Source organism: Excalfactoria chinensis, chromosome 12, assembly GCF_039878825.1.
Source record: "Excalfactoria chinensis isolate bCotChi1 chromosome 12, bCotChi1.hap2, whole genome shotgun sequence".
Classification (NCBI taxonomy): domain Eukaryota; kingdom Metazoa; phylum Chordata; class Aves; order Galliformes; family Phasianidae; genus Excalfactoria; species Excalfactoria chinensis.
The window spans coordinates 14977196-15028494 of record NC_092836.1 but is presented as its reverse complement, the minus strand read 5'-3'; the positions used below and the strand labels follow the sequence as shown (position 1 = coordinate 15028494).

At 40.2% G+C, this 51299-nt stretch overlaps 1 protein-coding gene across 3 annotated transcripts; it reads left to right on the top strand.

Annotated features, from left to right (window-relative positions):
- The first annotated feature begins 4451 nt into the window (after positions 1 to 4451).
- Positions 4452 to 46731, top strand: SLC6A1 (solute carrier family 6 member 1). 3 transcript variants are annotated; one of them, XM_072347497.1, is made up of 15 exons: positions 4452 to 4628; positions 34558 to 34937; positions 35667 to 35798; positions 36538 to 36638; positions 37782 to 37891; positions 38011 to 38143; positions 39335 to 39469; positions 39562 to 39665; positions 39988 to 40112; positions 41564 to 41676; positions 42237 to 42368; positions 42889 to 42991; positions 43620 to 43720; positions 44636 to 44803; positions 46477 to 46731. In XM_072347497.1, exons 2-15 carry the CDS (start codon positions 34703 to 34705, stop codon positions 46579 to 46581), a joined length of 1797 nt encoding a protein of 598 aa, XP_072203598.1. In that variant the 5' UTR covers positions 4452 to 4628; positions 34558 to 34702; the 3' UTR covers positions 46582 to 46731. The 3 variants fall into 3 exon arrangements, with proteins under 3 accessions (XP_072203598.1, XP_072203599.1, XP_072203600.1); XM_072347498.1 differs by lacking the exon at positions 4452 to 4628 and adding an exon at positions 6004 to 6349; XM_072347499.1 differs by lacking the exon at positions 4452 to 4628 and adding an exon at positions 6091 to 6317.
- The last annotated feature ends 4568 nt before the right edge of the window (positions 46732 to 51299 follow it).

The window sequence follows — 51299 nt, the reverse complement described above, 5'->3', positions numbered from 1 at the left end:
GTCAATCCTTTTCAAAGTTTCTTTTACAACTTCCTGATGAGAGTGATTACGTTAAGGTAGAGATCAGGACAGACAGTATTACCTTAAAGCAATCCATCTGTCTTTGCAGATGGATGTTTGGTTTTGGTGTATAACAGAACTCACTTCAGATGATGTATTGGGAAAATATTACCTTTATCTTCAAAGAACACTGTGAATGAATACTATAGGTAGAAGCGTATGATGTGTAAGCAATTCTATCTAATTGAAAAGTACGTATTTCCTCACAGAGTAGAAATGCAGTGACGCTACTTGTGTATTTCTAAACCTGTTCAAAACCACGTGGAAGATGGATATTATGCTTACACAGTCAGCTTTTCAGGGTTTGATTCCACCTTGTACGAGTGAGAAAACAAACCTCTTTCAAACCGCATTATAAACTAAGCTTAAGATTCTACTCAGCAACTCACACTGCCTCAACACAGCAAGAACACAGTTGCGCAAACAGGAGAAACATGCTGATGAGATTCAATTAAGCAGTATGAAAGAACTCACTCGATTGACTTAGTGCATTTCTAAGCACATTTCCCACAAACCAGATCTAGCAGCCCCCAAGAGCGCAACAATCACTGAGTATGAAGCCCTCTGGATTTCTCAAATTCTTAAAATCTAAGCAATCAATTCTTAAAGATACTTTTAAAAGGAGAAAAATAATTACAGTAGCCTAGAATGGTACGCACGAGCCAACTTCCTTACACAGGTGCTCTGCAGTAAGATAACCATGTATTTCAAACAATGTGTTCTCACAGAATCACAGTCACAGAGGTCAGAAGTGACCTCAGGAGATCACCTCGTTCAACCCAGCTGCTAAACCAGGTTCCCTAGAACAGGTAGCACAGGAAAGCATCCAGGTGTTTTGCCTGTCTCCAGAAAAGGACACTCCACAAGCCTGTTCCAGTGCTAAGGTTTCACTAGTTACTTTTTGCTCTTCTCTGATAATTTAATTAGCAGGTTAGAGGTGAAAAGGCCCCATGAAGAACTGTTTCTTCTCATAGCGTATGGAAGTGAGTACACATTGTACTTCGCCCATACAGACTGCAAACTAGCATCTCTCATAGGGATTTGTGCTGCTGCAGCATAGCAGCACAGGAGAAATGAGAAGTATCACTGTGTAGCAAGGCTATATGAGATAACACACGGTTTTGTGTGAGTCTCTTTAGCTGATATCAGTAAACTATGAAGATCAGGCTTAATGCTAGCATCTCTGATGGCTTGCAGTGTGCTGTTTTGAAGGAGGAAAGACATTTTGAGAACTCTTTTGGATGACAGGAAATGTTGGCATTGCCACCATCTTCCCTGATGCCACCTATTGTCCCTGATGGCTTTTGGTACTTCCTCATCCATACAAAGCTTCTATAGTCTCTTTTTTCCTTTATTTAAATGCTGTGATGAGGGAGTAAAATCTTTTTGTCTCTGCTATACTTAGCATCTGCCCTTGTATGCAGTAGTTTTCTTTCCTTTCCAGATGTTATCAAAGTCCAATAACTGTTCTTCAGAGCCAAGACAGATGCAAGCTATTTTTTAAAACACAATTCAAGCCAACTTTCATTCTTTGAGATGTAAAAATATAATGAAACATTATGAATGCATTTTAATGCTATAGAAATGCAAAAAATAAGTGCTATAATAATCATTAGATTATTTATCTTCATCAGTCCTAGCTCTAATAGCAGTCACCATGGCTAAGCTCCAGTGTAATTATTGTCAGGGACCTGCTCCAAACACCATCATCAAAGTCAATGAGAAAGTTTTTCACACTGAGTTCTGGGTACTTTGGATGAGGCCCTGAACTGTCTGCACTTGCAGAAGCTCTCTTTGATTCTTCAAAGCCAACACTCACAACACTGAGGTTGCTGTTGATATAGAGACTTCAAGACAGCAAACTCCATAGCACTACCTGGGGAATTTTTACCAATGAGATATTTTGAAACAGCTGTCTTTTCCAATGTTATATCCAGGTTTCTGTGTGCCTTCCTGTCATCTTAACAGCTGAGTGAAACTGATCGGTCTTGTGATTTGTGCTTGAGGATCATTCAAGCAGTGACCATTCATTTGTAAGGCCAGAATTGCATTACAGTTTAGACAGCAACTTTCTGAACAACATACGAAAGATGTTTGTATTTTCACAACTTCACCGGTTCATTCTTCAATAAGGCATAAGGAGCACAAATTAAATTGAAACAGCTAAATATTTCCAAATTGAAGCAAATTTAGTTGAAATGATATAAATTTTTGTATGCAGTTGGACCCCATGAAAAGCTGGATTTCTGTAGTTTTAGTAGTCACACATTCCTGCTGGTTTTAATGAACAGATAATGACTAGCAAATCATAATAGCACATTTTACTCCAAAGGCTCCAGGACCTCTTGATAAAACATTGGCCAGGCATTGTGCATAATCATACTCATGCAGCTGAGTTCAAATGAGGGTGACCCCTCTTTAACCTCTTCAGTGTGGCCTCTTCAAGAGTGAGCACAGCACCTCCACATCAGAACATGTTACATGCAATGAAAAATGGCAAGACTCAAGAAGGAGTCAAATGCAGATCACACGCAGTGACCAGTTCATGAGCCACAGTTTGGAAACTGTTGGGCTAGAGTTTGCTCTGCACAATGTTGGCTGTTAATGGAATTTATAATAGAAATTTTTCCATACTACTTGGTCTTCTACTTGGTAGCTGCAAATGACCAGTTTATGTTGCTACTTTTCAGATGGCAGTTTGACCTTACAAAATAATAATAATAATAATAATAATAAAATTGCCCTGCAGGCAAAAGATGTTTAAATCCCAGTGCATTGTAACCAGTGCAGAGGAAGCCTAGTCAGCCACATGGATGCAACATAGAAGATAACCATGCCAGACAATGCCAGTGGAGTGGGCTGTAGTCTCTTCTGTACCCTTCAGCAGTTAGGGCACATCTGTGCCCAGAGAAAGGTAGCTCTCCTCTTGAAGAACCACTCTCAGGTGAACTGAATAGTCAGACAGTATTATTCTGGGTAACGCTCTTTGTCTCAACAACTGAATATATCCTATATTTTAAAAAAACCTGGTGAATTGGAACCAATACTTAGTCTAAATACAAGGACAATGGGACTGTGATGAAGACAAGAGCTAATTAAGTGCTAATTAGAAATATATAACCCTAAAGTAGTAGTAGAAATGCCAGAGCAGTAGTTATTCCTTGTTACTGTATAAATTAGACAGCTAGAATATCCTTAGCTATTACCTTTTACAGGCTGCACATGGTGTGATGGAACACATGGTGGGAAGGCAGGGCCAGCCAGCGGAGCTCAGGTGCATGCAGTGTACCTGAGTGACTGAAAGGGGTGGAGCCAGGATCCATCCGTTCTCAGACCTCATTTAAGGGTTGGCAGTTGTGGCAAAGGGGTCCTTCTGGAGAAACCTGTTTGCCTGAGGCTTTCCAAAGGTAAGTAGTACTTTTATTTCTGCGTTTATGGTTGCTGTATTTGGGCTTGTCCTCATATGTTGCAGCCAAAGACCATACCGCCCTGTTGTTATCGCTATACTTTTCATCATGTTATAGCGTTATGGGGGCCAGATCTTCCTGCTGTGACAAGTGTACAACAGTACAAGGTGTAGTGCTGTCTTTGTTACCATGTGTAACATTAGCCAACAGGTGTTAGCAGAGGTAGTGAGTGTTACCTTGCCTTCTGAACTGTAGAGGCTGTCTTATAACACAGTCATCTATAGAAGAGTGGACATGGGATTGACTGTAGCAGAAATGGGCACTTCCATCCCGCAGACAGAAAACCCAGCTGTAGGACGCTCTGGAAGCCATTCTTTCAGTTCAGTCAGACCGGCTGTCACCTCTGCTTGCTCGCTTCAGGCTACCACCAATCTTTTCAGTCCTAGTTGCTAACCCCGAGTGGCTCCCTGTGCTGTGGAGAAGCACTGTAACATGGGAGGGCATCCGCTCTGAGGGCCCTGGGATGAGATAACGTTGCTCCTCTGTGCTGTGGTGACATCGAGAGGGCTGAGGGCTCCTGACTGGGAGCTCCACAGAGAGAAAACTTCAGGCTGAAAAGGATGCTTTCAGCTTTGCTTCCTCCAGGGCGTGGATCCAGACCACGTATTTTCATATGATGTGAGGTTTGTGAAGAACTTTGGAAACGGCTGTTTCAGCACTTTCAAAACAGGTCTAAGCCCTGTTGAAAACAACCTCCCAGGCAGAAAGCACTGGCACACGGGGCAGACGGCAGTTCGTTTGTTAAGCGTTTCCCCCAGGCTGAGGTTCCTAACTTCAACTTTTGCTAACTCAGGACGGGACCGCCCGACCCTCCGGCCTCACCTGGCAGCTCCTGCTCGGAGGTGCCGCCCCCGCTCCGTGAGGGGACGCAGCCACCGACCCCACATCGCCGCGCTCAGGGGCGGGCTGGGGGCGGGAAGGGGCGGTGCGCGGTCGGCCCCGCTGCTGCGCGGGGAGGGCGCGGCGGAGCGGCGGGCGCCGAGCTTTAAATGAACATTACTATCGCTCGGGGTGGGCAGCGCCGGTGGCTCGGGCCGATTGGCGGCGTTAGCGGCGGCGGCAGCAGCTCACTCTCATCTTCTTCCTCCGCCTCCGCGGCAGGTAGGGTGTGCGCGCTGCGTGCGAACTTCCACCCGTCCTCGCGCGCGGTCCGCGGCCGCACGCGAGGCGAGGCGGTGGGATGCAGCGAAGCCCCGCGCAGGTTGCAAGCAGGAGGGGGCTGCGGGCAGGCGGACGGGCTGCTGCTATTGCTGCTATTGCTGCCGCCCCGGGGGACGCGGCCGCCCGGACGAGGCGCAGCGCGGGGCGGGAAGCTGCGGGCGCGAGGCACGGAGCTGATCCCGCGGGCAGCGTTGCTTTCCACCGCCTGTTGCCGCTGCGCTGGCGGCGTTCGGGCGCTTCGTGCCTTTGCGATCGCGCCGAGACCGTTACGGTTCGGTATTCGCGTGCACGCCGCCTCCGCGGTCAGAAAGGCAGAGCGGAGGTCTGTGTCGCGCGCGGGGGGTCTCTAAAGCGCTTTTGCTCGCAGAATGAGGATCCCTTGTTTCACCGGAGACCTTGACCTTATCCTAATAAAAGTTATTTCTAGGAGGTGGAGTGTTTGATTTTCTTTCGTTTGATATTTAATGTTTCCATGCTCTCCGTCTGTTACACAGCCCTGGATTTGCAGAGGCGAAGTGCCGGTCTGGCACTGTGTTTCTGGCTTGTTGGAAATGGATTTGAAGACCTAGTTATAATTTCAGTGCACGTATTATCTTTGCTCAGTTGCTTTAGAACTCGGTTCGACTGTATTTTCAACAGAGACGAGTGAACTTTAAAGGAAATGAGGTCAGGCATAGATTGCGGGCATCAAACCCCTTTCAGGTCCCAGAAATAGCCCCAGAAGTAGCGTGACCCGTTCCGTTCTCTCCGCTCCGAGTCTCTCTGGTTTGTACTTCTCACTGCGATTCCTGGGCTCATCGAGATGGTTTTAGCTTAGTTTAATGAAACAAGAAGCAAATATGGTTTCTAATGTGATGGTGTTAGGTACCCTGGACTAAAAGGTCTGAATTTCTGGTGGAGACTGTAGCGGGTCTTAAAATAACGAACTCTGCTTAGCACAAGCTTTTCCTTTGTGCTTTTGTAAGGCTTCAATTCGTGCAGAAGATGATGGCTGTCAGGAAGCACCCTACCAGCTGTTTAGGGGAAAATAATGTGCTTGGATGTATGTATGTATATTTAAAAATATAAATATCAATTCAGGGAGAGTGTATTATATCTCATATTCTGTACTGGAAACAATGGAATTCGTAAGTTATTGACCATCCTCTAAAGTCTTCAAACAAGAACTGACAAATATTTATCTTGGACTAAATGGGTCAGAAGATAACATCTTCCATTAGACCTCCTGTATTGGCCGGTTTGGGTTGCTAAGTAGCTATGATTTCTAATCCCAAAGTAAATGATGTCATAATGACATCACCACGTCCTTTCACTTGATTGATTCTCATAAGAGAACAGTAATGAGATTTGATATACATGTCCCATCTCTTTAATATTCTTCCTCTGCTCCAGGGGATTTCCTGACCTGCCTGGCAGATTCCAATGAATCACACTGAGCTCTAGTAAAAAGACATTGCTCTGGAGACTGAACTGAACATTAAAGGGACAGTGGCTGATTCTGGTCATTTCAAAATCTGAGGAACTTGGCAGCTTATGCTTTCAATGTGGAACTCTAGAAATGAAGGACAGCAATAGAAAACCTGGAGTTATGAAGTTCATGTGCAAGTGCTAAAGGAATTTGAATTTCAGGTGCTTGGCTTGTTCAAATTGACTTCAATTGGGTATGTGGAGGTTCAACCCTTCTCAGAATCAAGTTACTGAATGTATGTGAAGATAGATGCTTTAGATGGGGTGGGGGGAGTGGGAAAGCATAAGCTGTTATTTCCCTTCAGTTGCTAAAAATAAATTTCACTTATGAGGGTACAAAGGTGAAATCAGCAAAATGGCTGTTTTAAGGTGTTATAGTATAAACATTGCTGTCATAGAAGACTCCTTGTGATGGAGTTCTAAATCCAGGATGTATAATGTGTGAGAATCTGATGTTCCCTCTGTCTTCAGAGGTTAAAGGTATGAATTATGTCATTTGGTGTTGATCAGGGTTTTTGCAGTTTGTCTTTATCATGTGTGTGTTCATGTGAGCCTGGGTCTGCCTAAGTGTTAGGCAGTTGTGTTTGTGATGAGTAGCCGTATTGTGATAATTGACTTATTCGTACCCAGTGAGTTTGAAATATTCTAGATAGGGCTGTGTGAATCTCGGTGTTTGATGTGTGTGGAAAAGGGGCAAAACAATTGTCTTGTCTGTCTTATTGAACATACAGTTTGGGGTGAAGTTAAACACCGAGTCTGCTTATATTCAGAGGCTGCACTAATCTCATTTGTTTCCTGAACGTTGTGGGTCACAATAAACATACTGCGGAAGTAAACACTAATTTCTTAGCAAGCAAATTGACGGTTAATGTATTTGCTGAAGGTATTGATTGCTGATGTGAAGCTTCTATTATTGCTGAAGTACCGCAGCACTGATGGCACTGCTAAGTATGGGGGAGTACTAATTAAACAGAGGACCGTGAACAAGTGAAGCAGGAAGGTGTTGGGGGAAGAGATTTTTTGCCTCTGTTCATCATGCGTAAGTGCAAGCCAAGCTACGGATGCCAAAAGGAGATTTCTAAATAATCTGTAAGAATTCTGCGCTCATCGTCCTATCTGCAGTGACAAATTTCCATGAGCTTTAGATGCTTGCTGGGATGACTCAAGTATGAACAAGTGATTTGGAAAAAAATATTATCTCTGAAGAGAATCCATGGTGACAATTTCTTTTCAAGTTATCTTAAGATTTTTCTCCTTACTGTGATTTCTTTTAACTCAAGCTTGCATTGAATGTTGGAAACGAAAAATGAATTTGGACTCGAGGACATATCTGTGCCTTCCAACTGCACGTTCGATGGTCATCTGTGACATTTGCATGGTTGTGCTTTTAATACGGTGACATATTTGGTTACATAAAATGCAGAAAACTGCGCACCTCAAAGCCTTTCTGAATGCTTATACTGGAAGGTTGATGCTGCAGTCCTGACCTCTTTGAACAGGCGATGACAGCACAGATGAGGCCAAATAGAGAAAGGCAGCGAACGCTTTCACTGTCGTGACCGATCTCGTTATAAAAGACAAGGTCAGTCACTGTAGTGGCTCTTCAAGTAGTGGATGAGGCGACGATGTCTTTTATTGCACAGAAAGCAATAGGAAATTCAGTCCTCAGACTTTTGTCTATTCTAAGCTATGTTCAGATCACAGGTGAAGTGTTTGATGTCTGTCTCGATGAAACGACAGTTGATGTGCTTCAGAACTCCTAGAGACTGTAGTGCAATGTCTTGCTCCTCTGCTTCAAGAAGAATGTCCTTTGGTTGTCAGTGTAAGGATAGCCGGTATTTCAGCCCTGATGTCTGCTTTTGTCATAAGCTCTGTGTGAGAATGGGCTGAAATACCAAGTGGATTACTGCCTTCTTTGTTTTGTGTTTTAGAGGACAATAATGCGCATATAAAATCCACGACCTCCTCAGGCTAATTGTGAGCCTTCTCTAAGGGCAGAACCAGCAGTTGGATATTTGAAATGTGTTTTGTTCTGTTTATTTAAAAGGCGTCCTGATGAGCAAATTCATCGACACCTGGATCTCCTTTACCAGTGAATGATTTCTGCCAGCTGTATAGAAAGTGCTGTTTCAAGAATGCAAACAGGATTTGCTCCCTGATATGAAAAGAAATAAAACTGTTTTCAAAAGAGCATCTTTGTATCCATGTTCTCAGTTATGAAGGAATTTGAAGAAGAAAAAACACATAGTATAACATGTAAACAAATCGCTAGTTTCCAGGAAGAAACCCTTAGGCTTTTCCCTTGGATGTATTTTGAGGTTATTTTAATTGTCCAAGGTTTGACCAACACATAAGCTTGTGGGTGCAGATGATGACCACATCCACAACAGAGCTGATACAATCTGCAAAGCTAGTACTAAATGCTGCTGTCAGTTGCAGTGTTGAAGCTGAAACAATGCTGGCATGGGTGGTCATGCTTTGGATTTACTCCAAGAACAAATGCAAACCATTTGCATTTAAATTCTGGTATTTCCACTTCGCTTCTCTGATCGGACTTAAACATTCAGAAAATGCGACTTTCTCAACAGTAATTCTGCATTGTATTGAGTTAATTAGTGCTTTTCATTACGAAAGATGCTATGGGGAATACACAGGGCATAACAGGTGCAAGTCCTTTGACTTAAGCTGTAATTGCTGCACTGCTTTGAGTAATCGCTTTGGTGTCTCAGAAGTCCTGTATTTGTCTTACACTGTAGGAATTCCAATGGGCTGCTGTTGCCTGTAAAGATCTAAAGGCAATAAAATAAAAAGCAGGTATCAGCCTTGTGTTGTGGTGGCTAGCACTATATGTTAGATATGGACGGCTTTAAATTAAGCATATCTAGATATTAATTGTTCTGAAAACACATTGTCCAAAAATAGGTGTTACTTAAGAATGATTTGTTTTTTTAAGTTGGAGGATCATAATTTATATCTTCATATTTCTATATTTAAAGAGTTGTGATGTATTGTTAGCAAAATTAATGATGATTTTAGTCTGAAGTGCTGTCCTATAATCATCATTGCGTGAAACATTTTTCTGTATTATAACATCGCTAATTAGACATTAAAATAATTATCCCTGCCCTGAGCAGGGGAATTGGAACTGGGGATCTTTGAGGTCCCTTCCAACACAAGCCCTCCTATAATGAAAGCTCAGAGTGTAAAATCAGCATTTCTGAGGGCAGCTGTATTCATTTGCTTTCCAAGCAGTGCCTGCACATGTTGAGGTTTATTCTGTAACTTTGCAGAACTGTGCAACAAGATCAAAATAAAACAGGAAGGGAAAACCAAGTCAATAAATACATCTCGAAATTTTCATTGTACCTTTTTGGTTACTGATCAGTGTGTTTCTTTCCATACAAGCTAAAAAAATCTTCAGTAAATTGTCTGCCTGATCTTGAATTTTGCTTGTGCCAGAAATTACTGTTTGTTCCTCCCTCTGAAGATAAATAACAAGTAGGTGTATCTCAGGGAAGTTCTCTCAGCATATTTATCGTGTCAGTGCAGTTGTTGGAGAGGAGCAGCAAAGTTTGCACAGTCTGTGCAGTTACCGTTCTTCTAAAATGTAAATTGCAATTTGCCCTTGAAGATCAAGGGCACCTGTCAGCACCCCTTCATCGGGCTGAAGCCTGGAATTGCTTCATTTGGGGGTTCCAAGGGGTTGTAGCTCAGAGGGATGTGCTTGATTCTTGCGCCAGTGGCTTCCTGTGGAGTTGGTGTATGTGTGTGGGAGGGGTTGGTTGGTCAGGGCTATTTTTTGCCTGGCCACAGTGTAGCGAAGATTCGGTCTGACAATTGATACGCTGCTTGGAGAGAAAATATTATTCTCTGTCTATGTGATATTGCTTTTTAACACATCTCTTAATTTCAGGCTACGACAACTGTTTCCTCACTGCATGACTATTTTCTCAGTGAAACTGAGATGAAATGAGGCAGCTGTTTTAAAAACAAATATCACAGGAATAAACATGGCCTCCAGTTGTGGTTACAACAAGGGGGCACTGTTTAGTATTCTTCTTTCCTCTTCCGTTGTTTTTAAAGGCTAATGAAAGCCTAAGGAGATGAGTTCATAAGCCACACTAGCAAAATCCCTATTATTGCGCTGATGATGAGCCTTGATAGTGGTGATTTTTTTTGTACATGCTGCATCTTTGTTGCCTTCTGTAAATGCTACATGTGGCAGGAAGGGATAGACAGTGACACAGATGCTTTAATTATTATTTGACTACATTTCTTAGGAGCAGCTAAGACATCAGTTCTTCCTGAGCCCAGAAGAACAGGACCTGCTGGGCTTCTCCTGTGCTTCTCTGCTTGGGATGCAGTGTTTGCTTGGAAGCTGGAGTATGGCAGCAAGGGCAGGGGGAGTTTCTAGCAGCAGTGAGCTTCTCGAGACCTGCTATTCCTTCTGCTGAAAGAGGCTCCGTGAAACTGGGCTTTGCTGATCTCAAAGCTTGGATGTTTCCTGAATAGATAGGGGTTGTTGGAGCAGTATCAGCAGGCATCATTCATCTCATTGAGATGGCCATTCTGGAGTCTGGTCTTGCTTCTGACCTTGTGTGCCTTCAAAAGCACCAGTTGTCCCAGACCTGGCACTAAAGGTGGCTGGTCTAGTTAAGGGCAGGTTGTGTTCAAGACACTTAAATCTTCCTTTCTGAGAGTGCTGTGAGCATAATTAAGTCAAATCTAGCTGTGTAAATTGTGTTCTGTAGCCTGATGGTTTCTGTCAATCATAAGAATGCTTATGATGTGCCTTTAATGTTTCTTCTTAAGAGCCCTGAAACCCTCCAGTTTCAAAGCATTTCTGTTTGCATGGACCTATGTGTATTTCAGGGGGGATAAAACCTCTTGCTGGCAACTTATGGAAGATTCGTCAAGGGTCGCTTTAATAAATTAGGTTATTTACTTCTGCCTGAAATTCCCTGGTTGGTGACCAATGGGAACTTTGTATTAAGCTGTGCGGAGCATAATGAAGTTGCTGTAGTGCTTTGATGTGGAAATGCCTACATACATTCCCCCACACTCCAGTAACAACTGCTTTTAAAAAATGAAAGGTGGAAGGAGTGCTGCTATTGACTGAAAAAGCTTCCTTAAAGTATCCAGGGATGGGTTTATATCAACTAAATACAGACTGTAACGGGAAGACTGTAAATTTTGATGATAGTTCCTTAGAACTTTAATTTTTGGACGTCATAAAAATTGGAAGTCAAATTATTTTCTTAAACTTTTCTGCAGGTAGTTACAAATGCAACCATTTTAACTACACATATATGGTAGCAAAGTAATTAATATTGCAATACATGTACAGTAAGATGACCTACTACAAAGCCATTCTTCATCAGCAGAGTTACTGAGCTGACTTTTTTTTTTGGAATTAAAAGGCTATAGTGAACTGGCACTGTGTTTGCCTCACTTAATGAATACGGTTATATAAGAGTTGCTTCCCCTTAGCTGATTGAATTGTATTTCCCATGCCACTTCTTGCTTTCCATGTTGCTTATAGATTAGCAAAACAGGCTTTGCTGTATTTTCTGCTTTTCTTCTTGTATCTATTCTTCAGGCTTATTAGCACAAAGTAGCTTTGAGCCATGGCTTGGACACCAGAGATTCTGAAAGCTTCAAATAGCCATAATAATGGAGCAGGATGAAGGATGCTGGTCGCCATGGGAACAGTGCATGTGCCACACAAGATAATGTAACTGCTGTGGTGCAGAGATCTGTGCTGCATATTGATTGCAAGATTTCTTGGATTCCTTTTTCATTTTTTGCTTTGCACTGTGTTCCACCCAGCGAGTGAGGGAAGCTTAGCAGCTAGACTAAATCCAGAGAGGTTTTGCTAATTTGAAATATAAAGTTGACTCTTCCATGTGAGGAAAGAGGGTCACAGATACTTAGTACTTGGACGGCTTTTCGTCATGAAGTTGATGTCCAAACTGTGGTGTTAAACTGGAGTTAACCAAGTCATGGAAATGAGGCACTCAGGGTGAGTGTCCTGAGTTAGGAGTGCCACCAGAAGGCCCCAGGCAGCTGCGTACACCTTGTCACCTGCATTGCTGTCTACAGGGCCAGGAAGCCTGCCAGTACGCTGAGACTGTCCTGCGTTTTGGTAGTTTGTATTTGCCTTCACTTAAATCACTTTTGTGGCCCTCCTCTGGATGTGCTTTAGCAGGTCCACATCTCTCCTGTACTGAGGACTCCACATCTTGATGCATTACTCTGTATGAGATCTCAGTGCAGAGGGACAAGATCATCTCCCTTGCCTTACTGCTGCTTTTGAAGCAGCCCATCAAGAATACTGGTGAATACCCTTCCTCTTCTTTGCAGTCTTATGGTGTTGGTGTCTGTAAGTCTATTGCATTGGTTACACAAATTCCCAGTTTCAAGGCTGTGTTGCTTTTAATGAAGGCAAGAGCTGAGGTTATAGTGTGATATCTTTTCAGTATATTTTTTCTTTCCTTTCTGAGTAAAAACATTGTTTGAGAGGCTGCACTACAAACATGAGAGATGGGACCCACTGCAGCCATCTTGATTGCTGAGTATATTAAGTTGATGTTAACATTACATTAACATATTAGGTGACTTGTTTGAACTACACCAAATTAATGCCCTTGGATTCTAAGGGTGCAGGTCTGTTTAGAAATGCAGCTGCCCTTCCCTATCCCACCTAAACACACAGAAATCTCTGGCACGCAAGCTGGTTGGTGGATTGAATATGTGAATGCCCCAATAATCAGCATGAGTAATTTAGAAGGGAATAAGAATAAATAGTTCTGAAGAAAAGAATAAGAATGGGAAAGCGAGCCAAGCCCGTGCCTTAGGAGGATTGAGGTAGTTTGGTCTGTAGTTTGATCCCCAGTGTCTGGGCCTCTAAGGAGCAGGGGCAGGGTTCTGTTCTTTATGCACATACAAGCAAATGGAGACTGTCTTGGGTTTATCATCCAGAACTCCCTCTTTGAGGGTTGCTACCAGCCATTAAGCCTTCAAGAGGAAGCAGTAATACCTGATCAGGCATAGACACATGTGACAGAATTTCATCTTCATGCCTGGATGTAAAAGAAGATTGATTCTGCTTTGCAGTTACGCTCAGGGGGCTGCTTAAGGAAGATAATTTTCCCACATTTGCATTCAGCTACTCCAAGTGTATCAGTTTCCTCTGAGGATGATTTTCATTTTACACAAGAAGAGTTTCCAAGGAGGTGCTACATTTACAAGAGCAGTTGCCAAGGGCCTCCGAGGGACCTGACAGATTTACAGACTGATGACATACTGCCAGTGTAGTCTCAATGGGAATCCGATTTGATATAAATAAAAAAGAATTGTTCAAGGGCAGCGTCAAAAAGCATATTAGGCCAAGAAACATTGTGGTTTGTCTTGATGTAGTTTCTCTTACAAAAGGGAATGGAACTGTGTTTGTTTATTACAGCTCTATACTTTTTCCAAATTTGAAATACAGTGATGAAGCTCATTTTTATTCTGTCAGTCTTTGTGGTGAAGCGGGTTGGATAAGAATAAATAGGTAGTTGATGAAGATAAGCATGTTGAGGGAGGTGGGAGTGTTAAATGAAAATTGCTTAATGACTACTTTTTTAATATTTAAGAGCTTATAAATCTTAGCCAGAACGGTTTGTTAGTGGGTAACTGCAGGTTTGGGGGTGGCCTTGGTGGGCCTTTGAAAAACTCCAGGAAGACAACAACAATTTTAGTGTCTTTTTTTTCTCCCCCCCCCTTCTGTAACACAACTGTTTGCAGATCACATCTGTGCCAGCACTGGCATTATTAGAAAGGCAACCCCATTCATTTGTTCTTTTGTCCTTTATAGAAGGACTTGCTGCCTTGTCTTTTGGGTAGCACAAAAGCTTTTTTCTTTCTGAGGGACAAATGCTGTCTGAGTGAATCCTGTATGATTGGTTTCATTTCATGAGACCATTATGTTTGCCTTTACTGCTATTTTTGAAGCTTCAGGGGAAAAAGAAATGCAACAGAAATGCATTGCGAGGGCAGAGCTGCTTATATGGTGCTTTGCTTCAAGTGGTTAAAGAAAAGTGAGATGTCTAAAATATGGCAGCTAAGAATGTGAATACTCATGTGCTAGTGAAAAGCCACGTGTACTGTGGCTACAAATCCATTTATGGATGTACTGTGGTTTCCATTATATCAGAGGTGAGGTGGGGGGAATAATATTCCTTCTTTATAGGTAATAAAGATGTTGCCCTGAAGCATATTGTATTAAGGATCCCTGAAAAGCTATTGCAGCTTATTTTTGACACAGCGTATGATGGGGATTAATCACATTGCCATATTGCAGTTAAGATTAGCTGCTCACTCACTCCATGCAAACAGAAATTGCACCGGTAGTGGGTAGCACTGAAAAACACAGTATGGCAAAAAAAAAAGTGTGCAGGAGATTTATGGGCAGTTTTATTCCCATGGGTGACAGAGGTGTGCATGATGTATCTGTTGTACTTCCCTTCTGGGTAGAAAGACATATAATTAATGACACTGCAAAGGAATGGCCCCAATGAGTGTAACATTACCTACCCTCTGCTGTCCTCTTTGGAAAAACTGATGGAAACTATCAAGGCCCAACTCCATGCTTGCCTTGCTGCTTGTGGAGCCTTTGGGTTGCACAGGAGGAAACAATGCAGATTGATGCTGGAATGGTTGCTGCTTGCCGCTGCAAGAGCGATTGCCCTTTTTTGGACCTTTTGGCTTTAAAGAACAGCCAAGGAATATAACTGGGCACTTTTCATCTTTCATCTACTGTTTTGTTCCACTCGGTCACCCACTCTTTGACAGTATAGTAAAAAGGCAGTCTGCTGTAACAGATCAAGCCTTTCCCAGCAGGTGAGGAGTTTGATGCTGCTCTCCTTGAAGAGGTTAGCTTTGAGAAAAGAGCTTGAAACTGGAGAGCTTTGAGTAGCAGCAGGTAGCTGCCCCAAAGTGCAGCATGTCACATTTGTTGCTGTTTTTTTGCTTGCTTCTGGATTAGAAGCATAAACCAGGAAAAAAAAATAAAAAAGAAATAAAATCTGAGTTGACGAATGCTGCAGCCATTAAAACAAACAACAAAAGGATAATTAAAAAAAGAAAAATAACAACCCACCACACATAAGACAAATATCAGAACGAAATGGAGTTGTTGCTTGGTACTGCAGAACACAATAGATCATTACACTCTCGTGTCTCAGCCTATCTTGTGTATGAGAGCAAAATATATTGCTGTCTACGGGTATTTTTTCATCAGTGTTGCCTTCATGCACTTCAACAGGGATGGCACTATAAGATTTATGTGGGTACCATGCATTCTGCTGTACTTATGTTATCACTTGTTATGCTGAGTTGATTTCTATGCAAAGCGTTATGTGAGTCTACCTGCTGATTTGCTACATTAACTACAGTGAATAATTGAGAGGAAAGCAGGAAGGCATTTGCAGGATTTGTGAGAAGTGTTTGTATTTCTGAAGTGTTTGGTTGAACAAGATGTCAGTTGTCCAGCAGTGTTTCTTCATGATGTTTCTGCCTCCAGGATGGAGGGTTTACTCGTAGCCAGTAGGAATGAGTGCTTCTCCAGTGGGTAGCTGTGGACTGGTACTGTTGTTAATGGAAAAGCCCAGGGACCCAGCTATAACTCTGCTGACCTCAGTACACTTGAGAATAGTTACTGTCAGAGTTCTGTGCATTCAGACATGGTTATGGGGAGCACAAAATACTGACTCAGTCAACAGCTGTGCTGCCATGGCTTTCTAGGGGGATGTTCCATATTTCACCAGGAGCATTGCTCTGTCTAGGGGAAGGTGGCTATTATGAAAGAATGCTGCTTCCCCTGTTTTAATTATTTTTTTGTAAGACGAACTCAGTCCCTGTTACATTGTACCACTGTTGCTGCCACAAATCTTTGTCACTTCTCAAATGGCAAAATAAAAGAACTTGCATTCAGTTTAGAGCAAGGCTCTGCGATTCATTTGAATGATGATGGCAGCTTCTTTAAAATCAGAGGTGAAACTCTATCAGTGGTTGGACATGCAGAAGAATCTGAAAAATACGTAACAGGAATATTCTGAATGATTTGTGTTTGAGGATGTCTGAACTGTCTTGCAAACAAATGTCTACAACATCACGGTTTATTTCTAGGGAACTTTATTTAGCAGGAGCCTGAGTTATCACTGCTGTCTAACAGTCAGCGTTCACAGTTTTTGTGAAAGATCTACTACTACAGAAATAAAGAGCTTGCTTTGTTTACAGGAGGAGGTGGTGGGGAACATCCTTCAGGCAGTTGTTTATAGCTGCTGACATGTAATAGAACACGAACATGCCTTTGCTTGTGGAATCTTAGATTGGCATCTTTACAGGGAATCTTCAAGGGTAGCTTAAAGTTGACAATTTGTCATCTGTCAGTGATAAGCCCTAAAAAGAGCTGTTGTATGCACTGGAGTGTGTTATGCATAATAAAAATCACTGCAAGAGTTAGAAATGGTAGTTTGTATTCAGCAGCTGAATTATGTGAGGTATGGAATGCTGTCTTGTGTGGAACATTCTCAGTTAAGGGGAATTGCTAATAGAGGGCTGCAAGATTTGGTCCAGTAGATCTTAAAAAGTGTAGTGCTATTTGTGGATATGATTGGCAGGCATAATCCCTTTCCCACTCTGCTCTGCATCTTTCTTTTCCTAGTCTGTGCCAGCCATTAGACCAAAACATAATTAAATCTAGTCTGTCAGAACCAAAGGAGATGAAAATCATTCATGGTACTATTTTTCTTTAGAAGGAAGATAGACACCATAATCCCACTGAGATCTGTGCTTATCTTTTTTTGGTTTCTTTATTTAAAAAAAATCAGCCATTGTTTAATATAATCCAGTGGTGCTCTTTTGCTTACTCTCTTAATGGCATGTACATCTTTCGTATTGCCTTCATGAAAGTCATGAATGGGAGATTTATTTTTAAAACAATATATGGCAATACTGTAATTGTTCCTTTCTTATATATTAAAGATTTTAAGGGCAGAGTAGGCTTTTGATAGTGCAAGGTACATCTTCCTTGAGTAAATCTAAACCTGTTAAAATTACTTAGCAACACTGCAAGGACACCTGAAGGATCAAGCAAGAGAAGCTGCCATCCTTGACTCTCGTGTTTCCTCCCTCTTCCTGTATTATCTCCAAGCAGTGTGTCACCTTCAAAGACGTGGCAGGGAACGTGGGACCTCATGGTACACAATCAAATAAAATTTAGATTGGGAAGGACTCGTGGAGGCAATCTGGTCTGTGCATGTGCACTGGGAGTACTGGTTATATCTGCATATAAGTGACTTTTAGAAAGCTTTGAACAAATGAAGGAGTTCTATGTGTGTTACATGGGTTGTTCACTTTCTCTGCTTCTTCCAATTTTGTCATTGCAAGCAATTTTTTTTTAACTGTGCAGAGATAAATATTTCTGTCCTTACTGTAAGAACTTTGTGGTACTTTCTCAAACTGTTCTTTTTCTCCACAGTTATGTGATGTGATCTCAGCATCAGTGAGTGCTGAGAGTAGTCACTGCTTAATAGAACTAAGCCTTCAGTTTGCACGGTTTGAAAGTGTATGTGGATCACGTCCATTACAACTGACTTAGATTAGTTTGATTAGTTTAGAGCTGAATTGAAGAAGGAAAGGAGACTGTATCTGTGCTATGCAGATAAGAACTAACATTTGCCTGCGAGGAAATCTGGTTTGTTCTGCCACTCTTATTTTAATTATGTACCCATTTGGGACTGTTTGAGCATAACTACTATGCATTATTCTTTGGGAGACCTTGCTTCCTGGGTATCTCCTGGAACATAATGCTTCAGAGGAGTTTGGATGTGTTGCTCACATTCAGTGCTGTCCAACCCAGAAAGGTTTCTGTTTTTCTGGAGAGAAGATGCAAGGAATCAGCTACTGTCTAAGAAGCAGAAACAGATCTTTTATTTTTTGCATTTCACTTCAGGAAAATGATGCCTTTTGGAAAGCAAGTGATTATTAAAGAATAAAAAAATGATAAGGAATGTAAATCAAAGCTTTATTATTTAAATCCAGATTTCATTGTGCTGGTTACTGGGAAAAATAAGGGAAATTGTTGTGTGTGTGCTTTGGTACGAACAGGTGCAGCAATTGCTTTTGAAATGAGTCCAAGCAAGTAACATTAAGTCCTCATTTTACAACTCACTGATTGCTGTGCAAAGAGCAGAACTTCCCAGCAGCATAAGCAGATATAATTCCATTGATAGCTTTGGCTCTGCGCCTATTCACTTAAATCAGAACTTAAATTCATGCCTCAGTAAACAAAACCTATTATATTATATAGGTCGGTATTGGTTTTGGGACAGTTATGTGTATTTTTGAATGTTTATCCTTCCCAGGTTAACTCTGCATTCCCCAAAAGGACCACGCTTGGCTTTTTAGCAGCTTAAATACATAACTTTTGCTTGCTTTGTTCAAACAGACAAGAACGAAAAGGAAATTAGGCTGAGAAACATTGATGTCTAGAGCTTGTGTTAAGGGACACAGAGCAGGGATGACCTCACCTCCTGAGCCTCAGTCCTACTGGCCAGAGCAACCTTGTCTTGAAAGACCCCAATTCAGTTATGCTAAACTTCTTCAGTGTTAGCTTAACTTCCAATATGTGATTGAATGTCAGTGGTTTAAAGTAAATCTTACGTGTTTTATGATGTGATGTAAAAATAGTGTTTTATTTGCCATCACTACCATCTATCTTTAATCGAAGTAGAAGCGATGCTCTTAGAGCAGTGTTGTTTCATGTTTGAATGGTGACACTTCCAACTATAAACGGCCTAGAAAATTGTTATCTGAAAATAAGAAAAACTTGATATGACTATTGTACACCCAGCGCTCAGATTTGCAGCGAATTGCCAGCCTTTCAATACCTGACACTATGACAAGTGCTCACCCTGCAGGCTTGAGCAACTGATCAGTACTATTGGCATACAATGAAGGCAGCACCTCGTAATGATGCAGGTATTGTTTTCCTTTGTTAGCACGCTGTACTTCGTATCAAGTTGTTTGAAGTTAGTGGACCTGGAGTCCCAAGGATAGAAAGCTGTTTATGTTACTTAGTGGTATTTTTATAACAGTTCTCATGCGTGTCAGATGATTTTTAACTTTATTTTCTTTGATGGCATCAATCACATATAAGGTAGAATTCGTCAGCTGTTAGAAAAGAACTACAGATGTACAGAATGCAATTACCAAAGCTGAAACTTTGCCATGATTCTGGATATATTTCTCTAAAAGTGTCAAGGAAGACTCCTATAACAGTCACAAATTCTGACGCTTACCTTTTCAATGGGATGCATAATGTGCAGCTATGAGCACTTTATGGGGAATAATGCTGCAGAAATAATTTGCCTGGCATATAAATTGTTTCTGCGTACCATATGTCATGTGATAGTATTCCTCAGGAGAAGGGAGAGAGACAGCTGAGCTGCCAAGCAGTTTAGATAAATAGTCTGAAAAGGACAAGCGTTGGTTACAGGAGGATACAGGTAATTAGTACAGCCTGTTGTTCCAAGTTTATTTCTTCATCTGAGCAGCCATGTATTACACTGCAAATAAGTGAAACTGCTTTGGACTCATCTGTAAATTAATTTGCGTGCCCAATGGTACTCCATATTTTATAGCTTTGTGTTGTTTGGGACTGTTAAGGTTTTCTTGCAAAAGTCTCGGTTATTCACTTTCTTGGATAGAACCTGTGATGTTGCCTAAGCTAGAAGAAATAACAGACAAAGAAGCTTTTGAGCATCATGAAGCACGAAATACTTTGAGTCTTGATTTTATTTTTAAGTCCGTTTAGAGGGATGTATCTAAGATCTCTATAAAGAAAAAAGGCTTGAAAAAGTTAAGAGGCAGGAACAAGAAATGCTAGAAGCAGCAGAGGACTGAGTGTAATGTGTAATGGATGGACTGTTGGGCTGTGTTGCAATGGACAGATTTTTTCCAAAAAGTGTACTGAAGAATAAGGTTTATTTGTTTGTTTCTTTTACCAGAAGGTAAGAAATGCTCAAATCTTAATATTCATTCAGATTTTGATACGTTTCGTAGACCTCTGCTTGCCTGAAGGCCAGAGGAACAGAACTTGGAAAACCCTGGAGAGCGCACAAGAAATAAACACCATCCAAATGTGATTTCAGACAGTAAATACAGAGACTCGTTCTTTTCATATATCCTGTCTGTCATTGTTCTGGCTGTCAAGATAAGTTCCAGGAATCTTATCATATGATAGTGTGCTTATCCTCATCACAGGCTTATTTCACTTATCTAAGGTTTCTGTTGTGGATGAGTGAAGACATAATGATACAGTGTAGTTCTCTGCTCTCTGAGATGCTTCCAAAATGATAATGTGATTCCCTAGGGTTGCTAGGACAGTAGCCTGGAACCCCTTCATAAATCTTCTCTTGATCCTGTGACGTATCATTGAAAGCCAAAGGTCATTTGTCTGCAGGATTTGATAATTTCTGCTCTGTACTACAGTAGAAGAACCATCCTGGTAACCCTGGCATGTGTGCTTCCAATGCTTTTAAAATCTCATTCTTCTTTCATTGTTACTGAACATGAACACCTAAAGGACAGTTTTTCCCTTTCTGCAGTCCTCTTTTGGTGGTGGTGTCTTTCACTGCTTCCTGTATAATGTTTCCTCTTGACATGGCAGCTGAAAGCGAGCGTTTTCTCAGGCTTCACAAAGGGCTGAGGTGGTCCTTCCAGTCAGAGAGAATGCAGCCAGTCTGTGAGTAGTCTGGAGATGGGTTGTTGTTTTTCATTTGCTATCTGCTGTGTGTGCTCTGACACTGCTCCTCTTCATCTGGAGATTGTCCCAGATCCAGACAGAAGGAGAGGCAAACTGGAAGCTTTTTGAACAGAACCAATACCAGAATGAGAATATGCAGGAACTGGAAATTCAGAAGTTGAAGGATTTCCTGCACCACAAAACACAAGCTCTTTCCTATTGCAACATGAAGTGAACTCTGCTGCCATGGTTGTCCTCTCCAAACTTAGTATATGCTTGACCTCATAGTATTGCCCTTACTTGCTTTTTCTCTATCACTTCAGGATTCCCAAAGGACAGCAGATGTAATTTTTGGGGTATTTTGGGGAGAGGATGTGTTTTTGTTTTGTTTCAATCCCCCTTTTGTTGCTTCTTCTGAGAGCTGCGCTCCCTAGATGGAAGATACAATGGCTATATGAATTGCTATTTAATCAGGGATGCTAATTAAGTCTTAACTTTTAATGCTTTCATGGGAGAACTGTGAATGACTTGCAGTGGCTGGAATTGCAATTGCAGGAATTAAGTTGCTCTCAGCTTGGTGGGATCAGAAAGTGCTATTTTATGAGGGATATTTAGGATATCTGGGTTTTAGAGGCATTTTGTGTTCTTCCTCACTTCTTAGTCTGAACATAATACTTGATGTTGCTTTTAGAAGGAAATAATCTGAAAAGGTGAGGCAATGAAGAATAAAAAGGAACACATTCATTTCAGACTTTTAAGTAGTGTTTTGTATGTGTATAATTACAGTAGTACATCCAATTTTATGACACGGAGTTAATGCAATTGTTGGATAAATACAAAGCCATTCTTAGCAGAATACTTACTTAGCTTTTCAGCATTGCTGGTTTAGTGTTCAAATTCAATAGGGGAACCAAGTTTCTTTGTCATGGCTGTCTGCTCTTTATCAGGTACTAACAAAGGGTTCCTACTTTTGGGCCTTGGTAAATCTTTTCAATCAAGTGGGTTAGACTAACTACAGTGGATGAGACTGGAAAAAGTTTGGAGACAGTGGGCTATGGGACAAGAACCATCAGCTGAAGTGGAAGAAAATCTTTAGTGTATTTTTCAGGCTTATGTAGTAGAGAGAAAAAACAAAGCCAAAACTATACATTACAACAAGTAGTGTGTATCATGTGTCATTCCTATTTGACATTATGGGCAGAAGGGAGAAGAAAAATATTCTTCATTTTTTTTTGTCTCTCACCATCTCAAACGCACATCTTCTCAAGGCAGCTTGGAAAGGCACAGTATTTTGGGGGAAAAAGTAATTCAGAGAAATGTCAAGTATGTGACTTAGGAGAGAGTACACAATGGACTTAAAAGATTTTAAATAATAAAAGCACGATAGCTTCTGGGGCTGGAATAGGTGTTCTCAGCTTTGATTTTCATAGAATCATAAAAAGGCTTATGTTGGAGAGTTTTTCTTCACAAGAGAGGCACTCCAGCTGTTTGATCACCTTTGCAGCCCTTTTGCCAGAGAAAACCCTTATTTTCCTTCCCTATTTCTGCCTCACTACTTCAGCAGTCTCTGTAATCCTTATCATTTCTCTGTAGGACTGGAGGTAGTGAAAATGGAAATGCAAAAATTGGGGGATGGTGAACACGAAGAAGGTGTTTGAAGTCAGCACAATAATGCCATAAGGAGCAGTGCCAGATCTTGCTGAGCAAAGGTCATATGGTCTCCCTTTACTTGAAGAGCACAGGTTAGGATATTTCATTTTCTTTTGGATGAGTACATTAATGTAGTGCACTGTATTCTTTCTCAGCAGCGTGCCACTTGTGTTGCTGAAGTATGCTAAACTGTAACACCGTGATGACAAACTGGCAAAGACTAACTGAGGGCAACAGAAGCTGCATACAGCAAATGACATTGAAATTACCAGTGCCAATGTAGTTGAGCAAATAAAGCTAACTCAGCAGATGAGCTTGGGTACTAGACATGCTACAGTGGGTTAGCTGATGAGCTTACTTGAATGGGCTGCATCCAGCAGCGAGTTAGCTTTTTCAGAGCCAATTTAACTGTCTTGGTGCTGGACTGAATCGTTTAGTGTAGACATGTTCTGTAGTTTGTGATGCATGGAATTACCACTAGCACCCTGAATTTCTCTCATCTGTGCATAAACATAATAAAGTAATCTGAAATGGTGCCATCCTGGCTTCAGTCTGCTCTCAAGCAGAAGTGATGATTCTAACAGTTGAAACAAAAGCCAAGTCTTTCTATTTTGCATTTTAAACCTGTACCCAGAGCTGGGATGTGCTAGTTTTATCACACAGGATTCTTCCATGTCTGTTCTATGCAAACCTCATTCAGACTTCGGGTTACTCCTACCCTGCCCTCCTTGTGATCAAACTCAACATGTGAGGAGAGGAATCCTTGGAGATTGTGTTGGGTTTGTGAGGCAGATGCCCAGCCAAGGTAAAAAATACCCCACAGATGTCAGGCATTATATTTTATGTGCAAAGTTCTGGATACCCAATTACTATTTAGTGTTCCTTCAAATAAATGGAAATCGGTTAGCCAACTCTTTTGGGTACTGCAAATTGTGCTCTCATTGTGAGTGGAAAAACGCAGGTGTTTTATAAACTCGATTCTCTGGAGTTCATAGTTAGTGACCTTTGAAAACTTGTGCTACTCCTTTACCTGCTGACTGACCTCTGTATACACAGAGGTCACACTCTGAAACATTTCTAGCCAATCAAACATCTGATCCTCAAGCTTTAGCAAATGTACCTTTTGAATGCTGGAACCAGTTCCAGGTTGATCAGTTCCTGGTGGCCTTGGCAAGCAGCTCTGGGTGATCTTGCACGCGCAGGGAGGTTGGACCTCATGGCCACCGAAGACCCCTTTCAACCTCATTTGTTCCATGACTCTGTGATTTTTTTGGATGATTGTGACCATCTTATCTCTTTTCATATTACTGTAAAATAGGAAAATGACCATATATTGCTTTTGAGCATTTAAAAGCTGTTACATTCTATGTTATAATGAGTTGCTCTTGGTAAGAGAACTGTGAGTTATTGTGCATGACCAGTATTTCCATAGGTTGATCCAGTGAGCAAATACATGCTTTTCTAAGATCTGTTGCACATTTTACCTAGAAATCTGCTTGAAAGATTGTCTAGACAGTGCTGATAAGTGAAGTGGAATGCATCGATCTTGAGGAGGATTAAGTGAAATCTTTGAAAAGGAGAATGGAATAGAACATATACTAGTGTATGGCAGCCGTGGAATGGATCCAGCCAAAATAACTTCAGGAGTCTGGAATCCTGCTGATAAATAACATTGCTCATCTATCATCCGTAAGCAGCTGAGAGTGCTTGATTGGCAAGAAAATATAACTATCCCAATTTTCAGGCTATTTTCCCAAATAAATTAAGAGACAGTATTATGCATCTGTGATTGCCTAAGGACACTTCTTTCAGATCACCATTTGAGGAAATTCTGGCACAATAATCTAATTTGAATGCGCTGTAAATAGGGGTCATTCATTAACACGTGAATGCCAGAAATGTGTTCCATAGTGTATATATGATCAAGTTCTTCCAGTAAGGGTCCTTTCTGCCAGCTCAGAGCAAAGCAGAGTGACAGGCATGCTATACAGGTGATTAAGACTTGGAGTGCTTTGGGATCACACCTAAAACTGAATTCCTGATGGTTTTAGGAGTTTCTCTGCTTGTGGGTTGGACCAAAATTGGTGTTAGAATGCAGAATGGAGTGCTCTATGGCTGCTGCTGCAGCTGGTGGCTCATGTTACACTGTTGGTTTTCTTATTTGGTTTGCTGGTTTGGGATTTGTTTTTTTGCTTGTATGGTTTGGTTCTTCTCTCTCTCCTAATCACATCCAGTTATGCTCTTTCACCTGGGTTAGAATTCATATGGTTCGAGTAATTTCAGATAAGCAGAAAAATATTAATTTTTGAGAGAGGCTGAAATGGACGTCAGTGACTGAGGAGTAGGTGGCTTCATGCAACTCCTGCTGTATGGGATGGGCTGAGACAGCTAACTGCTGACTTAACCAACGTTTTGGTTATAGCTGGAGTTCTTGGAGCAATCCAGCGAGGGAGGAAGTTTGAGCTGTGTTTGATTTGCAGTTAATTGTATTAATAACTGCACTATTTGACTAAATTCTTGAATCAGAAGTATGCACAGGTTTTATTTTTCTAGAGTTGAAAGGTGATTTTATTTCCTCTCTGAGAAAGTATTCATCAACCTGGATTGTGTTCTGGGTATCTTAATGTAGTTCTTATACGTGCTTAGGGTTGTTAGTTTGCAAATGATGATTGAATTAGCAAATTAGATTCATACACCCTGGGCAAGTGCTGCAATTGTATGGCTGTAAAAGTTTGAGGAGGGAGTGAGGAGAAAGGAATTTCCTAAAGGAAAAAAATCACACTGAATTATTTACTGCAGCAAATAAGATTTTTGTTTGGAATAATTAAATACGTAGAACTTATTTTCATCTTTCCTAGACCGTCAGATGGGATTAAAGTGGAATCAGTACAAGTGTTCAAACCACCAGGTGTGGGTCTGGAGAGATGTTTCTTGATGTGCTATTGTTCAGGTCAGGGAGAAAGAAATAAATCTGGCAATCTTGCATTCTGGTGCAGGCTCCAGGACTCATCCTTTTTGAGAACAGAAGAAGCCACATGTGCAAGTAGCTGATATGAAAACATTTTTCTTCCTTTTTTTAAAGTTTTTCCTGATAGAAGACATACCTTTAGGAAAGGTCAAGTTTAACTTAATCTGCAGGCAAAAATAAGTAAAATCGTATCTCCTATGAATAATACTTCGTTCAGGTGGCTTATTATAAGAAGAGCTGGTGAAAGTATAAGCGATAACCCTCTCCTTCACCTCCTTGAGCGGAGTGTTTGCCTTCTGACAATCTAGTCTGGTCTTTATACTGAAAAATTCTGTTAGACTCCCAGATATCAAGAGAAGTCATGCATTGTACTTGCCGATACTAAATAAATTTCTACCTTTGCATGAACAGCTTTCCTTTTACAACATAAATGGACTGTGGGTTGAAACTGGAAAATTTAACTCTTTCTCTTTGGCAAGGTTTGGCTTACTGACAAGGTTCTTCTAATGGCTGCTTTATGAGACCCATTTGCCTGGTCTTTGCAACAAAGAAACTTATCCAGATGGCATAGTTTTGTCTGGAACATGCAAATTTGCTACTTCTTGTTGGTCTGGACTTCTGATCAGCTTAATTACCCCTGTTAAGTACTGCGTCAAGTGTGTCACTGATGGGTTTTTCAAGCCAAGCTGGCAAGCACTAGTTCTGTGTTATTGACTTTGAGGGGGAAAATGTCCCAGATACAGACTATAGTTTTTAGGTGGCAGCATTAGTCTCTGGATCTGAATTGTCCTGTTCTCTCCTTGAAAAGTGGGTATTCTCCAGATGGTGTCTTGTCTTAGTGTTTGATAATAGTGGCAGGCTTTAATTAATGATACAAAGCAACAGTCGGCTTTCAGTTATGAGTAATGGAGGTGCTGGTGCATGGATATGTTTTACTAAACTTACTGTAAATAAATGTTTTGTGATTTATTTTTTTTTAATTTTTTTAAAAATTCCTTTCATTAGGTAGGAACCAGCCTACCTTATGGTACCCTACTGGTACCTTGCCAAGTATAAATATGATCCCATTACAACACTGTAGAAGACTTGCTACCATGAGTGTATGAAGAATATAAGAAAAGGTTTGCATCTCTCAAAGATATTTAGCTCCAGAAAGCTTAGTCTGAGATTCTGCTCGACTGTCATTAAAGGATCTAGGACTTGGGGATGTAGTTTCCAACCACACAAAACGCATTTGTGTTTTGTTCAGAGTGGTGCCACTTTTTTTAGAGCAGAATCTGTCTCAACTGTTCCATTGTAGACCCAAAATGACTTGGGCCAGGAGTGAAACCTTGCCCTGTTGGTATTGCAATGCTATTGAGCCATCAATTAACAACAAAAGGTTTTCATTTGCAAAAGTGTCGAATATACCTTAAGCTCCTTTCTTTATTTTTCTTCTTTATGTTATAAGTGAAAATAAAGCAAAATGTTCTATTTATCTCCTACCCTGAGTCAACTTCTTGATTGTCCGTATCAATTAAAGACAAAGTTTTATGGATTTGCTGGGCACCTCAGTATTGCAGCTTCAGATTCAGGAGGGTGGAGAAATTCTTGTTGTGAATTAAATAGCATTAAGTTCAGAATGAAATGCCATTTAAAATTAAAGGTTTGGATTGAAGTTTGAGGATCAAAGAAAATTAGCGCAGAAAGAAAAAGTGGCTTTAGCTTGGAGCTGCATCTGCAAAAGCTAACCTCAAATTCAGAGCTTTCTTTTCTTTCTCTCTTCCCTCCCACTCCTTCCTTATCCTCCAAAAAGGATATTTCCTTTAGTTTTTCCTGAAAGAGGCTTAACTGCATTAATGTGTGTGTGCCTGCAGTCTTATTATTAATTTTTTTTTAATGGTTTGCAGTATAACTGCATCAAATCAAATGTATCAACTGTAAAGCCTTTTATTTAGGCTGAAAATAGGGCTATTTAAAATAAGCTATGATCTAAAATCTAGAGGCAGCACTCGAAATAGCATCATTTGGAATTAGCAGTGTTGGCAGCTGCTATTGTCAGTCAATAGGCCTGGAAATTGGACGTACAGCATCTGCCATAGCTGCCTCCTCTTCACCAGGCTTGGGGAAGTTCAGTCCGATGTTGTGTGTGGCTTCTAAAATTGGCTAAGAGTTTTTCTGAGTGTTGTGGGGGAGAAAATATGAATTGCATTAATGTGCTGCAGATTACAGGAAGCTTGCCTTGCATAAAGATGGCATCTAGAAATCTAAAAATGCAAACTGTTACCTCTGTTTGTCAGAATGTATTTCTACCCCCGAACCTGATGCATGGAACTTTGTGGATCCTGTCTTCTAGGTGGCTCTCAAAGTTTTAGACAACTTATCTCTCTGGATGTCATCCAAAGTGACTTGCCCACTGACACAGAGAAAATCTGATCTCAGATGTGCCAAGATGTCATCCTGTGAAGAACTTGTCCATGACACTTCTAGGCAGTGTTTTCAGATTTAACACAAACCCAAATAACCCAAAATTTAGAAACTGGAGGTGACTGAAGAATAACACAAACCAGAGGGGGAGGCATCCAGGACAAAAACATAATCTTTTCATTGCAAAAAGGCTGACATGCTATTAAACAACAGCTTTAGTAATTTGTGATTTATTTCCGTAGTGTTTTTTTTTGTCCTTTTGGCTTCAGAGTAAAACAGAAATGGAACATTTTGTTATTTTTCAGGCTAATAAAAGCTCATAAACACTAAGATTTCTCTTCCCACACCCTATTCAGATCTCTCAGCTCTTTCTGCTTGCTCTTTTTGTAGCCAGGAGAGACGTTTGCTTTTCTTCAGTCCTCAGGCACCTCTTCCATTCTTAATAACCTATTAAACGTGATAGAAAGCAGCTTGGCAGTCACTTCTGCCAGCTCCCTCAGCTCTCATGGTTGCATCCCCTTTTGCTCATAGATTTCTGTGCATTCAGTTTGCCTAGACAGTATCTGTCCAGATCTTCCTCAACCAAAGGGAAGCCTTCCTTTCCCCAAACTCTTTTATCTCCAGTATGTGGGATTCCTGAGTGGCAAAGTTAGAAGTAAAGACCAAAGCAAAGAAGGCATTCAGTATCTGCCTTCTTGGTGTCCTCCGTTACCAGGCACCCACCTCATTCAGCTGCAGATCAGCATTTTCCCTAGTCTTTCTTCTGCTATTGATGTGCTTAAAGAAGCCTTTCTTGTTGTCCTTGACTTCCCTCACCAGATTTCAACTCCAAGTAAGCATTAGCCTTCCTTGTATCCCTGCAAGCCCTGACAACATTCCCGTATTCCTCCCAAGTGGCCAAATCCCTTTTCCACATAGACTTTCTTCTTCCATTTGATTTTCAGCGAGCTCCTTGCTCATCCATCTCCTGCCACTTTTGCCTGATCTCTTTCTCTCGGGTGCACTCATCTTGAAAGAAGTGGTGCTTGAATGTCAGCCAAGTCTTGGGTCCCTTACCTTCCAATTCTATGGCAAAGGCAAAGGCATTGCCTTTGCTGCAACTCCCCTTTCAGCAGTGGGCTCTTGTAAAGCAGTGTGGCAGTGTGAGTTCTGACATGAAACAGGACATTCATAGGGTGGTGATCAACAGCACCTGTACTAAATATGGGTAACTTCTGGCATGTAAAGCAATATGTTTCTAGCAAGTCTTGCACAAAACAACAGTGCTTCAAAGAGAAAAATATTACACATTGACAGATGGGATATTCTTGCAGACCTCAGACAAATCAAAATCTCTAGAGTCTTGTTCAGCACACACAGAAGGAAAGCAGAGTGTTTTGTATCATGTTTTCACTAAGGGAAATATGTGTATCTTTGGGGATGGAGCAGCTGCCAGTGAAATAGGCGAGCTGCCAATTTTTGTGGGCTTCTAACAGTTATTTGTAACCCTCAGCTGTTGGCTGTGGCAGTGTGAATAGGGAAAGAGCACAAACACCTTAGCTGGAGTCTGAAGTTGTGCCTGGGGTGTAGTCACTTCACGCTCTTTTTCTGTGGGCACTGTTTCAGAACTAAGTGTAGCAGAGGTCTTTTTTGGCTCGTCATTTGTGTGAATCGAAGTCTCAATTTATATCACAAATCATAAGGAAGATTTGGAAGTGGAATGTTATTTGCCAGCAAACATGTCTATAGCAGATCAGGATATTCTCTAGTTTGGGATGAGAAATAACCCCTGATTTACCATGTTGGTAAAAACTAGATGACAAACATTACCTCCAGTGAATTACACTGAGATTTTATTTTACAGGATGCTAAAGGATTTATAGGAAATTGCTGCTATTCTTTAAACAGGTTGCAGGCTGTCTCCTGGGATTGCCAGAAAGCCTTTGCGCTTATGGTATTTGTGGGTTTTTTCATTTGCTTAGCTCTAATGATAACAACAATAATAGAATTCATGGTTTGTTAAAAAATATAATTTTTTAAGAAATCCCTCATCTTTCCTCATCAAAAAGAACTTTGTTATGCATTATGCTTTTCATGGTTTGTTGTTGGTTTCTCACTTCAGAAAGAAACAGAGGCATTTCTGTAAAGGATTAAGGGATATATATCTGCTTAAGGATCTCTCCATTACACATTCTGATAGCGAGGCTATAGGACAGATAAGCTCTGTGTGCAATTTAGATCTCATTGTCTACTACATTAAGATTGAATTTCATGTTGGGAGAGTTCTGTATAGTCTGAAGATGAAATTCTTCTCAGTGCTGAACTGAAGCTGGACTTGGAGAGTAAATACTTGTGGTTTGGGCTCAAGATTAAGTCAAAGATATACATGGAGTGCCTGACCACTGGTCTGCATCCTTGGGTGACCTCAAATGTCCAATGAGATGGATAAGTGCTGTAGAAGTACTTGCACAACCAAAGAGCAGATGGGGCAGTATTTTTAGAAAACTATTTAATTATTGTTATTTATTACTATTATTAGTCCATTTTGTTTCTTATTTGTTTGTTTTTATTTACATGCTTACATGTAAATAAAAATTGCCCATAAAGGAAAAATCTCTTCCCAATAAGAATAGTACTTTCTGTATCTCAGGCCCAGTTCATACACTCCAGGACACTGCTGACATGAGCTCTTTTGCTATGAAACTTAGTACGTGTGGTGTTCTCTTGACTGACCAATACGAATAGAAATATTAGTGAAAATAACTCTTGGCAGCAGTGGGCTCAACTGGAGTCCCATTAAGGTCAGAGCAATCATACCTTCTAAGTTTTATGAAAGTGATGTGGCACTTTATATAATGGTGTTTCTTCAGAATTTATTGTATGGAGCTGCTGTAGTCTTGCCTTGTATGGAGCCCTCAGAGCTGCTGCACTCTGGGGAAGGAGGAGCACAATGGATTGGAGGGGAGGGGGTGCTCCACTTTGAATGAAGCAGAGGTTACAGGTTCTGTAGGAATGGCAGTTTCCTGCTGCACAGCTTCTGCACTGTTCCTTTTTTGCCTTTTGATATCACTTGTGAAAGATGATAGGAATATTGCTGTGGACTTTGATTTTATGCAACCAGTTCTAAACTTTTCAAATCCAATTTTATCCAGGCCAGAAGAGAGAAAAGTGCTTTTATTAATGAAGTGGCACTCTCTTTGTTCTGGTTTCCCTGGCTGTGCTTATTACCTTGGCTGTTATGTGTGCTTGGCTCTCTTGACTCATTCTTCTTTAATGTGGTGGTGATGCGGGACAACCACGTGGTATCTAAATCCCTATTTTAGAGGTCTTTCTCCTCTTGGCTGAGCAACCTTAGTAACTGAAGTCAAGGAAGCTCTATTGTGCATTGAGGAATGTGGTGGGAAGCTACCATACCCTTCCTAGTACACTCAGTGTTGGCACAGAGGTGCTGTGGGAGCAAAGGCTGACTTATTTAAAGGATCTCTCCAGCTTCTTTCCACAAACTGAAATGCTGAATTTCAAGTGTCCTACCTGCTCTACTGGCTGACAACTGTAATTTGTCTTTCCTTTCACCCAAGCCCAGCCACAAGGCTTACATAAGAATATTTCTGTGCCATTCCATGTTAAACTCATCTTAAATCCCAATCCCAATGATGGGAGAGAATTCCCAATCAGAGGGTGTGTGCCAAGTATCTTTGTTGCCATATCACCCACTCTTCATCTGGACTGTTGTATGCAACTCATAGTTTGCGAAGAACTACCATATATAAAAGTGGGTGGTGAGGGTACATCGTATGCCAGGGGCTACTGCTTTTGTTGTAATTTATTATTTCTTAGGCTTGGGGAAGGTTATTTTCCATAACCTGGAGGGCCAGTGTAAGGATGAGTTTCCTCCAACATTTTCTCCCATATAATCAACCATACGCACTCGCACACATATACTGCACATACTGTTCTTTGAGTATTCTTTTTGCAGTTTTGTTGTTGGTTGGTTGGTTTTTTGGGGGTGGTATTTTTATCGACCAAATATTCTCCAATATTTGGGATCTCCTGCTGATGCTGAGTCCATATTAAGTGCCAAATAAATGAATAAAGATCTAGTATGAGACCGGTTTACGAAAGTCCTAGAACATCCTGATGACTTTCACAGCCTCCTTTGGCCAGAAACACTTTCAGTTCTGCATCTTCATCAGTAGGTGGTGCTGGCTGGCCGCACATTTGTGAGTGCTCCGAGGCTGCCTGTGCCTTAATCTTACAAACATGGGTGAGGAGGTCAAAATTGCAACGTGATCTCAATCCAACCTCAGAATGGAAACACAGTTTTGTCCATAAAATGATGGTCTGTGTTGCCTAATGCAAAGGTTGTTGGGCTTCTGAATGGCTACCAGAATTGCTCAGACTTCTTGTGAGCAGTTGTTTTTGCTTTTCTGATTGAGGTGTAGCAGAAATCAAATATAAAGCCAGTAAGCATGGACTTAAGCTTTGCATTGAAGGATGCAGTTCAAGATTTGGTGAATTACATGTGGGAGAACCATACTTTTTTGGTACTTTTTGAGGGGATGTAATTGCAATTACTGCTCTGAATGCTTCATCAGTCTGCTACATGCTGCAGCTGAGATTAAGACTTGGTTAGCAAGGATGGGTTTCAGCTCACCCAGCTGGAAACACTTGCTGTGCAGATGTGCGTCAGTTATGTGCCCTGGCTCTATAATCAGTGTGGAGAACTCGCGCTTAGGTCAGATGGACCTTGCTGACACGAGGGCCTTCTCTGGGCACAAGGGAAGCCTGAAGCAACTAACTCGGGTAAAGAGCTCTGTGCTGGCAGTTCTGACATTTGCTTGGATTAATTCTGTCCTATTTTTGAGAACTTCAAGAAGCTAAGCTCTGATCGGTCATAGCACTTTTTTTTTTAATGTAGGCATGATGTCATTCTCTTTAAGAGCATGGATCAGTCTGAGAGAGCTGGGGGATGAGATATGGGTTGGCATCTCACTTTCTCTCCCCCTCAAGATGGCAGTTCTGAAATAGGAGCCTTTTCTACTTCATCATCTCAGATATAGGTACCTTTTATCTATGATAGAGATGCAGTGCCAGCCATGTCTCACAAGAAGGAAGTTTCCTGACGAGCAGATGTTAAGAATAACCTAGACTGTAGACAGAAATGGCAATTGGTATGCAAAGTTAAATAAGCTTGCATACAAATATGGAAAACTAAGCCCACAGGAAAGGGAAGGGAAAGATGTCTATACACAGAAGGACTTGTGAAGACAGGAAAGAACTTGTAGTAATTTTCTGCCTTTGCAATCAATCTTAAAGTAGAACAGGGAGGAAGTTTATAAGCATGATCCTTACCCCAGCAAATGTAACAGGTGATTCCTTCTCAGCTTCCAACTGAAGTCCTTTTTAATTGCCAGATATGTCCTTGTGTTTGTGGAGGATTAAGAAGCATTTTAATACAGCAATCTGAAATGGGAAGTTGAAGAAAAACACTTTTAGTGGGAAGTCATTTATTTTTCTTTTTCACGTAATTTACTATTAGAAGTGAATGACTAATGGTCTTGATCTACCTTTCTGTAAATCGATAAATAAATGTTAATCTTTGCAGGCGCTTATGTCCAGCATTGCCATAACATGGAGCTTCACACAGGAAGGTATTTCATTTGCTGAAGTGTCTGTTTTTGAGGACTAATGACTGCCAAATGGTAAAAGGAACTGAGAAAGGGGTCTGCCTAAAGAAAGCTCTCATGCATGGGCATATGGTAGACATGCAACAGAGTAGCTCACTGTGTTTTTGTCTTATAGAAATGGAGGTGTGGAAGCCTACATCCACTTCTGAGCTGATTGGAGTACCCTGTGTTCTTTTGCTTAATGCACATTTGCTTCCTTGATTTTTCCCTTATTTAAACTTTAAAAAAGCAGTACTGGCAGGTGAAAGAATTACTGAACTAACTGAGGTGTGCTTAAAACAGACTTGTAATGAAGCACATACATATTAAACTTAGTAGAACATTGTATTTTATTAATGACTAATTATAACCACGTAGGAAACCCAACATCGTTATCCAATATTAAGTTCTGTTGCTTAATCTGGTTTATTTTTTAATCCCTTTGGGAGGATTTCATATTAAGGTGTTTAGGGAAATGTGCATGGTTCAAAACCTTTTCAACTCTCTTGTTACTGGTAGGTGTTCACTGATGACCATAACCACAGTAGCACCTGCCTATGCATAAAGGAACTTTATGCTCATGGGAATTGTCCTTTAGTTTTTTAATGCAGAATGATTAAATGAATACTTTCAGTGTAAAAATTCTGGGCTGTTAAAGAGAAAACTCATCACTGATTGTTCTCCAAGAACAGGGATATGTGCTTGAACCTATGGAGTTGAAAGAACACATTAGGGGCATATTAGAATTAATTATCTGTAGACTCAGGGACTGTAGTTCCTGCAGACTATACGGAAATGTAAAATAAGTAACGGTGGCTTGGCATTTGTTTCATGGACAGCGTTTGCTCTGATCTCTTCCCACTGACTCAGTGGGAAGTGGTGCCCAGCGCAGAGTGCAGCTGTTGGTAGGGCCATGCTGAGTGCCCCTCTTTTGTCTTGCAGAGCATCCCGGAGCCACACACGGCCCGCTGCCCAGGGCTGACACGCAGCCGGGTCACGGTGAGCCGCAAAGCTGCTGTCCACGTGGACCGGAGCTGAAATCTCTCGTCCGGCGGCCACCAGAGCCTCCCCCGCCAAGCCCCGAGACATGGCAACAAACGGAACGAAAGTGGCCGATGGACAGATCTCCACGGAAGTTGATGCATCGATCACCAATGACAAGCCTAAAACTTTGGTAGTAAAAGTGCAGAAGAAGAAGACGGATCTTCCAGACCGAGATACCTGGAAAGGAAAATTTGACTTTCTTATGTCCTGTGTAGGTTATGCCATTGGTTTAGGGAATGTGTGGCGATTTCCATACCTCTGTGGCAAGAATGGTGGAGGTATGCTTGTTCTTTATTTTGTACAACTTTTTATATGTCTGCATGTTAGTATTCACCATAAAAATTATTAGCGATCTGCTTCAATAGAGTTTATTTGTTTCCATCTGTCTATGTGTAGTTTTAGGGTTGTTGGGTTTTTTGTTTGTTTTTTTGCTTTGCTTTAAACTAGATCATGAGGGTTGGAAGCTTCTCAGAGCAGGGCACTCCGCTTTGAAGTCTGCTGTGCCCTTGAGTTTATTCTAATGTCTCATTGGCAAGTGCTTATAAAAGACCATAAGGTATTAGAGAAGAATTGAAGCACGTTCCCCTCCAACCCTTCAGAACCCTCTTTTGGATTGAGTGTTTGAGAGGATTGCATAAGGCTTGTAACTCTTACTCAGAGCTTATCATCAAAGGCTGGCTTCAGATGGAAAGCAGCCAGTTCTGGTTAAAGCCTTTATACTGTATGTGTGCTGCTCTTACAGATGAAGACAACAAAATGCATGGTCCTTTGTATTTTGTTTTTACTTAAATAGAAAGTATTTACATGATGGAGAGAGACATTTTTTCCCCTTAGCAAAGCCTCTTGAGATACTGGTTCAGAACTGTGCATGTGCTTCTCACTAGCTGTTTTAGCAAGCTACACCTCAGAGGAAAAAATGTGCGTTTCTTTCCAGATCTAATAGGGATAGGAAAAACCAGAAACAGTGGTTTCTGCTCTGAAATCGGCTTTTTCTTATTTCTTTTTAGGTGCATTCCTGATTCCCTATTTCCTAACTCTAATTTTTGCTGGAGTGCCACTGTTTCTTCTGGAGTGTTCCCTTGGTCAGTACACATCCATAGGAGGCCTTGGAGTGTGGAAGCTTGCTCCAATGTTCAAAGGTACAATTTAAATTAGTATTTCTTTCTGTTCTTCTTCTTCCATATTGCTGATGTTGCATGAAGTGGCATGGACATTTCTTCTTTGTTTTTACTTAATTTGTCATATTTTACAGCAGCTCCCAATTTTATGAGGTGTAACTGGCAATTTTGAAACAAGCTAGGATATTATTCATTTCCCTTCAAAAATAGGGCATCAAAAGACTGGTTTTGTGAAGTTTAAAGACTCATTTTTGTTAGGAACATACAAAGATGGTTCAAAATCTGGCAACCTGTCTGAGCAGGTAAAGAAACTGGTTCCTCAGTTCACAGCATTTTTCTATTTCTAACCAAGTTTCTATTCCAGGTCATGAAGGTTTGTATCTCCCTTTGTTTTGTACTGAAATGCAAAGGCACGACTCTTCAAAGATAGAAATTCCAGTCTGAACTGCATAAAAGAAAGATCATTTCCTGCTTGGATTTTCATACAGTTTGGTTTTCTCAGTGCTAGAACCTTAAGATTTTAGTCTAGGTTCTGTACAGACCCACAAGCCTTGCATACCATGCTTTCCATCCAATAATCCTAAATTGTTTGATACTTGAGAGCTTCTGAGTTGGCTTGTGGAGCAGCAAAGGAGCAAGTCATAGACTAAGTTATAAATAAGAACACAATTTGTGTGCCAGAAGTTGCTGTGGTACTGCTGTTTCAGACACTTGTACGACCATTACAGAAAGTTACCTTCTTTTGTTTCTTCTTTGACAGGTGTGGGACTAGCTGCTGCAGTCCTTTCCTTTTGGCTAAATATTTACTACATTGTGATTATTTCATGGGCCATTTATTACCTGTATAATTCCTTTACAACTGTAAGTATGGGGTAGAGGTGGAGGGATTTTGTTCAAGGAAAAGCAAAGTGATGTAGCTAGCTGATTGAACTATCTCACTGTGAAGGTGAGAGATTACACAAAATACATAAAAAATCAGTAGAATAAGATTTTTTTTATCCAAGACATACTCTTTAAAAATTCAGTTTCTTTTTCTTTCATGAGAAATGCAGAATAGAAATGAATGGGGAAACACAATAAAGGCTTGTTTTGGAGCCCCAGGCTTCCCTTCCTTACCAATTTGTTTAAATTTTCTGATCCTGATCTTCAGAGCCACAGGTCTTTCATCTGTGACCTTTTAGTTTCACTTTATTACCTGTCTGCCATTCAATCACAAGCATGCCTGCTTTCTTCTCTACCAGGCAGATGCAGAGAATCTGTGCTCAGGCTTGTGACTGCTAGTCCTGGCAATGCTAACAAGAGTGCTAGTATCACCTTGTCTTTCAACAAAGAGGCAACCAGTCATTCCTCTGAGAAAAATTCTAGTGTGTAAAAGGTTGGGTTTTTGTGTTTGTGTTTTCTTCTGGTTTTTGTTTTTCTTTTTTTAAAATGTGAGAAATGTTTTCCAAGATTGGCCATCCCAAGAAAATCTGTTGTATTTATATCAGACTCACTCTATTACATAACATGTGTAAATAGACTTTGTCTATTAGAATTTCAGAAAGATAACAATGTAATGTACATTTTGTTTTCTACAAGTCCATTTTTCTAACGGTTCCTTGGCCGAAGGAGATAATTGTACTCTGATAAGTAATCATGATGTGATGTTTTTATTATGTGTAGCACAACAAGAGTAACTGGACCTCTTGGAGGTCCTTTGCGCTGCTCTTGTTTCTTGTAGTATGTTCAGTGTACTCTAACGTGCTGAGAGACATAGCCAACTCCAAAGCATTTCAGCAGGTATAGTAAAGAATGGAGGAAATATTTTCACATCTGATTCATTTAATTGATATAAAATTAAATAACTTACGTGGCAGACATGCACCCCAGGGGGATGAGTGCATTGCAGAAGTCAAAGTGTATTAGTTCTCCATTCGTTTTTTGTAAAATGAGATTCTTGGGGTAATGCTTACTTAAAAATTGCTTGACTGTTTAGGATTTTCTCTCGTTCTCTTTTGTAAATAGACTCTTCCTTGGAAGCACTGTGAGAACCCATGGAACACTGACCGCTGCTTCTCCAATTATACCTTAGCAAACACCACCAACATGACAAGTGCTGTGGTTGAATTCTGGGAGTAAGCTGAGAATGTTTCTCTATGCCATTTCTGTGCATATGCAAGAATTACCTCGTTATGTTTCATATGCTGTCTTATGAACTGATTGTCAAATACACCATTCTGCTTGCTTTTTCTAGACGTAACATGCACCAAATGACTGATGGATTGGAAAAACCAGGGCAGATCCGATGGCCGCTAGCAATTACTCTGGCAATTGCCTGGATTCTGGTTTATTTTTGTATCTGGAAGGGGGTGGGCTGGACTGGAAAGGTAAGATTAAATATATATATATATACTGTGAATATGTTTTTATTAAAAATGCCCATTTTACTTGACTATTTTGAAAATTTATGAGGTAAGACACACTGGGACAGTTTTTTGGGACAGTTCTGTTAAACATTGCATTTCTGTCCTATTTGAATTCATAGAGCACAGTATTTAGTTTTTTGGAAGGCCTTGTTCCTCCACAGCTTGCTCTGACCATCTTGGTTAGGGTGTTCAATTACAGACTTCCTGTCTTTGCCAGGTAGAAAATGTCTAAATATCTGTCTGCCTGCTCCTGAAGGGAATATTCTAGCTAGTTTGGATTGTAGTAGAGTCAGGATACAGTGTTTTGACTTCAGTAACAAGTATACGTTTATTAAATGACTCTTGATGGACTTAGATATGTAACTGTTGAAACTATATGCCAGACCTTTTCCCTCCTTATGCTGAACAAGAGCATGATGTGGTTCTGGCCATAGGCATGCTTGCATGCTACACTTCTTGGAGTCTGATTGGTTTGTAAGTACAAAACTGAACTAAAGGAAGTTTATTGTGGGAGACCTTTCTCCAGGAATGAAAGTGTAACAGCATTTGAGAGTTGGACACTGAAGGGCAGTTATAAAGATGAAATGAGAATGTTAAAAATGTTAAAGTAGCTGTTAGAGGAGATAAATAAAATGATGATATTTTACATGCAGAGTAGGAGTACTGCAGCCACGAGTCTTGTGGTTTGTGGAACTTCCTTGTTGAACACAAGAAAGAGAAGCACAAGCCCCTGGTGCAGAAGCCTTCCAGCCCACCCTGGAAAGCTGGCAACAGCTGCCTGAACTGAGGACACAGTGTTTAGGATGTTCAGCATTAGGCTCTACCCTTTGCACTCTAACCTTTCCCTTGGCTGTTAAAAACATGGGATGATGTCTGTGTGGTGTCAGACATCGTGTGGCGTCTGATGATTGAATGATGCTGTTAGATGTGGCATGAAGGGATGAGGTTTAGTAGGTGTGGTGGTGGTGGGTTGGCAGTTAGACTAGATGACCTTTGTGGTCTTTTGCAACCTTAATGATTCTACAGTTGATTCTGAGATTGATAAACGCTTCAGTTTTACCTGCTGTTACAGCATTTTTTTGAAGCAAATGTCTAAATAAATAGATGATTCTTTTTTTTCACGTTTACAATGTCTTTTCTTCTTCAAATCAGGTGGTGTATTTCTCTGCTACTTATCCCTATGTTATGCTGCTTATCTTGTTTTTCCGTGGTGTTACACTGCCTGGAGCAAAGGAAGGCATTTTGTTCTATATAACTCCCAACTTCAGTAAGCTTTCAGACTCTGAGGTAAATATCTAGTCTCTGTAAACAGAAGTTTCACTACTGTCTCTTCACCTTCCAGACATTAAAGAAATTAAAAAAATATTTATTTCCATCAGGTTTGGCTGGATGCTGCCACACAGATTTTCTTCTCCTATGGTTTGGGTCTTGGTTCTCTGATTGCCCTTGGAAGTTACAACCCTTTCCACAATAATGTTTACAGGTAAGCAGATAACTGCACATATTACAGTGGCTCTTTTCTCTCTCACGTGGAGATGGATTCTGTCTTTCTTGGTCCTGTACCTCTGAATTAATGTATAATCTCTGAAATAACAAATGTTATACCTACATAGGAATGAGATGTAGAACTGCGTTTACACTGGTGAGAGAGATATGACTTGTCCAGGGTGAAAGGGAACCCATGCTAGGAAATCTAAAATCATGAAATTTATCCACAAAACCTTTCCAAAGTAAAAAAAAATGGTAATATGCTGAGCATTAGCATTACTTTACTTGCTGCTTAAAACACCTTATCTTTATTTCAGGGACTCCATCATAGTGTGCTGCATAAACTCATGCACAAGCATGTTTGCAGGCTTTGTCATCTTCTCCATTGTTGGATTCATGGCTAATGTCACAAAGAGGCCCATTGCAGATGTTGCAGCATCAGGTATATAGTATATTTTTCTCTAAGTCCTTCAGAGACATCAGTTATTTTTTGTTTGTATAGTGCATCCCAACTGCTTCACATGTTTGTTTAAAATCTCTCCTTCAAAGCATTCCTCTGCTCCCTGTCATTTCAGTAGCACTTAATGCTCTCCCTCTTGCAACCAGTGTTTGAAACCTCTCGAGGCAGCACCAGTAAAATCATTTCACATTTACCAGGCTGCCTGCCTTCAGTGCTTGCAAAGCTTCAGTGCTGGAGAGTGGTCAGCCAGAAAGCATACTGGGTTGATGCAGTGAATACTAATGAATATGCTTACAGGGACTGCATTTATAAGAGATGGCAGCACAGTTAGCTGTTTGAGTGCTTGGCTGTGATATCAGATTAAGAACATCTTGCTACTGGAATTCTTAAAAACAACCAGAAAGGAGGAATTATGGTCATTGTGTTTTAGGACCAGATATTCTCAAATTTGGTTAGGTTTTTAAATTCCTTCTACTGTTTCTTGAGGTCAGACCCTTGGAGGCAGATCAGTCTCTCACTGGTTAAACTACAGCTATGAGCCAATTTTATGGGTCCTTTTATTAGAAAAGTAATTTTTTGTAGGGCTGTACGATAGATCCATAGATAGATTCTGTATACTTAGCAGTTCTTTGCCTTTCTTCCAGATGAAGAAGCTTACAGAAGCAGAGCAGATGGTTACCTTCACCCAGCTGGTGTAGCAAATATTCATTTAGCACTTTTGGCCACAGGGAGGGTTCTGATAACAGAAAGCTTGTTTGGAAGTCTGGTGGACAAAACGTGTATTACTATACTAGCAAAAAAATATCACTGATGAAATATTCTCTTAGAAAATCAAAGAATTTAAGCACCAAAAATAGTCCTCGTTTTAAAAAAAAAAAAAAAAAAAAAAAAAAAAAAAAGTAAAAATGTTATGGCATACATTGTTGTCACTGTTGTTTAAACTGAAAGAGGGGAGATTTAGATGAGCTGTTAGGAAAGAATTTTTTATTCAGGGAGTGGTGAGGCACTGGCACAGGCTGCACAGAGAGTTTGTGGATGCCCCATCTTTGGAGGCACTCAAGACCAGATTGGATGGAGCCCTGGGCAGCCTGATCTAATGGGTGGCAACCCTGTCCATAGCATGGGAGTTAGAATTGGATGATCTTTAGGGTCCCTTCCAACTCAAGCCTTAATATGATTCTATGAAAAAAACATGTCTGGGACATCAATAGTGTGTAAAATAATCTGGTTTTGACACCGTTTTAGTTAAATAAAAACTACATCTACAAGCAAAATACAGGAAGGCAAATCGTATAAAGCTTCTAAATTTACAGTAAAGTACCTAAGGTAATAGACTTAAAGATGTGTATGATCTCCGGTGACCACTATCACAAAGGACACTTGGAAATTTGACTTTTTACTTCTATTTTTTTCTATCCTTTTTCTCCTACCAGGTCCTGGATTGGCATTTTTAGCTTATCCAGAAGCAGTGACACAGTTACCAATTTCTCCTTTGTGGGCAATACTCTTCTTCTCCATGTTGCTGATGCTTGGAATTGACAGTCAGGTAATATTGGTGTAAAAATTATTAACAATAAGGAAGATGAATTTTCTGCAGCCATATGGTACAGTGTTGGCTTTGCTCTGTGCTTTCTGCATTGCTGGCTGTTATTGGTGCACTGCTTATGACATTTAAGGATCAATCCTGTGTCCCTAGTCTTCACTCTGAAGTATGAATCTGATCAGACTTTTTGAGTCTATTGTCTTGCATATATGTAAGTAAATAATGGAAGAAGTCTAGGCTTTTGATGGATCTGTGGACCAAAGCCTTCAACTGCAGGCTTCCATCACAAGAAAGAGCACTTTATCTTGTTAAGCACATGCTATAGGTCATACTTTTGGATGCTGAATGCTTTTCAAGCTGGAAATCTTTTTGCATAGATCGTTTCAGACAGAAACAAGGATATTCAGAAGCACTGCTTCCTCTGAAGTCAAATGAATTTTCCTTTATCATTTAATGGATGCAGCCTTAGGCCAATGATGAGTGTTATTAAAAACTCCTCCCCTAAACCCAATCCTGCAGTTGCAATGCATCACATTATATATTATTTCTAAATTTACTTGCAGTTCTGCACTGTTGAAGGATTCATAACAGCTTTGGTGGATGAATTTCCAAAGTTATTGCGCAACCGAAGGGAAATCTTCATTGCTGTTGTGTGCATTGTTTCCTATCTGATAGGGCTGTCCAACATTACTCAGGTACGTTCAGTAGAAGAATGTGTTCTTATTTCTGCTGTACCATTTCTGCTTTATTTCCCTCCTCTGCCATCCCCACCTAGAAGCATTGGAAAGGCTTCAGGAAGAGGATATCAGCTTGCAGGGGTACAGTCTGTTTGCCCTGGATACAGTGAGGCCTGCTGAGCAGTTCGTGCGAGAAGAAAATACATGTATCCACAATCCCTCTTATTGTTCAGGAAGTGGTAACCAGAGATGTTCTCCACTGCTCCCTGTGATGTAGTAGATTGCAGACAGATTGAGGGAAGTGACTGAATTATTGAACAAAAAGGAGTGAAGTGAAATCAAACCAGTTAATTGAATTCTAGTGCTAATCTAATTCTTGTCAGTATTGACCTCATGCATTAGAAGACTTTTAAGCTGTTGAAATTAATTAATTTACATCGTAACCTGTGCTCCACTTGATTTTCAGCTTGTATTTTAATCCATCTTGAGATTGGAGTCCTTAATACTTACTCTAACACTCCCTTCTTTTGTGTTTTAGGGTGGAATCTATGTGTTTAAGCTTTTTGACTACTACTCTGCCAGTGGGATGAGTCTCTTGTTCCTTGTGTTCTTTGAGTGCATCTCCATATCTTGGTGCTATGGTAAACAAGTTTGTTTTTGTTTTTTGTTTTTTCCACATTTGAGGCTGGGATTAAAACTGGCCTTGCGTTCTATAAATGTAACTCTACTGAGGACTCCAGGGTGGCTGGCATGAGGTGCTCCTGCTTCTTTAAGACACCCTAATTATCAGCCTCAAAGTGATTGGATGCCAGGTGTTTCAGGGACACTAAGTGACATCTCTTCCTTTTCTTTTGTTTCCCTCTCTCAATGTAATGATTTGGGCCTCGTCTACCTTCTAATGTTTCTTTCAGAAGTGATTCTGGATGATAGTTTAGTATCTCGGAGGGAGAGGCGAGCTGCCTGGTTAAATCTGCCTTACATAATTGCTCTAAAATATTCAGATTACTCTATCTTTGCAGGGGAACAGTTTAAATGGTTGTAGATTAATTAATTGTGGCATTAAAAAATGAGGGAAAAAATGACTTTGGTTCTTCTGAGTTTGCACGCTTATTTTCCATTCCACTAGGTGAAATGTTATGTTGATTGAGGTCTGCATAGAGCTTCCAAATATACTGCTTTATTTGTGACAGTCTCTCTCAAACGCACTGAGCTTTCAACTGAATCAGTTACGTGATATTTTTCTATGTTGTTTCTTATTTTTATATCTAGGTGTTAATAGATTTTATGACAACATCCAAGAGATGGTGGGATACAGGCCCTGCATCTGGTGGAAACTCTGCTGGTCATTTTTTACTCCAATCATTGTGGCAGTAAGAAACAAACTTTTATTATATGGTTTAAGAGATAAACAGGTGAACTACGTACTACTCTATTGTCATTTCCATCCCCATAGTTTCATACTAGGCCTGACCTCATCCTTTACTTAAGGATGTGAGCAATTTCATTGAAGGCAATAGACAAAATCCCTTGTCTTTAGAAGAAGCCTGTGCACTGAGGGAAGAAACACTGCACTATTTCAAGATCTGCATTAGCCCTCTGGAAATGCTTATTAATCAAAAGCACAGTTCCTGAATAATCTGAGATACGCGGTATTTATGTAAGAATAGTATTCACTTCAGGCATTAAGATTGATTTTGATAAGAAGCAGCCAGGTAAATTACCTCCCACTCTCGTTATTAAAAAAAATAAAATTAGTTTTTTGTCTAAATTTCATAAGAGAAATTGTTTATGCAGACCAATCTGTAGCCACTTACTGATCTGTAGGTTCTATTCTGTCTGACCTCATTTTTTGACTAATAGCACTGTTAAATGTTAGAGAGGCCAGATACTAGAGAGCCAGGCTTTAAGAAACCTTTGTAATACAGGAGTCCATTGCTGACATGTGCAATGGAGCTGTACTGAAACAATAAGAAAAGTAGTAGAAACCAGAAACTTAATAGTTGCAGAATTACAATTCAGATATTTACAGATTTGCAAACTTGAGAATAAGCAAGCAAGGAATCAGTTAGTTGCACCCTGCTGACATCTGTCTGTTTCCTGCTTTGTCTATCTGAAAGACTGGCCTGCAGGCAACAATCTAGTGCCTGCTGCACTATACTCAGGAACTAAGGAGCCCTTTTCTCTGTGTCTGCATGTAGAAACAAGTCAATCCAGAAAAACTTCTGAACATGAAACACTCATCCAAATCTTCTCTCTCTCTCCCATGTCTCTGCTCTATTTTACAGGGAGTATTTATCTTCAGTGCTGTCCAAATGACTCCTCTCACAATGGGAAGTTATGTTTTCCCAAAATGGGGCCAAGGGGTTGGCTGGTTCATGGCTTTGTCTTCTATGGTGCTGATACCAGGCTATATGGCATATATGTTTCTTACCCTGAAAGGCTCTTTGAAACAGGTAAGTATCTCGTTTTCCTGTCTGCTTGACCAAATCTTGTAAAACCTGTGCACACTGACAAAAGATTGCTGAGCAGTTATTTTCTAGTTATATCCTTTCTGTGGACTCACCAAATGAGCCAGTTATTTTGCATCGAGATGAAAAGCATAACAACGTGTACCAAACAGACGAGGCAGCGTTCTGTGTGGTCTGCTGTTCAACACTTTTCCCAATATTAAGCATGGTCCCTATTTCCAGGCTTTGACAGTTCCAGTAGCAGTTTGCAAATACATTCATCTGTCCTTGTTAATGCAAGACATGCTGTCATCTATCAAGGCAGGTGATGCTGAAAGGAATTTGAGTCAAACTCTTAGAAGTGAACCAACGCAGCTCTCGATTTCCCTGAGTCTGCTCACAGTGAATCTGTTCAGCATCTCCCTGCAATGAGATCAAATATTTGAGCTTCTGTTCTACATTTTGCCTGTTGGTATTTATAATGGCTACCTGATTGTACTGCATCTGAGAAAAAGTACAAGTAAAATCTCAGATGTATCTCATGATTATGGTGCATCTTCTGTTTGTCCTCAATTAAAGGATTTCTATTAACAGTTACTTTAGTGAAGAGCATTGGAAGCCACCTCTTCTCATTTCGTTTTGCTCTTAGCCTCTCCCTGAGTCCTTATTCCATCTGTTAAAAAGGAGGTGACGCTTCCCATGTGACAGAGGCTTCTTATCGCTTAAATCCATTTTAAGATCCTCGGGGAAATGCTACTGACAGTGTGAAATGCTAATAGGGTTACTGACCAGTACGCTCTTTAATTGTCAATTGTCCTCCTTTATTTTTTGAAGTGTGTGCATCCTTAGTTCTCTCTCCCCAGGCAATAGTCTCATTCTGTGTATAGGAGACACTTCAGCAGTTGAAACACACAACTCTGTCCTCCATGACTGTGTGTCAAAATGATTTTGTCAGAATTTTTGGAATATTCTAAAATCAGCCGACAGAGCCATCCTTGCAAAGAGACAGATGATCATAAACAGAATTGATGGGTAATGGCTCATGAGTTGCTCAGACCTGTATCCAAATATTTCTCTCCAGAAAATTTCAGAAGACTTAGCAATCCTTCAGAGATTTCTGTAAAACATTTTCTGTTATTACTGATGTATGCTTTTTCTTACTCCTACTTATTCAGTATCTTTACCTTAGTCTTGTGGAAATGTTTATGTGTAAATGGAGAATTGTTGCCCTTATATCCATAATTTCTTCCTTGCCAGGATTGTAAAGGACCACAGTAAAAGTTCCTCAGTTCAGTCTTCTTGTAGATTAAGGTTCCATTTTTGAAAGCATTTGAATTATTTTCAACTTTTGAGAGCATTGACAAATGTTCTCACCAACAGAGCAAGGCAGGTGACTGGTTGTTCTCCTATTCCAGTAAACTGATGGAGCAAAGGGCTCTTAAGAGTCTGTGTTCAAATCTCAGTATGTGAGCCATTTCAGAATAACCTTACCTAACATAAGTAGATTTTCTTAATGTTTTTTAATGTATGAGACTTCTTCATTAGGACCTTGGGAGACAGAGTTTTTTCATCTTAGCTCTGATACCTGGCCAGTGATTGTCTAAAATGAACAAATAAGTAAATAAAAGGCATAGAAGCAGTTTTTGACAGCCTCACGTTTTTTGTTGTTCTTTAAACAGCGCATCCAAGTAATGATTCAGCCAAGTGAAGACATCAGTCATCCTGAAAATGGGCCAGATCAGGCACAACAGAGCAACTCTGCAAACAAAGAAGCCTACATCTAAACTTCTGTATTACAAAAGTACAAATACTACTCCAGAAAAACAAAAAAATATGGTTGAGTATGACCACAAATTTGTCTGAGAATATAATTACCTACCTCTAGTGGCAAAAAAAAAAAAAAAAAGAAAAAAAGATAAAAAAAAAAGATAAAAGGTCACCTGCATTATAAGGGAATCGCCATAGGTCTGATCCAACCGTTGTGCGAGCTCAGATGCTGACAGTATTTTGTGTTCTCTGGCAATCCACAGACTGTTAATGTTTTTATCCTTTCGGAACAATAGTTGCATATCTTGGAATTTGTAAACTGATGTGCAAAACCTTTTTAATCTACCTTTTAGCACAACTATTTGAAGTTTTGTGCTACTGATTTTTAGTAGTTTATCAGTACTTCTTACCACTGAATCCCAAGACTGTTATTTCTGACTTTGCAGGAGTAAAATTAAGTTTGGAATTGTTTTGTACAAAAGAATGATGCATTTTGTAACCAAGTGATTTCCAGTGAAAAAGTCTGCCCGTAAAATTTGTTCCAGTTAAGGCCATTTGAGCAGGGAGAGACTTCTTTGAGTTAACTTAGTCACAGCAGGCATAGCCTTTATTAATGTTCCTACTACAAATGAAGTTACTATATGGATACTTGTAGTAACGCAGCGTAGCATGGCTGTAAACGCTACCTGTTCTTAACCTTTCAGGATAATTTTCACACGAGATTGTGAATTTCTTTTTTTTTAAAGCATTTACTCTATCTTATAAAAAGGACTCATCTCTGTGAAGCAACACTACACGAATCATAGATGTAGGGGCAAAAATGTGACTTCTAACTTTTTTTAGGCAGATGAGAAGTAACATCCAATTCTCAAGAGCTCTTAAATACTCCCAGGAAAAAAAAAGACAAAAAAAAAAAAAAGAGAAATACAGGGTATTTGCAATTCAAGCTCAGAGTACTTGAGCTTTTGTTATGCTGTTATTATTACGCTACTATTGCATTGCCACCAAAATAGAAACCAAAACAATGGCTTAAAGATTGAAGCTTATCCTTGTAATTCTAAATTAGGGTTTAATTTCACAACTGTTCTTTATAATCCATTAAACAACTTTAACGGTTTCAAATAAGCAAATTATAAAATATGGATCACGAGCACTTTGAAAACAGTTTTATTTTTATTTACATATTATTTGTGGTGATGAAGGCAGGAGGGGAAAGCTATTTCAGTAATACAAAAATTTCCCAATCCGGGCTCCATCTGCATTTGCCACATAGCTGGAAACCCCATTCAGCTAATGGAAGTTCTTTTCCATGTGGAAAATGCAGTAGTTAGCCCTGTATGGCATTTCTTGTTTGGCAGCTATATGACAGACACAAAGGTTTATGGAAAATGCAGTATTTGATGTTTGATTGTAAATGACTGTGACAGAACTGTGCAATGAAACATGCTTTTCAGCATTTTTTTGTGCAACGTACAATGTTAGATAGCACAATTTATGTAGAACTACTACGTGAAAAACGTTAACTGTGAATGTTGGGTTTTTCGTTGTTTTTGTCTGAAGGTGACAAACATGTTCTTGCAATAAGGTATTATTCTCAGAATGTCAAGCACATTATTGTAGAAATAATATATATATATAATACACATGTATTTCAAACTACATCATAAAATCTCAGAGTATGTTCGGTAGATTCTAATCTGTTTCATACATAGATCAACTGTAAAATATTATGAGATCTAAGCTACATCCTAAATGGCTATAGCTGAAATGCAAGAGTCCTGTAAGTCTTTGGGATTTAGAGGAGAAGCGTACATCCTACACACACATTATACATGATGCATACACATTATAATTGTGGAATTCATTAGACTAAGGATTAAAATTCCAACTTTCTCTTTATCGTTTAATGTAATCAAGTCCCATGTTGTCCTAAGAAAAATGCAGTATTTAATGTTTGATTGTAAACAATTATGACAGATGTTTGACAGACCTGCTCTTTAGCAAAAAGCTGTACAAACGTACCACATAGCACAAAATAGTGTTGTAGAACTACTGTGTGTAAACTGTGAATAGCTGTATCCTTTTTGTAGTACTTGCCCTGAAAAAAAGATTATTGTATGATCATATATGCTTTTTGCAATAAGGAGTTATCTGAACACCAAGCAAATCTATCTCTATATAAAAATATATATGTAATATATACATATTCAAAAATATATACAGAGCCTGTTTAAAAGAGTACAGTATTATTTAGTAAATTGCAACCTGTTCTATGGACCAAATGTAAAATATTTATAAATTAAGATGCATTTTAAATGTCTATAAATGGTGTCATAATTAAAGCACGATTGTTATGTAAGTTTCCAAGAGTTTAGAGGAAAAAGAATAAAGGTTATATTATACATTAAATTCAGAATGATGCAATCTTTCATTGGACAAAATGAATGAGTGTTAAATTATTTTCTGTGAGGTAAGTTCTAAATGTTTCGGTTATTATTTTTAAGCTTTGGAAGGCTGTATCACACTTGTAACGTTTATATTTAATCCATGATGATATTGCTATAATTCAGTTTGTTCATGCATGCATTATACAGTAAGCTGAAAAGGTAACACGGTTCCTGATTACGGTAAGCATGGTCCATAGCAGAATAGCAAGCAATGTGATATTTATCTCAGAGTTGCATCTCTGTCTCTCACCAGGCTCTAACCGAAAAGGGGCACTCTGTGATTTAGTACTCTACAATTTGACAGCAAAAACAAAACAAATGCATAGGTCATTTTACCAATTCATCCAACAAAAAGTTAACTTTGAAACTTGTCAGTTTTGCCTTTTTGTCTGGAAGATCTGAGTATATGTTTAAAAGTGCTAAATTCCTTGTGGCAGATAGGAAGTCCAGCTGGTTTTTGACTTCTGATGAATTAAGACCTACAGTCTGGGTGTCTTTATCCATGTATATCATTCCAACAGGCAACAAGGAAAAAAGCCTTGAAATTGTCCTTTTTCTGAGAAATCTACCATGTGCAAAACTTCTGATAACAGTCCGTAGGTATACACAGTGTGTCTGCCCTGCTGTCACTAGAAGATTAAGTTGGATGCTCCACAGGATATGCATGAGGTTGAGAGGGGCAAGCAGGATTGGGATTGGGGCAGCTGGCATAGACAAAGCTCCAACCTGGAGGTGCTGCTAGACGGAGAAACAAAAATGGCTAAAATACCAAAAGTGGAAGCTATATGGTTCAACTAGATAAATAACTCATCAGACTCAAGCTTTAAGAATTATTTGTTTACCATGAAAATTCCTACAAGCAGAATTGTGGCTGGTGTGTTTCAGACTGGAGGGGAACCTGTTTAACCATGGTGCTGGAGGAAATGCAGCATTTAATAGAGCACTCTGCTGCACTTTGACTTTTTACTACACAGGAGGCCACCTGACAGCATGCTGAGCTGGGGGGTCTTGTGGAACACCTGCATCTGTCTGCTCTTGCCACTGCCTTTCCTACTGGGAGAAGGACTGCTGAGCACTTACACCTTATGCCCACATCCGTTCCTGTCCATGAGGTCTGCCACAGTATTCCGCAAGGAATTTGGAGCTGCACACTACAGCCTCACCAGGACAACACAGGAGGTGGGATCAGAAGATAAACATCCATTCTCCTTACAAAAAGGCTTTTCTTCACCTTCTTTTGTGGAACTCAAACCAATGCTTTTGAAGATGCAATCTGCAGTTAATAGTGATGCCTGGTATCCTGCTTCTTTAACACTCCTGTACGAAGATGGCAGACCAGGAACTCTGGGCAGCTGTAATAAAAAGGGCTTTAAATAAGGCTTCGTTGGGCACCTTTCTGCTGAGACACTGGGGCAAGAGCTGCAGCGCCCTGAATTCACTGATTTCTAACCCTCAACTGAAGCAAAGCTGAAGTCAATGGGCTAGTGAAACAGCAGTCTTATCTTAACCAGCTATAGAGCCGTGGCTACAAAACCCATATTTTTCTCTCTATTGATTGACAACAGAGACAATGTCATGTGAGTTCCACAGCAGTTTGTCTTACATCTAGGTCTAACGTGATACCTCTGCTGAGGAGCTGAATGCTCCTGTGCTCTGAATTTAATTATCTAAGTAGAAAATTGGAGCAGGACGTCATGCTGGGAAAGAGTCTAAGCAATTTAGAGAACATTATTAGAACTGAAAATGCTTCTGATAGAAGCATCCAAAATCATAATCTTCAAATTCAAAGTGCTGCCCTTGGAAAGGAGCACTCAAATGTGCAAGTACAAGGGGAGGGCCAGTCCTTGTTCTGCTTTTTAAAAAAGGCTGGGGAGGAAGGGCAGGAGCATGTAAGGCAGATCACAGATTTTTATTTCTGGAAATGGGGGAAGGAGCAACTTCAGTGGTTTTGAAATCCAAGGAAAAAATTAAATCGTCTTTAAAGTTTATTTCATCAGCATTACGTGTTGCATTCGTCATCCACTGCTTTTGGGCTGTGATGTAAGAAAAAGGATGAGAATTGTATTTGAGAGAAGGGGGGATGCATTTAGTGCTGGGTGGTTGGCCAGAGAGCAATGCAAGGGGCAAAACATGGCCGAGGAAAAGGAACCTAGTTGAAGGATATTGTGTTAGTGCTGTGATATTTCCATGCTCTCCCGGAGGAATTTTCTCTTGCCATGCTGCAGAAATCCCAACAGCAATTCAACAAGAAGAATGCAAATAAGGTCACATCTTCCCTACAGGACTGC

What these genes read in the sequence shown, in the direction of transcription:
- SLC6A1 (XM_072347497.1), top strand. Translation starts at nt 34,703, where the DNA reads ATGGCAACAAACGGAACGAAAGTGGCCGATGGACAGATCTCCACGGAA. An exon ending in GCTTGCTCCAATGTTCAAAG is followed by an intron (nt 35,799 to 36,537) that starts GTACAATTTAAA and finishes CTTCTTTGACAG; the next exon opens with GTGTGGGACTAGCTGCTGCA. An exon ending in GTAAGCTTTCAGACTCTGAG is followed by an intron (nt 39,470 to 39,561) that starts GTAAATATCTAG and finishes TATTTCCATCAG; the next exon opens with GTTTGGCTGGATGCTGCCAC.